Consider the following 60,948-nt stretch of genomic DNA (forward strand, 5'->3'; position numbering starts at 1 on the left):
TTCTCATTTTAGAAAATTCTATTTCAAGAAGTTTATAGAGTTCAAGTTGCTAACTCAATTTGTTGCCTTGTGTTGATTGGAGAAAGAGATGGCTAGCTAGACACAAAAATTTAACTTTTGACCAACTATACGAGGCGCACATACATAGATATGACTTGGCAAATTAGGTCACATAATTATGCCGTTCGGATAGTTCCAAGGATTTGTCCAAAAAAAAGTCCCGAGGATCAGATCGATACAAAGTTCTCCTCTTCCCACGGGAATTTATCGACCAACAGTTTTTATATATGTGGCTGCCATTAGAACAATGACGCGGCCTTTTGAAATCCTTTCCCTAGGTAGCTATAGCTGTACCTGGAATGCTAGTGGTACTTTTACACAGCGTTGGGTGTGGCTGATACTTTTCGGTTATGCTGTTGCTACCTGCCTTATGGCTTTATTTATAAAGTCGGGCGTATACCTTTCCTCTAAAAAAAAAGTGGTACTTTTACACATCGAAAGTAATTAATCCGCGAGAATGTGTCATAGTGCATTTTTTCACTCTTTGATCGTTAGTCCAGAACTTTAGATTAACCTAAAATAAAAGAAAAAGAAATAAAAGTACATAAAAGTTCTAAGAATTCTGTAAAATACATACATATATGATGATTTATCTCATAAGATACATGTCTATGCTTATTATGGGGTGACTTATATAATTTTAAAATTTTGCTTACCCAATATAACAACTTGCGCTCTGTAGAATAATCAAGTTTGTGTTGCTTTTCAATGTTGTTTACGCCCTTCTCTCTCATAATGATTAAATATGAGAGTATTTTACAGGTTAAAAATATAGAGAAAAATCTATTTTGCACACAGAATTGTTGTGCTTGTTCTAACTTGAACCCCAAACTATGAAATTGACTAAATTAAACCTTGAATTTTCTAAACTTATTAAATGAACCGTAGTTATGTTTCAAAATATGATTTTGTATTTCAAGACTTTCAAAAATATGAAAACAAAAATCATGGATGTAAAGAGTGTTATGAAATGATATCCGCAAAAAATCATGAGAAGATACAACTACCCGTATCGTGTGTAAAAATGACAAGAGAGATTCATTTAACTTCCGTAATTCTTGGATGGAACATAGATGATCAAGTTAGTTGATGTTTCTCACATTTTATTACTTTGTAGCATTCTCCACAGTCCACACATGTGAATCATTTCATATGTTGTGAGATCTTAGAATATGAAACCACTATTCAAACCTCAACCAAGTTATTTAGGGATGCTATGTACGGACCAAGAACCAGCAGGACAAATTTATTTATCTCTATATATTTTTGCACATGACACACATATTTATACTTTTATGGAATTGTATATGTTATACATCCCTAGCATTTATACAACTCTGGAATTTTCCATAGCGCTCGACATAGCATGCCACAAGTATTATGTTAAATATATTAAACATAATTAATAAATGAACATTTGTTGAAGTGCCTTCTGTTTCCTCCCAGGTCATCTAGACAACCCAAAATTTAAGTAAATAATTTGTAATTCACGAAAAACAAAATAATTCAGTTAATTACTCTACACATACACTTCATGTCCTAATAACTGTGTGTATGCTAGAAGTCTTTGGGATGGATTATAAATAGTAAAACTTTGGTTAACAACATATTACTACTGGCGGTATGTAGAATATTCAAGTTTGTGTTGCCTTTTCCAAGTTCTCTATATGTCTTCCTCTGTTGCACAATGGAAAAATATGAGAATATTTTACATGTTAAATTATAGTGCAAAGTCTATTTTAACCATTTGACCATTGTGCATGGTCTAACTTCAACCCTAATCCATGAAAATATCTAAATTGATCCTTAAACTATCTAAAATGTTTAAAATGGTCCTATATCTAATTTGAATAATGATTTTGTATGTTTGGCTTCAAAATGAAAAACTTCATGAATCGAGGGAATGCTACGAAATGATAACCTTCAAAAATCATTAAAAATAAACTATTTATGTCATGTGAGAAATGAGGAGAGACAACCATTTACTTGGCTTTTCGTCTATATATGATCTTGGTTACTATTGATACTTATCATGTTTGACCGTTAGAGCATTCAGTCTTGAATTGTTTCATATGTTTAGGGAATCTTAGAATATGGAACCACCGTCCAAACCTTAAACCAGTCAATTGGAGTTGGTTTCGCATCTTCGAGAAGTTTTAGAAAAAAGATGAAATGCTACTGATGGAGAACCTGCAAAAATCAACCAAAAAGAATGTCGATTTACCTTTTGTATTAAAAAGGTCAAGAGGAATTTATTTTATCTCTAGATGTTCTTGCATATGACATGAAATTGTGCAGGTGGATTGATTAAAAATGTCTTTACACCCTATGTAGTTAATTTAATTTATTATAAACATAGTCAAGCTGAGCTAGCTAGGCTGTTCCACCACGATGTGTGATCCATAACCGTCTGATATGGCTTGTAGACGCACCAGATCGTTAAGTCATCCGGCAAAGCGTCCCCCAACCTCGATTAATTGAAAAAGGGCCATTGCTCCATACTATTCTCAGAGCCTTCTCCTCAACCAGGGCCATGCCATGGGCCATGAGACCATGAGGAAATGGAGGCCTTTGGAACTTGGATCGAGAGTGTACCTTGATGTTCCTGCGAGTTGTGTTCGTCTCCATGCTTTTCAGCTTCTGCTGCTCTATCTGGAGCGCCATTTGTCGTGGGAGTAAGTCTGACAGTAGAATAGGGGGTACGTAGGAGGAGGCAAGATCCTAGCTACGATGAGGTTGTGCACGCAAGATTTACGAGTTCAGGCCCTTCGCGGAGGAAGTAACAGCCCTACGTCACAGTGCCCGGAGGCCTGGCCGATTGGATTATGCGTGAAGTTACAGGGGGTGCGAACCCTTGTGCCAGCGGAGGGGGGTGGCTTATATAGAGTGCGTCAGGACCCCAGCCAGCCCACGTTACAAGGGGTTCAATATACATTAAGTTGAGACGTTACTGGTAACGCCTATAATAAAGACATATAAATGATCATTAAGACTACGGAGTGAACGCCTGACTGTTGCCATCCTGAATGACTTTAGATCTTCTGTACTCCGAGTGGTTTCTGGTATGGTCGAATGGAATTGGGTTATCCGAGTGGAATTGTTGGTCGAGTGGGTTGTACTTTGAGGTGATTTCAGTCGGTAGACGTTGCTGTACTTTGAATGCCTTTGACTGTAGGGCAGTGTCCTTGGGAAGGGTGTCTAAGTTAGGCCCATTACCCTACCCTAGGTACATGTTATCGTCATTAGCCCCCGAATGGGTCGAGGTCCGAGTGGAGGAGGAGTTGAAGATGGTTCTGACCCGATTCCTATGCTTCGGAGGCATTTTACCTGGGTCGGCGAACCATGCTGGAACTTCAACTTTACTTTCAGTCGCCTTGATCCATTCAGGGTTTGTCGAGTGAACTTATACTGATATGCTTCGAGTGTTGGAGTGGTATGAAATCTTTGGCGTGATTGATTGCACTGCCGTTCCCGGATCTCACGGGATTCGAAATTTGCGGAAGCGCGCGGGCGGAGGGCACCGCAGTAAATGGAACGGATTGAGCAGAGACACCTCGATCTTTGCGCCACCTTTTTCGCCACGTACCAAGCGCGCGACTGTTGAGGGATTTGACAGGATCTCTTGGGCCCACGAGTCAGCCACTCGGAAGCAGGCCTATATAAGGCGTCGGGGCCGATGTATTCTGCACAGTGCGCCCCATTCCCCTTCTTCCTCCTCTGCTTCTCCACCGCGTTCGCCTCCACCCTCGACGCCGCTGCCCCGTCCGTGCGCAGTCTGCTGCGATGGGAAAGGACAAGACGGCCCCTGGAGCGTGCGAAGAAGGCGACGGCGGCGGCGAAAGGCAAGAAGACGAGTCGGGGGGGTCGTCGTCGAGGGCCGGCCTGCCGCCCGGCTGGATCCAAGGCGATTGGATCCGGTCCACGATCTCGAAGGAGGATCTGGTCGAAGGGGGCTTGATCACCCATGGATCTTGGAGGCTACCGGGCAACGAGACCGAGCCGCAGCCGCAGGAGGGTGAGTGTGTCCTCCTCGCGACTCATGTTGACCGTGGTTTCTCTTTGCCCCCTCATCCTTTTTCCGGGGTTTCTTGAACTTTTTCGGAGCCCAACTTCATCACTTTTCCCCCCAACACCATCATATATCTCGCTGCATTTGTTTCCATGTGTGAGAATTTCCTGGGTTGTCGACCGCATTAGGGTCTCTTCAAACACATCTTTACTTGCCGTTCCCAGTCTGTGAAAAAGGCTAATCCGAGTGATGAGAGGACGCACGTGATCCAGATGTGCGGAGGTCTAGGGATTCAGATGAGGGGTAGGAGTACTTTTCCAGCTATGACTCTTCCTGATTCAGTTAGAGGGTGGCAATTGACTTGGTTTACTGTAAGGACCAACTGACTCCTGGTCAGTCGACCGGTCTTCCTCCCTTCTCCATGGAGCGGGTCCAGCAGCCCTCTTCCTTGAAAGTGACTCCAGCAGAGAAAACAGAGGTGAACATGTTGGTTGAATGAGTAGTCCAATTAGTCCGTGATGGTGTGACCGGCATGGATTTGCTGGAGGTGTTTCTCAGTCGACGCATCCAGCCACTCCAGGCTCGCGATCATCCTATGTGGATGTACTCGGGTATTGATGACACCACTCGGATTCACCCGGAGGAAGTCACCGAGGAGATGGTGGAGCAGTGGTTGCAGGGCATCACAGGTAACAAAGACAACCCCAGGGGGTCCAGGAGAATTCAACCACTCGACTCTTCCAATGAACTAGACAAGGTTTGACCTTTATTGCCGAGTGCCTTTTGTTCTGATTTGTAACTGTCTTTGAACCTGACTGATACTTGTTCAATTCTTTGCCTCGTAGATCTATACTGAGATATACTCGATGCCCAACGGAGAGCGAGATCATGAAGGAGAAACGAGCGGCGGTGACAGCGCCGACTGGAAATCTGATGACGAAGATGAGGAATAAAATGAAGATTCAAGCAGCGGCGAGGAGGTCGACTCCCCACCTCGCTCTGAAAGACGCTCCAAGCAGACCCATGACCCAGCAAGTGTCCGTGGGAAAGTGGCTGAGCCGAGTACGCAGACTTCAAAGTGCACTCGGACGTCTTCCCCGGTTTCGACTGAAAAGGCCCCGAAGAAGCTCAAGGTTGCGCCCTCAAAGCCTCGGAAGGCCCTGCCTAAGATCAAGGTTAACGTTCCCATTGCCTCTGCGTAAGTGCTTTGTTTTCACCCTTTGCTCAGGGACTCTTATACTTGTTGCCGATTCATTCTCCTGCCTGACCGAGTGAGTTCTGAAACTTGCAGTGCTGGTACTTCTGGGACTTCCATGGACATTTACAAGGATGGAGATGACGAGGAAACTGAAGATGCAGCCACTTCTAAAGCAAGTATGGCTCTACAAATTTTGTCTTTATCTTGTCGATTGATCTGTCGGTCGACTGAACCTTTATGATCGAATTATTTGCAGCGCCGCAAAACGTCATTGAATTACCAGACGGCAACGAAGATGTGCCCCAGAAGACCACAGGGAGGAAAAGCAGGACTTCAAGCAGGAGGGTGCCTACCAGCAAGGTGCCCCAGTCGACACCGGCTCCAGAATCAGTGATCCATCGATCCGGAGATCCGATTCGGGCTTCCGTTTCTTTTGCCCCTCCTGTGTCGACTGCTCGTCCTTCAGCGTCGACTGCTCAAGTCCCTGCTTTCCGTGGGGCCACAAGCACCATCAATTGCATTATCCCCGGTACCACACATCACTCATTATTATATCCTTAATATGACTTGACCCAATTCAATACCAAATATCCAATTTTCCCAACCAATACTTTTGCCCTATGCTGGAAATTCCATGAAACCAGAAGTGCCAAAAGATCAGGGGAAGAAGCGGGGTAGAGGAATTGGTCAACTCATCAGGCTCAGCCACCTCTGGGTATTGAAGTTCCTGATGGTCATGTTTGTCGCCTTCGAAAGGCCGCGCTTGCTCCTTTGGAGCCAAATGGATCCGAATTTTGGTACAACAAGGCCATTTCCGTCCACCTTCTCACGGAGCCATACGTGGACCCAAAAGGTATTTCCGGAGCAAAAACATGATTCATTAAAGATTGGAAGGTAGCAGGTGCATTAGTGAGTCCAAACGGCTTTCGCGCTAGTTGCTCAATCTGTTGCTTCTTTCTTTGGAGTCGGGTTCTTAAGATAGGACTGGAAATCGGGTTTTCTCATACTTGCCAATTCCAAGGCTGATCAGCAAGGGAATTGGCAGGAACCAACCTTAGTTGCCCCTTTTTTGGTATCATTAGTCCCGCTGCGTCCTCTGACAGTCCGTCTCGTCTCATCTTTCTTTGGCTATACTTGGCTATGGCTTTGAAGCTCCTTTATCTACCATAGATAGAATGGAAGAGTTTTTTCTTACCCCCACAAAATAGTTGCCATCAAAGAATGGCCAGCACCTAAGACTATTCTTCGTCCATGCAACCTCATGCCTCGGATCCTCTGACAGCTTCCGCTGTTCCACCAGCTTCACTCTTCACTGTCCATCCTGCCCTAGAGGACCAGGTAAGCGCTGCTAAGGAAGCTATACGCCAGGCAGGCCTTATGATGGAGCAGATGAAGGTGGTGCGTGAGGCTAGCCAGGCTGCTTGTGATGCCAGTTCAGCCCTCCAGGCCAACGTCCAGGTTAGTTGATTTTCGACTGATCTTCGGCTTGACTCTTGCTAGGATATGGTACTTGAAAACTGCTGCTTTATTATTTGTAAGATGTCCGTGGATGAGTGTCTTGAAACCTTTAATGTGCATCTATCATGAGTCTGCACCTTGCATCTGTACAGCCACTAGGTGTTTAAATTTTTGCTGTATAATTCTTTCACTTGAGTCGACCATGTCGTGTCGAGTGTATCTTTGAATCAGTGGGGGCACGCAGAGTGCACCCACTGGGTGTAGTCCCCGAGACCGCCGTCGAATGTTTGATTCGGCGGGGGTCTTTATCAAAAATATCTCTTTTTACAGTTCTTCCACTCGGTCTAAACCGGTCATGCCGAATGGGATCCGGACCAGTGGGGGCACGCCAAGTGCACCCACTGGGTGTAGTCCCCGAGACTGTGGTCGACTGCGGGCAGTCGGCGGTGGTCTGAGAACAAGTATTGCCACACACTTCTTCTTTTTGAACCACGTCGAGTGAAAAGCAGAACCAGTGGGGGCACGCCAAGTGCACCCACTGGGTGTAGTCCCCGAGACTACTGTTGAATGTTTGATTCGGCAGTAGTCTTAGAACTCTTTTTGCTGTAATGACCTGGACTTGTATCTTTTTCGCTTGGAAGCAGTTGATCTTTGTCTCAATCGATTGACGTGTCTTATTCATGGATTGCAGAAATCTTGTGACTTCGGGGTCCAGTTCGCTGACTTGGAGCAGAAACAAATTCAGCTCAACCTTGATCTGGAACTGGCCAAGCAAAATCTTCAGAAGGCTAAAGATGAAGCAACACTACTAGGGAAAACCTTATACATAGAACTTTAGCAGTAGCGCGTGTAAAAAAAGCACTCTGGTGCTAAGTAGCAGTAGCGCGCTGATGCAAACGGCGCTACAGATACAGTTGTAGCAGTAGCGCTACTACTAAAATTTCCACGACTTACCCAATAGGCTACACATAGTAGTAGCGACTACATCTAACCGCGCTACCGCTACTTGCTTTGTAGCAGCGCATTTACACTGAAAGACGCTACTGCTAAAGGAAATAAAATTAAATGGAAAGCAAATAGAAAAGTAAATAAAAATGAAAGAAATAGAAAAAGGTGAAAGGAAAAAATAAAATGTAAAGAAAAATAAATGAAAAAGAGGAAAAAAGAGAAAGGAATAGCAGTACCGCGTATCGAGGGACGCGTTGTAGCTATCTTACCAGCACTTCCTGGAACGCGCTACTGCTACTTCTGACTTAACCGCGCAGGTCGTTCTTCCCCACGGCCACTTCTCCCGAATTCAACTCCTCCGCTGTCGCCGTCGCCCGTCGGTCGCCGCGCGCTCTCCCGTCGCTCTCCGCACACCCTCGACGCCGCCCCCGACCCCGGATTCGACGCCGCCCCCGACCCCGACCTCGACGCCGCCCTCCGCCGCGCGCCCTAGCCCCGACCCTGACCTCGACGCCGCCTGCCCCTCCCTCACCGCAAGCACCCGAGGTGAGCACGCCTGCTCCTCCCCCTCCCCTACCTCTGCCTAGGGTTCTTCAAATTTTAGTTGCATCAAATTAGTTAGGGTTCATCTATGGGTGGAAACGAATCGGATGCGGATGTTATCGGATACGGATGCGGCTCGGATGTTTTCTTAGATGATGAATAAACACTATTGTAATGCATAATAAAACGAGTAAAATTTGACCACTTATTTCACTTTTAAGTTGGATAATTGGAATATCCGCTACCACTTTCCACCCCTAGGTTCCTCAAATTAGATGGTAATTAGGGCAGTAGTTCCTAGGTACTAATTAGTTAGTAAGAACTAGGTACTAATTAGGTACTAGTTTATTTTTATTTATAATAAGTTTATTTTTAGTAAGAACTAGTTGAACATGTCACATTTGTTTTTATTTTTTTAGTTAAAGCAATTATTCCCGCATCGACGTCGACGATGCCTATCCCGCATCCTCGTCGTTGTCGACTCGGCGGAGGACACCTGCTTGACCAAATGGGCCATGTCCGGGACTGGGCTCCGCCGGGCTGGTACTGGGAGGCGCTACCTACCGGGGGCGCAGCTTGGTGAGGAGTCAGCCCGTCGTTGACCCGAACCTTCTTTAGTGGCGGTCGCGTGGGCCAGTGACGGTCTAGAGGCTCGAGGACCCCGTGGAGGTGGTACATCACTATGTCGGGGAGGAGGACACGCATGTCCGTCGCTACTTGTTTGCGTTGGAGCACAGGTTCTCCAATACCTGGCAGGTTCTCCAGGGATCTCACTGGAGCTATGATCCTGTGATGGTTCCTTCTCTTTGGGTGTCCACCGCACGCGCCGATACCCGTCGTGCGCTAGGGTTTTAGTTATATTAGTGATGTTATATGTATGATACTATTCGGGATGTATTAGTGATAATATTCGACGATGTACGGACGCATGAGATGATTTACTTTTGCTTATTGAATGCATGCTAATTTGAATACTTATTTATTTTACAATTTGGTTTTGCTTATTGAATGCTCATGTCAATATGAGTCCTATAAGATATATTGAAATGTATATCTTGTGTTGCTCAAATAGGATATGTGCTTGCCCAAGTGGTTGGTCATGTTTGCAGGTTATACCTCCGAGTGGCCTATGTTTTGCCGGAGTGTTGATTCATTTCCGTTCCGGCAAATTTCAGGCGCTCGATATGTCCTATTTTAGCAAAGGTCATGCCGGATTTTTCCGTGAATTTTGGCATGACTTGTGCCAGAATATGTAGGAAATATCGAGTGCCCCGGATTTGTGTGTTGAGTATCCTGGTAGTTGCCTTCGATCGATTTTCAATTAATGTTTCAACTATGAACATAGGAAATGTCTGACGACAAAAAGGATTTCGGTACTTGCGAATATTGCGAACACGAGCGCGGCCTGTGCGACAGAATCTTCCTAGATGATGCTAGGTCCTTCAGCATCAAGCTGGACGAGAACTTCGAAGTGGATACACTAAGTCACAACGACAAGTCTTTTTTCATAATTAAGCATGGCATCTGCTTCATTTGCTTCAACTTATAATTTAAATCTTTTACTATTCTACTAGCATATCCCCTGCCATGCAAGAGTTTTTGTCTTGGATAAGATAGGTTTCAGTCCTATGAAAACTACTATGGAGGTAAAGAGAGTTTACTTGAAGACCGAGCATGGTTATACTTTCCACGCAAAATTATACAATGCAGACACCTACACCTATTTTGAATGCAAAACTTGGAAAGCACTATGCAAGGCTTATGCATTTGAGCCTGATATGTTTATCACCTTTGATATTCGTCCCGAAGATGATATTGAAGGTAATAGAGACATCTGGGTCGATGTGCAGACGCCTCGAGTTATACCATTATGTGAGTTTCTCTACCATATTTATGTCTTCGATATTGTTTATTCAAAAATAGTTGACAACTAATTTCTATTGACAGCTTATTTCCATTCAAGCAAACATGTCCGGCGCTTGGTAGAGATGACCGTCCACTGTCCCGGGGCTAAACTAAACTGTGGGGAGATAGGTCATTATGTTACATGGCTTGAGGATCTTCATACTGTCAAGAAAAATTATTTTCCCAGACTTAAAAATCTTAGTACTCAAAACGTGCGACCAATAGTGTTCGTACTGAACTACGGTAACATCTATTTAGGAAAGATGGTAAGATTTTTACTATTTGTCCTCAGTGCATCTTTTGCATACATTATTTTTTAAGCTAAACTTAATTGCTAAGTATGTTACTATACGATGTTCTTCAACAGGGACTCCCGATGAATGTTGTGCCTCATTGGATCGAGACTAAAGGTTGCATAAGAATTGTTAGCTTGCGGCCAAGATATCCTACAATGCACTTTAGTGCATTCAGGATTTCTAATAGCGAGGAATGCTTAATAGTGAAAGACTGGAGCAAAATTGTGAACGATCACAAAGACGTACTAGGGGGCAGCAATCAGAAGCGCAGCCCACAATTACGAGACAGGTTCATCTGCATGCTCCAACTTGATGAAGCAGGACTGCTACACATGTTTTATGTTATTTTACCTAAGAGAGAGCAGCAGGAGTGATTAGCTAGCTAGAAATGAGTTATGATGATTAAATAGCTAGTGTTGGTGGTCATGACTATGATGATTATTATTAGCTAGTGTTGGTGGTGATTAAATAGCTACCGCAGCTAGTGTTGGTGGTGATTAGCTAGCTAGAATGAGTTTGAAGATGATGATGTGTGCTACACTATGACTATGATGATTAAATAGCTACTGTTGGTGGTAATGACTATGATGATGATTAAATAGCTTGTTTTGGCGGATTAGATTCAAGTGGAGGCAACATGTGGTGTACATCGAAAGTACTACTAGTCCAAACTAGATCAAGTTTGGATTAGTAGTATACTTTTGACATGCACCACATGTTGCCTCCACTTGAACCTAATCCACCTTCATTTGACACACTGTTATGGACATATTGATATAACATCCTCATAATTGGTATTGTACCAAAATTTGTATAACGGCGTATAAATACACTAAAAATTAAAAAATGAGAAAAAGAATACTAGTAGCAATAGAGAGTAAACACGCTACTACTAGCTATATTAGCAGTAGCGCGGGAGTGAACAAACGTTGTGGCTATATGTCTTAGCAGTAGCGCGTGTCGCACGCGCTACTACTAAGGAATAGATGTAGCGCCTTACTAGTAGCGCGGTGTCCCCCGCTACTAGTGGGCATTAAACCCGCGCTACTACTAGGGTTTTCCCTAGTAGTGCAACTGCTATGGGAGGTAACCACTTGTCGACTGTTTGCTTTGCCAGCTTTACTTTTTGCCTTTTGAACCGAGTGACTCCACTCGAACAGATGTGCGTAATGAAAACAGACAACTCCAAGCTCGACTGAAGAACGTTATTTCTTTAGAGAAAATGAAGCAACGCTGGAGCAGAAGGACCTCAACCTTGCTACTGCGCAGAGAACGGTGCGAGAGAAAACCGAACTTGCCGACAAGAAGCTGACTTCCGTCGGCAAGTTGGAAGAAGAAAACACCAAACTGAAGACTGCCATCAGTGAAGCCAACAAGGAAGTCGTGCAGCTGAAGAAAGACAAGGTGACTCTGACTGACAAAGTTGGAGATCTCACTCGGAAGAAGGACGAGCTGGAGGTTTATCTGGGAGGACTCGCCAAGAAGCTGTTCCTTATGCTTGAAGGTACCTTTCCTTGTCCAACTGATTTGCAGTTTGTCGACTCGTCATATAGTTGTTGCCTCACCACTTCACTGTGTGTGCAGAATTCTGCCAAAACTTCGAGGAAGAGACTGGGCGCATTGAGACAAACTTGGACCCCATCAACTCCCCTATTAAGGACGAAACTGCCATGAACGTGCTCCGACTGGAATCTCGTCTTGCCAGCGCCATGGTCTACCTTGCGCGACTGAAGGTGGCGGTGTCACGGATTGACACGGCGCTCTGGCCAAGGGTGACATTTCAGAACGATCTCGAGTCTCTGATGACTCGACTTAATGATATCCCTGGTCAAGTGCAGGAATGGAAGAAGTCATCTGCCCGATGTGGTGCCGATGTGGCTCTGTCTCTAGTTCGCGTCCATTGCAAGGAGGCCAAGGAATAGAAACTAGCAGCGCTCAAGGTGGCCAATACCAAGAAGCTTGACTTCCAGTCCTTCATGGAGACCTTCATCGAAGCAGCCACCCGTATTGCGGACGGGATCGATTTGGACGAGTTTGTCGAGCCTGCCAGCCCTCCTCCCGCGGAGTGAACAAACTTTAAACCTTGATTAAATTTGGCTCGGAATGCCGAGTGATTTTGTAACCGTTAAACTCTTTCGGGCCTAATGCCTGAGCACTTTTATCTGCGGCTCTGAACCTTGCAAGATTTATCTGAACTTGGTTCTTCTTTGAATACAGTTTCTTTGGCTTTACTGCTTCCGAATCTTTTAAATCCGAGTGGAACTCATCACTTCACTCGGAACAGATATTTGTACTTGTGATGCAGCTTTGAGGAGAGGTTTACAGACGACCTGCACCTCGTCGTCGTTGCGGATCGGGATGGAGCGTACGTTGTACTTATGGCGCAGCTCTGAGGAGAGGGTCGCAGACGACCTGCACCTCGCCGTCCCTGCGGATCGGTATGGAGCGTACGTTATACTGATGACGCAGCTCTGAGGAGAGGGTCGCAGACGACCTGCACCTCATCGTCCTTGCGGATCGGGATGGAGCGTACGTTGTACTTATGACGCAGCTCGGAGCGTGTGACCAAGTCCCCGAGCGAGAGGATTGCTCTTTACTCGGAATGTGTTTTAAACTTAGGCGAGTACGAGACTACAGCTAAGCCCCCGAGTGAGAGGATTGCTCTTCACTCGGTAGGATTTTTTAAACTTAGGCGAGTACGAGACTGCAGCTAAGCCCCCGAGTGAGAGGGTTGCTCTTCACTCGGTAGGATTTTTTAAACTTAGGCGAGTACGAGACTACAGCTAAGCCCCCGAGTGAGAGGGTTGCTATTCACTCGGTAGGACTTTTTAAACTAAGGCGAGTACGAGACTGCAGCTAAGCCCCCGAGTGAGAGGGTTGCTCTTCACTCGGTAGGATATTTTAAACTTAGGCAAGTATGAGACTGCAGCTAAGCCCCCGAGTGAGAGGATTGCTATTCACTCGGTAGGATTTTTGAAACTTAGGCGAGTGCGGGACTGCAACTAAGCCCACGAGTGAGAGGATTGCTCCTCACTCGGTGTTTGTTTTTGAAACTTAGGCGAATCAAGTTCGTGGCTAAGCCCCCGAGTTAGAGGATTGCTCGCCACTCGGAGTTTGTTTTTGAAACTTAGGCGAATCAGGTTCGCGGCTAAGCCCCCGAGTGAGAGGATTGCTCGTCACTCGGAGTTTGTTTTTGAAACTTAGGTGAATCAGGTTCGCGGCTATGCCCCCGAGTGAGAGGATTGCTCGTCACTCTGAGTTTGTTTTTGAAACTTAGGCGAATCGGGTTCGCAGCTAAGCCACCCACTGGGGTTTTTTTTAACACATGCATATGTAACAACAATCATTTAGGAGACTGTAAAACTGTGTCTTTGATAAACAAACTGAAAGGTACTTCTTATTACATCTCATCAGTCTGAATGTTTAAGTATAAAAATGGCGGAGCAGCTCCGCATTCCAAGCGCGTGGCTCGTCTTTCTTGTGTTCCACATTGTAAAGATGATACGCTCCGTTATGGAGCACCTTGGTGACGATGAAGGGGCCTTCCCAAGCAGGAGCAAGCTTGTGAGGCCGTTGCTGATCCACTCGGAGCACAAGGTCTCCTTCCTGAAATGCTCGACCTCTCACGTTTCTGGCATGGAATCGACAGAGGTCTTGCTGATAAATGGTCAACCGGATCAGGGCCATCTCTCTTTATTGTTCCAGAAGATCAACGGCGTCTTGTCGAGCTTGTTCTGCTTTGACTTCTGAGAAAAGTTCCACTCGGGGTGCGTTGTGAAGCAAATCACTTGGCAGCACGGCTTCAGCCCCATAGACCATGAAGAAGGGAGTCCGACCGGTCGACCGATTTGGTGTTGTTCTTAATCCCCAAAGCACCGATGGTAACTCGTCTACCCAAGCTCTAGCCGCATGCTTGAGGTCACGCATCAACCTGGGTTTCAACCCATGGAGGATCAATCCATTTGCTCTTTCTGCTTGTGCATTCGACTGCGGGTGAGCGACTGAAGCGTAGTCGACCCGAGTGCCTTGGGAGGCACAGAAAGCCTTGAACTCATCTGAATCAAAGTTTGAACCGTTGTCCGTGATGATGCTGTGCGGGACCCCATATTTGAACGTTAACTCTCTGATGAAGCTGACGGCGGTAGTCGAGTCGAGGTTTTTGATGGGTTTGGCTTCAATCCATTTAGTGAACTTGTCGACTGCTACAAGCAGATGGGTGCCTGCCGGTCCTCAGGGGTCCAACCATATCCAATCCCCAAACAGCAAATGGCCAGGTGAGTGAAATGGTCTTCAAGGCTGATGCTGGCTTGTGGGATGATACGTCTCCAACGTATCTATAATTTTTGATTGTTCCATGCTATATTATATTCTGTTTTGGACATTATTGGGCTTTAATATACACTTTTATATTATTTTTGGACTAACCTATTAACCGGAGGCCCAGCCCAGAATTGCTGTTTTTTTCCTATTTCAGAGTTTCGCAGAAAAAGTATATCAAACGAAGTCCAAACGGAATGAAACCTTCGGGAACGTGATTTTTGGAACGAACGTGATCCAGAGGACTTGGACCCTACGTCAAGAAAGCAACCAGGAAGGCACGAGGTAGGGGGGCATGCCTACCCCCCCCCCCCCCCCCCCCCCGGTGCGCCCTCCACCCTCGTGGGGCCCATGTTGCTCCACCGACGTACTTCTTCCTCCTATATATACCTACGTACCCCCAAACTACCAGATACGGAGCCAAAAACCTAATTCCACCGCCGCGACCTTCTGTACCTGTGAGATCCCATCTTGGGGCCTTTTCTGAGCTCCACCGGAGGGGGCATCGATCACGGAGGGCTTCTACATCAACACCATAGCCTCTCCGATGATGTGTGAGTAGTTTACCTCAGACCTTCGGGTCCATAGTTATTAGCTAGATGTCTTCTTCTCTCTTTTTGGATCTCAATACAATGTTCTCCCCCTCTCTCGTTGAGATCTATTCGATGTAATCTTCTTTTGCGGTGTGTTTGTTGAGACCGATGAATTATGGGTTTATGATCAAGTTTATCTATGAACAATATTTGAATCTTCTCTGAATTCTTTTATGTATGATTGGTTATCTTTGCAAGTCTCTTCGAATTATCAGTTTGGTTTGGCCTAGTAGATTGATCTTTCTTGCAATGGGAGAAGTGCTTAGCTTTGGGTTCAATCTTGTGGTGTCCTTTCCCAGTGACAGTACGGGCAGCAAGGCACGTATTGTATTGTTGCCATCGAGGAGAACAAGATGGGGTTTATATCATATTGCATGAGTTTATCCCTCTACATCATGTCATCTTACTTAAAGCGTTACTCTGTTCTTTTGAACTTAATACTCTAGATGCATGCTGGATAGCGGTCGATGTGTGGAGTAATAGTAGTAGATGCAGGCAGGAATCGGTCTACTTGTCTCGGACGTGATGCCTATATACATGATCATACCTAGATATTCTCATAACTATGCTCAATTCTGTCAATTGCTCAACAGTAATTTGTTTACCCACCGTAATACTTATGCTCTTGAGGGAAGCCACTAGTGAAACCTATGGCCCCCGGGTCTATTTTCCATCATATTAATCTTTCAACACTTAGTTATTTTTATCGACTTTTATTTTACTTTGCATCTTTATCATAAAAATACCAAAAATATTATCTTATCATATCTATCAGATCTCACTTTCGTAAGTGACCGTGAACGGATTGACAACCCCTTTATTGCGTTGGTTGCGAGGATTTCATTTGTTTGTGCAGGTGCGAGGGACTCGTGCGTGCCCTCCTACTGGATTAATACCTTGGTTCTCAAAAACTGAGGGAAATACTTACGCTGCTTTACTGCATCACCCTTTCCTCTTCAAGGGAAAACCAACGCAGTGCTCAAGAGGTAGCACGAAGGATTTCTGGCGCCGTTGCCGGGGAGTCTACGCAAAAGTCAACATACCAAGTACCCATTGATAACCCACAAGTATAGGGGATCGCAACAGTTTTCGAGGGTAGAGTATTCAACCCAAATTTATTGATTCGACACAAGGGGAGCCAAAGAATATTCTCAAGTATTAGCAGTTGAGTTGTCAATTCAACCACACCTGGATAACTTAATATCTGCAGCAAAGTATTTAGTAGCAAAGTAGTACGGAAGTAACGGTAACGGTAGCAAAAGTAATATTTTTGGGTTTTGTAGTAATTGTAATAGTAGCAACGGAAAAGTAAATAAGCGGAGAACAATATGTGAAAAGCTCGTAGGCATTGGATCGGTGATGGATAATTATGCCGGATGCGGTTCATCATGTAACAGTCATAACATAGGGTGACACAGAACTAGCTCCGATTCATCAATGTAATGTAGGCATGTATTCCGAATATAGTCATACGTGCTTATGGAAAAGAACTTGCATGACATCCCGTGGCAGCGGGGTCCTAATGGAAACTAAGGGATATTAAGGCCGCCTTTTAATGGAGTACCGGGCCAAAGCATTAACACATAGTGAATACATGAACTCCTCAAACTATGGTCATCACCGGGAGTGGTCCCGATTATTGTCACTTCGGGGTTGCCGGATCATAACACATAGTAGGTGACTATAGACTTGCAAGATAGGATCAAGAACTCACATATATTCATGAAAACATAATAGGTTCAGATCTGAAATCATGGCACTCGGGCCCTAGTGACAAGCATTAAGCATAGCAAAGTCATAGCAACATCAATCTCAGAACATAGTGGATACTAGGGATCAAAACCTAACAAAACTAACTCGATTACATGATAAATCTCATCCAACCCATCACCGTCCAGCAAGCCTACGATGGAATTACTCACGCACGGCGGTGAGCATCATGAAATTGGTGATGGAGGATGGTTGATGATGACGATGGCGACGGATTCCCCTCTCCGGAGCCCCGAACGGACTCCAGATCAGCCCTCCCGAGAGAGTTTAGGGCTTGGCGGCGGCTCCGTATCGTAAAACTCGATGAATCTTTCTCTCTGATTTTTTTTCTCCCCGAACACGAATATATGGAGTTGGAGTTGAGGTTGGTGGAGCAACAGGGGGCCCACGAGGCAGGAGGGCGCGCCCCCCACCCTCATGCATAGGTGGTGGGCCCCTGGCCTTGATTCTTTCGCCAATATTTTTAATATTTTCCAAAAATATGTTCCGTGGAGTTTCAGGTCATTCTGAGAACTTTTGTTTCTGCACATAAATAACACCATGGCAATTCTGCTGAAAACAGCGCCAGTCCGGGTTAGTTCCATTCAAATCATGCAAGTTAGAGTCCACAACAAGGGCAAAAGTGTTTGGAAAAGTAGATACGACACAGGTAGTAAAGTAGAGAGAGGGTACAGAAGGTTGTGCCTTCTAACTTCATCCCTCTCATGCTCATCAAAAGGAATCCACTAACAAGGTTGATCAAGTCTTGTTAACAAACTCATTCCGAATAACATGGAACCGGAGAAATTTCGAATAACACTATGTTACCTCAACGGGGATATGCACATCCCCAATGATAAGAATATCATATCTCTTCTTGACGGTACGAAGAGGAAATTCAAAACCTCCAAAAATAATCGATGGAATTTTTCCAATAGAACTGATACTGTGGACTTGAGGTTGTTTCCTCGGAAAGTGTACCGTATGCTCATTACCATTAACATGAAAAGTGACATTGCCTTTGTTGCAATCAATAACAGCCCCTGCAGTATTCAAAAAGGGTCTTCCAAGAATAATAGACATACTATCGTCCTCGGGAATATCAAGAATAGCAAAGTCCGTTAAAATAGTAACATTTGCGACTACAACAGGCACATCCTCACAAATACCGACATGTATAGCAGTTGATTTATCAGCCATTTGCAAAGATATCTCAGTAGGTGTCAACTTATTCAAATCAAGTCTACGATATAAAGAGAGAGGCATAAGACTAACACCGGCTCCAAGATCACATAAAGCAGTTTTAACATAGTTTCTTTTGATGGAGCATGGTATAGTTGGTACTCCTGGATCTCCAAGTTTCTTTGGTATTCCACCCTTAAAAGTATAATTAGCAAGCATGGTGGAAATTTCAGCTTCCGGTATCTTTCTCTTATTTGTGACAATATCTTTCATATACTTAGCATAAGGATTCATTTTGAGCATATCAGTCAAACGCATACGCAAGAAGATAGGTCTAATCATTTCAGCAAAGCGCTCAAAATCCTCATTATCCTTTTTCTTGGATGGTTTAGGAGGAGAAGGCATGGGTTTCTGAACCCATGGTTCTCTTTCTCTACCGTGTTTCCTAGCAACAAAGTCTCTCTTATCATAACGTTGATTCTTTGATTGTGAGTTATCAAGATCAATAGCAGGTTCAATTTCTACATCATTATCATTGCTAGGTTGAGCATCAACATGAACATCATCATTAATATTATCACTAGGTTCATGTTCATTACCAGATTGTGTTTCAGCATCAGAAATAGAAATATTATTGGGATTCTCAGGTGTGTCTACAACAGGTTCACTAGAAGCATGCAAAGTCCTATCATTTTTCTTTTTCTTCTTTTTAGAAGGACTAGGTGCATCAATATTATTTCTCTAAGAATCTTGCTCAATTCTCTTAGGATGGCCTTCAGGATACAAAGGTTCCTGAGTCATTTTACCAGTTCTAGTAGCCACTCTAACAGCATAGTCATTATTCTTACTATTTAATTCATTGAGCAAATCATTCTGAGCTTTAAGTGCTTGTTCTACTTGAGTGGTAACCATAGAAGCATGTTTACTAATGAGTTTAAGTTCACCTTTAACTCTAGACATATAATCGCCCAAGTGTTCAATCATATAAGCATTTTGTTTTAATTGTCTACCAAAATAAGCATTAAAATCTTCTTGCTTAACCATAAAGTTATCAAACTCATCCAAACATTGGCTAGCAAACTTAGTAGGAGGGATTTCAGCTTTAGCATATCTATAGAGAGAATTTACCTTTACTACCTGTGTCGGGTTATCAAGACCATGTGTTTCTTCAATAGGAGGTGAATTAAAACCATATATTTCTTCAATGGACGGTAAATTAAGACCATGTATTTCTTCAATAGGAGGTAAATTCTTAACATCTTCAGCTTTAATACCTTTTTCTTTCATAGATTTCTTTGCCTCTTGCATATCTTCAGGACTGAGAAATAGAACACCCCTTTTCTTCGGCGTTGGCTTAGGAGTTGGTTCAGGAAGTGTCCAATTATTTTCATTGGTCAACATATTATTCAACAGGATTTCAGCTTCATCCGGTGTTCTTTCCCTGAAAACAGAACCAGCACAACTATCCAGGTGGTCTCTGGAAGCATCAGTTAGTCCATTATAAAAGATATCAAGTATTTCATTTTTCTTGAGAGGATGATCAGGCAAAGCATTAAGTAATTGGAGAAGCCTCCCCCAAGCTTGTGGGAGACTCTCTTCTTCAATTTGCACAAAATTATATATTTTCCCTTAAAGCAGCTTGTTTCTTATGAGCGGGGAAATATTTAGGAGAGAAGTAATAAATCATATCCTGGGGACTACGCACACAACCAGGATCAAGAGAATTAAACCATATCTTAGCATCACCCATTAATGAGAACGGAAATATTTTAAGGATATAAAAGTAGCGAGTTCTCTCATCATTAGTGAACAGGGTGGCTATATCATTTAATTTAGTAAGATGTGCCACAACAGTTTCAGATTCATAGCCATAGAAAGGATCAGATTCAACCAAAGTAATTATATCGGGATCAATAGAGAATTCATAATCCTTATCAGTAACAAAGATAGGTGAAGTAGCATAAGCAGGATCATATTTTATTCTAGCATTCAGAGTTTTTTGTTTCGGCTTAGCTAATAATTTCTTAAGATCATTCCTATCATTGCAAGCAAGAAAGTCTCTAGCAGTTTCTTCATCCATAACATAGCCCTCAGGCACAACAGGCAATTCATATTTATTGGGAGAGCCTTCATCATCACTTTCATCAATATTATCAGTTTCAATAATTTCATTCTCTCTAGCCCTAGCAAGTTGTTCATCAAGAAATTCACCAAGTGGCACAGTAGTATCAAGCATAGAAGTAGTTTCATCATAAGTATCATGCATAGCAGAAGTGGCATCATCAGTAACATGCGACATATCAGAATTAATAGCAGAAGCAGGTTTAGGTGTCGCAAGCTTACTCAAAACAGAAGGTGAATCAAGTGCAAAGCTAGATGGCAGTTCCTTACCTCCCCTCTAGTTGAGGGATAAATTTTTTTTTTCTCGTCTTTCAAGTTCTTCATACTGACCAGCAGATATAAATCCCAAGTGACTCAAAGAATAGAGCTATGCTCCCCGGCAACGGCGCCAGAAAATAGTCTTGATAACCCACAAGTATAGGGGATCGCAACAGTTTTCGAGGATAGAGTATTCAACCCAAATTTATTGATTCGACACAAGGGGAGCCAAAGAATATTCTCAAGTATTAGCAGTTGAGTTGTCAATTCAACCACACCTGGATAACTTAATATCTGCAGCAAAGTATTTAGTAGCAAAGTAGTATAGAAGTAACGGTAACGGTAGCAAAAGTAATATTTTTGGGTTTTGTAGTAATTGTATAGTAGCAACGGAAAAGTAAATAAGCGGAGAACAATATGTGAAAAGCTAGTAGGCATTGGATCGGTGATGGATAATTATGCCGGATGCGGTTCATCATGTAACAGTTATAACATAGGGTGACACAGAACTAGCTCCAATTCATCAATTTAATGTAGGCATGTATTCCGAATATAGTCATACGTGCTTATGGAAAAGACCTTGCATGACATCTTTTGTCCTACCCTCCCATGGCAGCGGGGTCCTAATGGAAACTAAGGGATATTAAGGCCTCCTTTTAATAGAGTACCGGACCAAAGCATTAACACATAGTGAATAAATGAACTCCTCAAACTACGGTCATCACCAGGAGTGGTGCCGATTATTGTCACTTCGGGGTTGCCGGATCATAACACATAGTAGGTGACTATAGACTTGCAAGATAGGATCAAGAACTCATATATATTCATGAAAACATAATAGGTTCAGATCTGAAATCATGGCACTCGGGCCCTAGTGACAAGCATTAAGCATAGCAAAGTCATAGCAACATCAATCTCAGAACATAGTGGATACTAGGGATCAAACCCTAACAAAACTAACTCGATTACATGATAAATCTCATCCAACCCATCACCGTCCAGCAAGCCTACGATGGAATTACTCACGCACGGCGGTGAGCATCATGAAATTGGTGATGGAGGATGGTTGATGATGACGATGGCGACGGATTCCCCTCTCCGGAGCCCCGAACGGACTCCAGATCAGCCCTCCCGAGAGAGTTTAGGGCTTGGCGGCGGCTCCGTATCGTAAAACGCAATGAATCTTTCTCTCTGATTTTTTTCTCCCCGAACACGAATATATGTAGTTGGAGTTGAGGTTGGTGGAGCAACAGGGGGCCCACGAGGCAGGGGGTGCGCCTGCCCGCGCCCAGGGGGGCAGGCGCGCCCCCACCCTCATGGACAGGTGGTGGGCCCCCTGGCCTTGATTCTTTCGCCAATATTTTTAATATTTTCCAAAAATATGTTCGGTGGAGTTTCAGGTCATTCCGAGAACTTTTGTTTCTGCACATAAATAACACCATGGCAATTCTGCTGAAAACAGCGTCAGTCTGGGTTAGTTCCATTCAAATCATGCAAGTTAGAGTCCAAAACAAGGGCAAAAGTGTTTGGAAAAGTCGATACGACGGAGACGTATCACCCATCACAAACCCTTATCTCTCGCATTACATTATTTGCCATTTGCCTCTCGTTTTCCTCTCCCCCACTTCACCCTTGCCGTTTTATTCGCCCTCTCTTTTCCGTTTGCCTCCCTCTTTCTTTTTGCTCCTCGCACTTTCTGCCGTCATGTCTGAAATTGGGGAAACTATTGTCGATATGGACAATAGTAATAATATGGAAAATTCTGATGCTCTTGCTGAAGAACCCCCTATCTTGCATACAAAAAAATTCCGAATTGGTAGTGGTAATATTATTGGAAAAGGGGTTATTCAGGATTTGTTTACTTGTGCCGGTGCTTTGCCTTCTATGGGCAGTTCTATTCTTCATAGAACTAGTAGTCTTGCGGACGCTATTGCCATGCTTGTAGTTGAACTTGAAAGGCAATTTATGCACATGCACCCTTGCATACAAAGGATTCTCCTAGAATTTTCTAATATTGAGCATTCTTCTGTTAAGCGTGCCGCTACTATTTTTTTGGCTCATGAGTTCAGATTTGTAATAAAAGAGGCCCTTTGCGCATTATAGGGTGGACGTTGGCCGTCCTCCCATAGAAACTATCCTAGTTGATCAAGACGAAATAATGCATTTTCAATCTCTAGACTATGTTGCTTTTAATGAGAACCTTAGAAAAAAGGTTCCTACCAATGTTCTAGTTGACAGAATTTCTGAACTTAAGAATGATTTTGCTATTCGAAATAATGAGCTAGGATATTCTCTCGAGTATAGGCTCACAAAGTTCTGTCAAAAGAATGCTTATAATGATGAATTGGTTGTGCAATACGAAGGGCCGAAGGAGGAACCTATACCTCCTAAAGTTGATCTTGAGGACTTTTTTCCAATTAAATTTAGCCCTTTTGATTACTTTTGCTTGCCTCAAAGAAAACTCGCTGCTGAACGTAGAGAATATGAAATGAATTTTAATGATCTATCCTATTATTATGGCAATACCTAGATCTATCCTTGCTTTTATGCCTAGCTAGGGGCGTTAAAGGATAGCGCTTGTTGGGAGGCAACCCAATTTTATTTTTAGTTTTTTGCTTTTTGGTTCTGTTTAGGAATAAATATTTGATCTAGCCTCTGGTTAGATGTGTTTTTATGTTTTAGTTAGTGTTTGTGCCAAGTTTAACATATAGGATCTTCTTGGATGATAGTTATTTGATCTTGCTGAAAATTCCAAAAAATTTATGTTCACGAAAATAATTGTTAAAAATCACCAGAACGTGATAAAATATTGATTCCAATTGCTGCTGATCAATAAACAAATTGTATAGGTCGTTCTGTTTTGGCTGAATTTTTGGAGTTCCAGAAGTTTGCGTTAGTTACAGATTACTACAGACTGTTCTGTTTTTGACAGATTCTGTTCTTCGTGTGTTGTTTGCTTATTTTGATGAATCTATGGCTAATAAAATAGTTTATAAACCATAGAGAAGTTGGAATACAATAGGTTTAACACCAATATAAATAAAGAATGAGTTCATTACAGTACCTTGAAGTGGTGTTTTGTTTTGTTTCGCTAACGGAGCTCACGAGATTTTCTTTAAGTTTTGTGTTGTGAAGTTTTCACGTTTTGGGTGAAAGATTTGATGGATTATGGAACAAGGAGTGGCAAGAGCCTAAGCTTGGGGATGCCCATGGCACCCCAAGATAATCTAAGGCACCTAAAAGCCAAAGCTTGGGGATGCCCCGGAAGGCATCCCCTCTTTCGTCTACTTCCATCGGTAACTTTACTTGGAGCTATATTTTTATTCACCACATGATATGTGTTTTGCTTGGAGCGTCTTGTATTATTTGAGTCTTTGTTTTTTTAGTTTACCACAATCATCCTTTCTGTACACACCTTTTGAGAGAGACACACATGATTCGGAAATTGTTAGAATACTCTATGTGCTTCACTTATATCTTTTGAGCTATATAGTTTTGCTCTAGTGCTTCACTTATATCTTTTAGAGCACGGTGGTGGACTTGTTTTATAGAAACTATTGATCTCTCATGCTTCACTTATATTATTTTGAGAGTCTTAAAACAGCATGGCAATTTGCTTTAATTATAATATCATGAGAAATTTGATACTAGATAATTGTTTTGAGATATAAAGGTGGTAATATCATAGTTGTGCTAGTTGAGTAATTGTGGAATTGAAAAATACTTGTGTTGGAGTTTGTGATTCCCGTAGCATGCACGTATGGTGAACCATTATGTAACGAGGTCGGAGCATGAGGTATTTATTGATTGTCATCCTTTGTGTGGCGGTCGGGATCGCGCGATGGTTAACTCCTACCAACCCTTCCCCTAGGAGCATGCGTAGTAGTACTTTGCTTCGAAGACTAATAAATTTTTACAATAAGTATATGAGTTCTTTATGACTAATGTGAGTCCATGGATTATACGCACACTTACCTTTCCGCAATTTTCTAGCCTCTTCGGTACCGTCCATTGCCCTTTCTCACCTTGAGAGTTGGTGCAAACTTCGCCAGTGCATCCAAACCCTGTGATATGATACGCTCTATCACACATAAACCTCCTTATATCTTCCTCAAAACAGCCACCATACCTACCTATTATGGCATTTCCATAGCCATTCCGAGATATATTGCCATGCAACTTTCCATGTTTCGTTTATCATGACACACTCCATCATTGTCATATTGACTTGCATGATCATGTAGTTGACATTGTATTTGTGGCAAAGCCACCATTCATAATTCTTTCATACATGTCGCTCTTGATTCATTGCATATCCCGGTACACCGCCGGAGGCATTCACATAGAGTCATATTTTGTTCTAAGTATTGAGTTGTAATTCATGAGTTGTAAGTAAATAAAAGTGTGATGATCATCATTATTAGAGCATTGTCCCAAGTGAGGAAAGGATGATGGAGACTATGATTCCCCCACAAGTCAGGATGAGACTCCGGACTAAAAAAAGAGAAAATGCCCAAATAAACAAATGATGAGAGAAAAAGAGAGAAGGGACAATGTTACTATCCTTTACCACACTTGTGCTTCAAAGTAGCACCGTGATCTTCATGATAGAGAGTCTCTCATTTTGTCGCTTTCATATACTAGTGGGAAATTTCATTATAGAACTTGGCTTGTATATTCCAATGATGGGCTTCCTCAAAATGCCCGAGGTCTTCGTGAGCAAGCAAGTTGGATGCACACCCACTTAGTTTATTTTGTTTGAGCTTTCATACACTTGTAGCTCTAGTGCATCCGTTGCATGGCAATCCCTACTCCTTGCATTGACATCAATTGATGGGCATCTCCATAGCCCGTTGATTAGCCTCGTTGATGTGAGACTTTCTCCTTTTTTGTCTTCCCACATAACCCCTACCATTATACCTTATTCCACCATAGTGCTATATCCATGGCTTGCGCTCATGTATTGCGTAAGAGTTGAAAAGGCTGAAGCGCATTAAAAAGTATGAACCAATAGCTTGGCTAAAACCGGGGTTGTACATGATATAAATATTTTGTGTGGGGAAGATGGAGCATAGCCAGACTATATGATTTTGTAGGGATAACTTGCTTTGGCTATGTTATTTTGATAAGACATAATTGCTTGGTTAGCATGCTTGAAGTATTATTGTTTTTATGTCAACATTAAACTTTTATCTTGAATCGTATTAAATCTGAACATTCGTGCCACAATAAGAAGAATTACATTGAGATTATGCTAAGTAGCATTCCACATCAAAAATTCTGTTTTTGTCATTTACCTACTCGAGGACGAGCAGGAATTAAGCCTGGGGATGCTTGATACGTCTCCAACGTATCTATAATTTTTGATTGTTCCATGCTATATTATATTCTGTTTTGGACATTATTGGGCTTTATTATACACTTTTATATTATTTTTGGGACTAACCTACTAACCGGAGGCCCAGCCCAGAATTGCTGTTTTTTGCCTATTTCAGACTTTCACAGAAAAAGAATATCAAACGGAGTCCAAACGGAATGAAACCTTCGGGAACGTGATTTTTGGAACGAACGTGATCCAGAGGACTTGGACCCTATGTCAAGAAAGCAACCAGGAAGGCACGAGGTAGGGGGCACGCCTACCCCCCCCCCCCCGGCGCGCCCTCCACCCTTGTGGGGCCCACGTTGCTCCACCGACGTACTTCTTCCTCCTATATATACCTACGTACCCCCAAACTACCAGATACGGAGCCAAAAACCTAATTCCACCGCCGCAACCTTCTGTACCCGTGAGATCCCATCTTGGGGCCTTTTCCGGAGCTCCGCCGGAGGGGGCATCGATCACGGAGGGCTTCTACATCAACACCATAGCCTCTCCGATGATGTGTGAGTAGTTTACCTCAGACCTTCGGGTCCATAGTTATTAGCTAGATGTCTTCTTCTCTCTTTTTGGATCTCAATACAATGTTCTCCCCCTCTCTCGTGGAGATCTATTTGATGTAATCTTCTTTTGTGGTGTGCTTGTTGAGACCGATGAATTGTGGGTTTATGATCAAGTTTATCTATGAACAATATTTGAATCTGCTCTGAATTCTTTTATGTATGATTGGTTATCTTTGCAAGTCTCTTCGAATTATCAGTTTGGTTTGGCCTAGTAGATTGATCTTTCTTGCAATGGGAGAAGTGCTTAGCTTTGGGTTCAATATTGCGGTGTCCTTTCCTAGTGACAGTAGGGGCAGCAAGGCACATATTGTATTGTTGCCATCGAGGATAACAAGATGGGGTTTATATCATATTGCATGAGTTTATCCCTCTGCATCATGTCATCTTACTTAAAGCGTTACTCTGTTCTTTTGAACTTAATACTCTAGATGCATGCTATATAGCGGTCGATGTGTGGAGTAATAGTAGTAGATGCAGGCAGGAGTCGGTCTACTTGTCTCGGACGTGATGCCTATATACATGATCATACCTAGATATTCTCATAACTATGCTCAATTATGTCAATTGCTCAACAGTAATTTGTTTACCCACCGTAATACTTATGCTCTTGAGAGAAGCCACTAGTGAAACCTATGCCCCCCGGGTCTATTTTCCATCATATTAATCTTCCAACACTTAGTTATTTTTATTGCCTTTTATTTTACTTTGCATCTTTATCATAAAAATACCAAAAATATTATCTTATCATATCTATCAGATCTCACTTTCGTAAGTGACCGTGAAGGGATTGATAACCCCTTTATTGCTTTGGTTGCGAGGATTTTATTTGTTTGTGCAGGTGCGAGGGACTCGTGCGTGGCCTCCTACTGGATTGATAGCTTGGTTCTCAAAAACTGAGGGAAATACTTATGCTGCTTTATTGCATCACCCTTTCCTCTTCAAGGGAAAACCAACGCAGTGCTCAAGAGGTAGCATGGGACATGTTGGAGTAGAACTGACAGCCTTCACACTTGTCGACTATGTCTTTTGCCATTTCATTTGCTCGCAGCCAATAGGATCCCGCTCGGTATGCTTTGGCCACAATGGTCCGAGAGGACGCATGGTGACCACAGGTCCCCGAGTGGATATCATTGAGGATCATCGACCTTCTTCAGGCATGATGCATCGCTGAGCAACTCCAGTAACACTCTCTCTATAAAGCTGTCCACCTATCACGGTGAAGGCTTTGGATCGACGAACAATCTGACGGGCCTCATCTTCATCTTCTGGAAGTTCTTTCCTGAGCAGATATGCAATATATGGCACCGTCCAATCGGGGATGACGACCAAAACCTCCATGATCAGGTCAACCACGGCTGGGATCTCGACTTCAGTTGGATCGGTAGAACTTTTTGGTTGCGGGGGCTCTTCTGTGAAAGGATCCTCTTGAACTGACGATGTGTGGAGATGTTCCAAGAACACATTGCTGGGGATGGGCTCTCGCTTGGAACCTATCTTTGCCAAATCATCAGCTGCTTGATTCTTCAGTCGGGGTATGTGGTGGAGCTCTAACCCTTCAAACTTCTTTTCCAACTTTCTCGCTGCATTGCAATAGCCGGTCATAGCTGGGCTCCTGATGTCCCACTCCTTCATCACTTGATTGACCACTAAATCTGAGTTGCCGTAAACCATTAGGGGACGGACGCCGAGTGAAATGGCCATGCACAACATACAGAAGTGCTTCGTATTCAGCTTCATTGTTGGAGGAATCAAAGTGAATTTGGAGAACATAACTGAGTTTGTCGCCCCGTGGGGATACTAAGACCACCCCAGCACCAGAACCATTCAGCATCTTGGACCCATCAAAGAACATAGTCCAATGTTCCAAGTGAATCTGAGTCGGCTGTTGTTGCTCAACCCACTCGACGAGGAAATCTTCTATTGCCTGGGACTTGATTGCTTTCTTTGCCTCAAACTTGATATCCAACGGAAGAAGTTCAATCGCCCATTTTGCCACTCGACCAATTGCATCTCTGTTGTTCAGAATTTTTGATAATGGACCGTCACTGACGACTGTAATTGAATGATCTGAGAAGTAATGTGCAGCCTTCTTCGTGGTCAAGTATATTCCATAAACAAGCTTCTGATAATGTGGATATCTCTGCTTGGATGGAGTCAAGACTTCAGAAATATAGTACACTGGGCGCTGAACCTTGTAGGCTTTACCTTCTTCTTCCCGCTCGACCGTGAGTACTGTACTGACAACTTATCCAGTGGCTGCAATATAAAGCAGTAAAGGCTCTTTGCTGATTGGGGCAGCGAGCACCGGCTGGGTGGAAAGCAGGGCTTTGAGCTCTCCAAACGCTGCGTCAGCTTCGGGAGTCCACTCAAACTTGTCAGATTTCTTCATCAGTCGGTAAAGAGGCAATGCCTTTTCACCGAGATGAGAGATGAATCGACTCAAAGTGGCCAAATAACCAGTAAGTTTTTGAACGTCATGCACACGCACAGGGCGTTTCATTCGGAGGATTGCACCAACTTTCTCTAGGTTTGCATCGATCCCTCGTTCGGAAACGAGGAAACCGAGTAACTTTCCACCTAGGACTCCGAATGTACACTTTGACGGATTGAGCTTGATATCATATATCCTCAGGCTGGCAAAGGTTTCAGCAAGGTCAATCAGTAGGTCAAAACCTTTACGCGACTTAACCACGATGTCATCCATGTATGCTTCCACATTCCGACTGACGAGTGAGCAGGCACTTCTGAATCATGCGCATGAATGTGGCACCAGCATTTTTGAGGCCAAAGGACATGGTAACATAGCAAAAGCACCCGAATGGGGTGATGAAAGCAGTTTTTATTTCGTCGGGTCCATACAGTCGGATCTGATGGTACCCGGAATATGCATCCAGAAAGGACAATCGTTCACATCCCGCGGTTGAGTCGACAATCTGGTCGATGCGGGAGAGAGGGAAGTGACCTTTCGGGCAGGCCCGATTGATATGCTTGAAGTCGATACACATACGGAGTGAATCATCTTTCTTTGGAACCATGACAACGTTGGCGAGCCACTCGGAGTGGTAAATCTCTCGGATGAACTCGGCTGCCAGAAGCCGAGCCACCTCCTCGCCAATTGCCTTCCTTTTCTCCACGACGGACCGTCGGAGATGCTCTTTGACAGGTTTTGCTTTTGGGTCGACTCGCAAACGGTGCTCAGCCAGTCCCCTGGGTACACCTGGTATCTCAGAAGGTTTCCATGCGAAGATGTCCCAGTTCTCATGGAGGAACTAGACGAGCGCTTCTTCCTATTTGCTGTCGAGTGCTGTTGAAATATGAGTCGGAGCAGCATTGGGGTCGGTCGGGTGAATGTGAACTGGCTTTGTTTCACCGGACGACTGAAATGCAGACTCTGAAGCAGGCTTCTTAGAACGCAACAAATCACTCAGATCTGCATTTTTCTGATACTCTTGCATTTCCACCGCTGCCATCTGCTCATCAGCAATTTTCGAGCCCTTCTGGAGGCACTCTTCTGCTCTCTGCCGATTACCAGTGACTGTGATCACGCCATTGGGTCCATGCATCTTCAGCTTAAGGTACACGTAAATGGTCAAGCCATGAAACGGGCATATGCGGGCCTACCCAAAATAGCATGATAGGCACTGTGAAAATCCACAACTTCAAATGGCAACTTTTCCTTACCGTAATTCGTCGAATCACCGAAAACCATGTCAAGAGTGATCTGGCTGAGTGAATTGGCTTTCTGCCTAGGGATGACCCCATGGAACAGCATATTGCTTTCGCTGAGCTTGGACATCGGAATGCCCATCTCCCGTAGAATCTCAGCATACAAAATATTCAGGCCGCTGCCACCATCCATCAAAACCTTGGTCAGTCGGGCACCCCCAACGACTGGGTCGACCACCAACGCTTGCCGCCCTGGGGTAGCAACGTGCGCCGGATGGTCGGACTAGTCGAATATGATGGGAGTCTTCGACCACTTCAAATATGTTGGCGTTGCCGGAGCAACCATGTTCACTTCTCTGTTGATAACTTTCAGTCGACTTTTGCTCTCAACGTCAGCAAAAATCACCAAAGTGGCATTGACTTGAGGGTAACCATCGTCCTCTTCTTTATCCTCATCCTTATCAGACTCTTTCTCTTTCTCACTGGGTTGTTTCTCTCGGAACTGCTAGATAAGGAGTCGACATTGTCGAGTGGTATGCTTGGGATAAATCAGATTACCCTCTTCATCTTTCTTGGTGTGTATATGACATGGCAAATCCAACACATCATTTCCTACTTGATCTTTTACTTTCTTAGGGATCCAGGGTCCCTTTGGCTTCCCCTTGAACTTTCCTTGGGTCACAACTATAGCTTCACCTGGGCCTGCGGGTTCAGCCTTGCGTTTCTGCTTCCGACCTCCTTCGGTGTCCTGGGCGACTGGTTTGCTCTTGCCACTTCGGAGTCGATCTTCTTCCTCACCGTTAGCGTACCGAGTGGCTATTTCCATCATTCGGGCCAGAGTCATATCTCCTGTCCGGCCGAATTTCAAGTTAAGCTCTTTGTACCGAACGCCTTCCTTGAAGGCACAAACAGCTTGGTGCTGGGATACATTTTCCAGTGTGTGTGATGCAAAGTGGTCCACCTCTGGATATAATCCCTCAGAGTTTCATTCGGTTTCTGCACACAATGTTGCAACTCAGTCAGCCCTGCGGGTCGTTTGCAAGTGCCCTCAAATGTCCTGACAAACACTTGGGCCAACTCTTCCCAACTGAATATACTGCCAGGAGCCAATTGATTCAACCAAGCTCTGGTCGAGCCCTCCAACATCAAGGGGACATGCTTCATGGCTACGTCGTCATTGCCGCCACCAATCTGCACAGCCACTCGGTAATCTTCCAGCCAAGTGTCAGGCTTCGACTCACCGATGAACTTGCTCACTCCCGTCGCCAACCTGAAGTTGGGAGGAATCTCAGCAGCTCTGATGGCTCTGCTGAAACCTCAGGTCCGGAGACATGAACTCTGCTGCCAGTCGGACAGTCTCTGTCGCGTCCTTCTCTGTGTGCTTTGTTCCTGTCGACCAGACCTTGAACGAGGATTGACCTCGCATCAAACCCTGGCTCTCTTGGGTCGACTGGGACCCTCCGCTCATTGTTGTATGGGCGCCTGTCGTCATATTGCTGGGGCACATATGATCCGCCCCTCGGAGGGGGTGTAGGCACTCGACGGCGGTCATCACGGCCGAGTCGATGATCATACTGCTTGTGGTTCCGACCCAAATACTGCTCTTGGTGATGCCCACGTCCCTCACGCCGCGGAAGCGATCTTGGGCTGTGAGTCGACTGGACTGTGTCAGCCACCACAGATCTGCTATGGATCCTGTTGTGAGACTGAGAAACGGCAGTGTTTTGCTCTCCTGCTGCTCGGAGCAGCGCCCGGATCTGCATCAAACCTCTTCCAGCCTCTGATTGGGACGGCTGGATCAACTCTGCTATACGGGCTGCAGCTGTAAGATTCAGAATCGGAGAGCGATATACCTGGGGCTCAGACGGAAATAACGGTCGTCGTCGTCGATATATGTGCTGACGGGCGCGCTCGTCGAGTGAATGCTGAAGGTTCTCTAGTCGCGCGCGCTTAGCCAAAGTGGCCAGGCGCGCCGCCTCCAAGGCCGAAGCCTCAGAGGTTTCTCCAATGATGGGAGTGTGGAGCGCCTCCACGTTGCGACAGTGCAGCTCCTCCCTCCGCTGCGACGTGAGGGCTTCGGGGCGATATTCCTCGTGACTGAGCGACGGGTCGCCATCACCGCCGCCGCCGCCACGACGGAAACCAGGAGGGCTGCATGGCGTGTCGACCATCAGGACTTCAGCCGCGGGGTCGCTGTTGTCGCACTCGGACAGGGTCTCGACGGAGCCAGTCGACAGATCGAATAGGCCGTAGAGAGATTCGTCGGGCTCGATTGTCGCGACTTGAGGGGTGTCCGACTGACGGGCCACCGCATGTTTCACCCACCGCTGAAGCCGCGACCGACCGAATCGCTTGCGACAGCGGGTAGCGGGGAGCGAAGATGCTACGGGAGCCAACCGATACTGGGTCGACGGCTGCCGCAGAAGGACGCCGCGAACACATGTGCGAAAGTGCGTCGCCCCGCGGACGAGGAGCGTCTCGACGTCGAGGGGAGCCTCCTGGAGCCAGGCGGAGTCGTCGGCGATGAAAACGAGCGCGCCGAGACGGATCTCGCGGCCCTCAGCCAAACCGCCGCCAGAAACCATGATGATAGGAATCGGAAAAATCGCAACCTCACCGGAAAATCGCTAAGACACCTGCCCCACGGTGGGTGCCAACTATCATGGGAGTAAGTATGACAGTAGAATAGGGGGTACGTAGGAGGAGGCAAGATCCTAGCTACGATGAGGTTGTGCACGCAAGATTTACGAGTTCAGGCCCTTCGCGGAGAAAGTAACAGCCCTACGTCTCGGTGCCCGGAGGCCTAGTCGATTGGATTATGCGTGAAGTTACAGGGGGTGCGAACCCTTGTGCCAGCGGAGGGGGGTGGCTTATATAGAGTGCGCCAGGACCCCAGCCAGCCCACGTTACAAGGGGTTCAATGTACATTAAGGTGAGACGTTACCGATAACGCCTATAATAAAGACATATAAATGATCATTAAGACTACGGAGTGAACGCCTGACTGTTGCCATCCTGAATGACTTTAGATCTTCTGTACTCCGAGTGGTTTCTGGTATGGTCGAATGGAATTGGGTTATCCGAGTGGAATTGTTGGTCGAGTGGGTTGTACTCTGAGGTGATTTCAGTCAGTAGACGTTGCTGTACTTTGAATGCCTTTGACTGTAGGGCAGTGTCCTTGGGAAGGTTGTCTAGGTCAGGCCCATTACCCTACCCTAGGTACATGTCATCATCACCATTGAATCGGTTGTTGGGGCGGTGGTAGCATAATAGTGAAGATGAAACTTGGCTCTCTTCCTCGTGGTACTTTCTTTGGTAGTGTCAATGCGTCCAATGCGTCCATGTCCTGTTTGCCTCCTGTTTTTAGCCGGTTCATGATAAATGTTGGGTGCAATCTTGGAAACTCCTCAATGTTTTCTGGCGACTTTAGAGGTGAACCCTAGAAGCCTCAGACACCGCCGCAACCTTTCCCAATGGCGCTTAGATCTCCTCCTCAACCCTAGCAGCAGAGTACCACCGTTTTGACAGATGAGGTGGGCGGTCGGTGGTATCCTATCAATTGGCGGGTTGCCGGTAGCGGCGGCGGATGGCTTCAGGGAGGGGATGTGTCACTGGGTGATGGGAAGGTAGTGGTGAAGGTGTTGTGTCGCGGCGAGGAGGAGTTTGCGGTGGGTGACAGAGCAATTTGGTAGTGTTTGTGGTTTTGAAAGTTGTGTATGTCATACTCTTGGTACAACTAGATAAAGGGGGGTTTCAACACTTCTTATTATGTGAAACAAACAAATTCAGATATTTAGTACTCAACAGATGGAGTCTCAATTATTCATTTGACACCTTCAACAGATGGAGTTATAATTATTCATTTTCAGATACTCATTTGGCATTCTTTTCTGCTGTTAGAAAAAATATTACAAAGAAACAAGTGGTTTGGCGCTCTCATCTTAATATGTTGGCGTTTTCAGGTTATGGGACAAGTGCTTGTGATTATATACTCAGCTAGACCAGCAAAACCTTTTCACTTTAAATCTTATCTTATTATTATCTATTGATGTAATCAGTTTGTGGACACACATAACTCATATTTTGCCATCTCAAGTAGGAATATTACCGTTTCCGTCATTATCAAAACTCAAAGCTTTGGAAGCACATAAAACCTGAAAAATAAAGTTGTGATCAATCTAGTAGATGTCCATTCCGTCAATTCTGTCTGCTCCATTTTGTTGTTAGATAGCTACATTATGCCTTTTCGGAGTGAATATTTGTGCTCCTCACTTCTTGCTGTCAAAGATTGATTCTTCATTGGTTTCGTGTTTTGCAGTTTGTTATTGTAGAATTAGGAGGTTTCTTGCATGCACATAATCTTGTGCCTATCTAATTTTGAGGGTTTAAGGACGGGCGCTGCAATGTGCGCCTCTATGGTCTAGTTATATATATGAGGTGGAGACTGGCACATGTTTGGCATTAACTTCAGGGGGGGGGTCCCATGAATATTACGTGCACATATTTTTGTAGGTGTTAGTGCTCGAAGTTGGTCCACAAAAACCATAATGATATTGGTTTTTATAACAAAAAATGTCAAATTATTTCCAGAATATGTTCTTATCTATGAGTTGGTTGCTATCCTAGTGCAGCATCCGAAACATTAGGAAAACCTGAAGGCGGGCATCAACTCATTGCTAGCTTATTGTTTCTATGCAAATTTTCTTAGTAATTTTTTTTGCGAGAGTTAAAATGTGTAACAATTAGCTGGGTGTACCTAGCTCAGATGCAACGGCTGGGAGACATAACAAATTAGTATTATTTTTGAGATGGACATAAAAACATTCGAGAATGTGGATCAGTGGTTACGATGGGAACCTTACCGTGAGGAGCTTTGCCGCTGAATTGGCGTTGCTGAAAACGGTCGGCATGTACGTACACCTGTCGGCCGAGCAAATGACAGTTTGAATTCCAAGGCGCATGCTAGTAGTACGCACGCAATCAAGCAAGAGGTCTGAATTGTATATATTTAGCCTCTAGTCATTGAGACCGTTCCAAGAGTTTGACAAAGCTCAACCACTGGAACGTACGGATTTTTCTAAGCTAAATTAGCATGCAAACGACTGAATGAAGTGGCTTCGTCTGGACAACCTGCTTGTTTTTAGCCAGGTTTCTGCCCTATTAAATCGTTGGCGAGCAGTTGCTTACTTTGGCATGCATGCACGTACGTCAAACATATTCGGTGTTTCCACTGGACACACGCTATATACGGTAGCAAAGCGCATGGAAAATATAAAATGCGGCCGGGTCTATCTATCTACTATTCATGGCCATCGCCATCGATGAGACTAGCTAACTCCATGAGCTATGCCAGCCGAGGAAGGAACATGTGTGTACTTGTCTTGCCAGCTTTTGTGTGTCGCGTGCAAGTGGAGCTAGCAACTAAGTGTGGTAGAGGTTAAAGTCAATGCATGGTGTTTAATTTGAATATCAAGTATACCATAGTACGAGTACTGTTTGCGGTCATCTTCGTGCTAATCAAAGACGGTGCCGACTTTTTAACTGATAATTAAGCTGACCCTTGATTATCATCACATGTGTGTACGTACGCCGTCTCGTGTACGGCAAGTAGTTACCAGCAGCCGTGTTTTTCAACGGCATGCTGCCACGGTTGCCGCGTATATCAACCATCCAATCCAAAGGTCCCCAGGAATTATTGCCTCTGCTGGTTGTTATTTTTTCAAACCTGCCAAAAACGCCAAAGCCCGGCTGAACTCTGAACAGAATGGGCAAAGTCAACCAGACTTACACCCGGAGTTACTGTTGATTTTTATTTTTGTTTTATTATTTTGCACCCCATGCGTTGATCATGTCGACATCGACGACATGTCGAGTTTTTCTCCTGCCTAGGATTCGGTTCTGTGGTATGGAATGTGAAACGAACACCTGATCACTATAGGTTCTTGTTTTGAGTCGTTATTTTTCTGCGATATGTTATGGGAAGTTCACTGGAAAGATACCAGCCGCCCATATTAATTTGCTTATGTGAATGGACACCACGATGTCATCGTAACTATGAGCGTCTCTAGTTTGGTCGTCTAGGATGAAGTCAAATTAGCCATATGCCGTGAGTGATGATTTTGCTCTCTGGCCTCAATCTTTTATGTGGACGAGTGTCTCTTTTGTGGTTTTTCACCCTCTTCTCCTTATTTAATACTCTATTTGTTCCTAAATATAAGACCTTATATAGAGAAATGATGGGAGTACTAGAGTGAGGTCTTTGGACCATGGTTTATAAAACATAGCCCCCTCTCACTCACAAAACACTATCTACTTTACATGGTTAGCTCTGAGTGAAGCCAGACTTTGCCTCGAAAATTGGATCGAGGGATAGACATGTGGCAACATGATTACTCTCGATGGTAGCAGGGCGAGCCCAAAGAAGCTGTTGAAGACAAGCCAAAACATTCAGAGACCTCCGCAGAGGCCTCTTTGGCGCACCGAACTAAATCCTTGGCGAACCAGTCGATGCACCAAATCGCATACTAACCTAAACGGTTTTTTTGTTTACCGGAAAAGAATCGCATACTACGCGCTAGAGCAACTAGTCGGTCAGCGACAAAAACTCAAACACTGCGATGACACACGAGAAATGCGTGATCTAACCCATCTAGCCTGCTTCCGGGTAAAGGGGAGTCGGGTAACTTGAGCATATCCCCACGTAACTTCTTTCCTCCTCGATGCGATGTCAAAGAGGCGGTGCCAAGCCTAGCCCGCAATCACATATTTTTCCGCGAGTTCGTCGCCGGAATCCGCAGGAAATCCCCGCGGCCGGTGAATAGTCGGCGTCTGAGATACAATTTTCCTCGTGACTACAGTGTTCCTGGCTCATTCTCGACGACGACTTCCCTCCCACCCGAATCCACACCACAGCGGTCAAATCACGTCGCATTGTACCAGCCCGCGACCGCAACCCATTTGTTCTTTGCCCGAACGCATCTGCAGCCCAAGCTGATTACCAAAGGACGGCCCAGTGGAGAAAGAAGAGCTGGGCCGCGGCGACGAAGCCCTGCTGATGAACCGGGCCGAAACTCCCCAGGCCTCTTTGGCGCACCGAACTATTTTCCTCGTGATAACAGTGTTCCTCGCTCATTCTCGACGCCGACTTCCCTCCCACCCAAATCCACACCACAGCGGTCAAATCACGTCGCATCATACCAGCCCGCGACCGCAACCCATTCGTTCGTTGCCCGAACGCATCTGCAGCCCAAGCTGATTACCAAAGGACGGCCTAGTGGAGACAGAAGAGCTGGGCCGCAGCGACGAAGCCCTGCTGATGAACCGGGCCGAAACTCCCCAGGCCTCTTTGGCGCACCGAACTAAATCCTTGGCGAACCAGTCGATGCACTACGCACTAGAGCAACTAGCCGGTCGGCGCATAAAACTCAAACACTGCAACGACACACGCGAAACGTGTGCTCTAACCCATTTAACCCGCTTCCAGGTGAAAGCTCGGGAAGGGAGGGAGAAGAGAAGGCGGCAAGTTAATTGACAAGTAACTTGAGCGGATCCTTCACGTAACTTCTTTTCTCCTTGGTGCAATGTCAAAGAGGCGGTGCCAAGCCTAGCTCGCGGCCGCGTCTTTTTATGCGAGTTAGTCGATCGGCACATAAAAATCAAATATTGTGATGACACACGAGAAACGTGTGATCTAACCCATTTAGCCCTATTCCGAATGAAAGTTCAGGAAGGTGGGGAGAAGGGGCCGGACGCGGTGAGTTAATTGACAGGTAACTTAAGCGGATCCCCACGTAACTTCTTTCTTTACTCCTTGGCGCAACGTCAAAGAGGCGGTGCCAAGCCCAGCTCGCAGCCACATCTTTTTCCGCGGAGTTCGTCGCCGGAATCCGCAGGAAATCCCCGCGGCCGGTGAACAGTCGGCGTCCGGGAACCATTTTTCCTCGTGTCTACAGTGTTCCTCGCTCATTCTGGAGGCGGACTTCTCTCCCACCCGGCGAATCCACCACAGCGGTCAAACCATCGCACCACACAGCCCGCGACCGCGACCCGTTCGTTCGTTGTCCGAACGCATCTACGGCCCTATTCGCAAAAAAAGAAGAACGCATCTACGGCCCAGGCAGATTACCACGGGACGGCCCAGTAATGACGGCAGAAGAGCTGGGCCGCGGTGACAAAGCCCCCTGCCGACGAACCGGGCCGAAACCCCCTGGGCCCGGCCCGCCGCCCCGGGCTTCTTCGAGTTTCTCTCACTACGGCTACCTCTCTCCGGTCCCCTCCTCCTCTCCTCCTCGTGTCCCATTTCAAACGGCCGACTCGCCTCCGTCCCCATCCCGTCCCGATCCCGCGGCGGCGCGGCGGAACCCTAGGCCCCCGGCGGAGCCCCGATGTGCGGGTGCGCGGAGGCGCTGGTGAGGGCGGTGGTCGCCTTCTTCGACGCCGTCCTCGTCGACTGCTTCCTCTCCTGGTTCCGCCGCCGCCCCGGCCACGACAGCCCCGCCTCCGCCCACCGGGTAACCGAACCCTATCTCTCCCTCTCCTTCTCCCCCTTGATTCGTTCGTGCTCCGAGCCCAGGCGGTGATGATTTTATGTTTTGGTGCGTTCGCGTCTGTGCAGGATCCGCTCGTGCCCAAGGGCCGGGGAGGGGAGGCGCTCCCGGCCTCGGACGAGGAGAAAGGTTCGTATCCTCGATTGTCTCCGTCGGATTTGCGATTTTGGCCTCATGGATTCGTCATTGGTGTGCTGTGGTTGACCCCTGCGTCGTTCGTTTCGATGTGTGCGTGGTGTTGTTTCAGGTTTTGCAGAGAGCACAGGGTCGAATGAGCAGTTGCGAGATGGCGATGACACCGACGAGGAGCTTAGGCGAGAGGTATGCCTACCGGAGCACAGCTAAATGAATCTCTGTTACTTTTTCAGTCACACGCGTGAGGAATGGAATGGCTATGCGGTTATTGTTACTGTCTGTCAGGTTGTAGTTCTAGGTTCAGAACTCGAGGTTTCCAGATTGCGCCTGTGTTTTCACAATGTGCATGATGTATGTGGATGGTTTAGATGGAGAGATTACAGTTTACACAGTGCCTAGTGATAGCTAGGTGAACTTCTGCCCCTGTTTTGGGTCACAGATGTGGGGAATGGTTGTGCACTTCCTTACAGTTACAGTGACTGTCAGATTCTGGTTCCAGGCTGATGTTGTGATTGCATATGTGTTACTGCATTTCCCCGACGCGCACAATGTATGTGGATAGTTTAGATGGAGAGATTAAGTTTACACAGTGCCTAATAACTGAATGAATACATGTCCCTCTTTTGAGTCACACATGTGGGGAATGTTTGTGTAAGACCATTTTGACTGTCCCATTGTAGTTCGGCGGATCTAGCTTCGTTTTTTGACTGTAATATTTGTTACCTTTAGGTACCCATCTGCTACAAGGTAACACTTTAGATTGAATTTGATTGTACCTGTATTTATAGGGAGGGGTTTAGGTTTACCCATATCACACTGTACCTACTAGCTGTGAACCTGTGGCATACAATTTTCCATTACAAGTGCTTTAGTTAGTGTATTTTATCATATGCACACTGCAAATAGCTAGTTCTTTGTTACGACCAAACAAAAGGATGGTTCTGGAATTTCATGGACTGGGTGTTGTATATGGTCAATCATCTTTTTATATGTTCTGGTAAAAAAGATAGAACCTTCCTGTGTTCCTTTTTGACTGCATGAAAGCAAATGTGCGGCTGGGATAGCTAATATACCCACAGCTTCATTTGCATTTTCATAAAGTATATCGGTAAAAATTACATTTTAATTGTCTTGTAGCTATATAAGTAAATCCAATGTTTTCAAGAGTTCATGAGCTTTACTCATTGCACCTGCTGATAATAATTCTATTTTAAGCATTGGAACATATGGGCTTAGTCCAGAATTTTTCATCGTTCCTAGTCCTATCTTATTGGGAAAGCTCACTGGTGCTGGTATTATTGACCAAAATGTACAGTCTGTTATGATCTCTTATATTTTTATCTTCTGCATTTGTTTACTTTTTACGTTCTGGCAGTACCTGACTTTGTTTTCAGAGCTTGGGAGTATGTAAAATATTCCAAGAACTGAGGCGTTTTTATATTCTATCCTAATTTGAAATTTTCATGTGGCTCTTAAATCCACCCAGGCAGCTCACCTCCAGTTGTATGGCACAATATCGCAAACCCCGGCTGAACTTCGGAATGTGTCATACGAAAGTAATTCTGAATCCGCTAATGAGGTGGGGACAGTATCTATGGAATAATTTTTTTATTAGTTTCATATCTCTGATGCCTTCTTTTTGGATATGCAGTCTGATGACATGTCCATCAATGCACTTGCAATGGGAGGAACATCAGTATCCGGACTTAATTCATCTGAATGGTAATAACTGACCCACTTTTCCTATGTGTTTGGACTTTCTTTAACATGGTTTGATGATATTATATAATTGATGTCTATGCCAACCTTTCAGCTTCAAATGCGAGGAGGATTTGATGACTAAACTTGAAGTTTCACAAGATAAATCACTTGATTCTGTTCCTCGATCAGTTCTCCGTGATAAGTCCCCATTCTGGAGCATGCAAAATAGGTTCTCTGACTGCAATGGTTCACCCTTCCCGACACCTTTGGTTCTCAGAGATGATATGCAGACCCCTGGAACAATGTATGCTTCACACACAGGGTCTACTATGTCTAGGAAGCGTGTGCGCACCCGCAAACAATTTGTCTATCCTGTCTTGAGACCCATTGAGAACAAGCTTCAGCAAGTGGAACCGTCAGACGATTCTTCACCAATGCTGCCCTCCAGTTCTCCAAAACGTGCAAATTTGGGAGCAGATCATATCAAGAAACTGCAGCAGACCTCTTCAAATTCAGTCGCTAAGGTGGGATTCTCAAAATCTCTGCCATTCAGTTTTCCCAGTGAGAATGCTTCATACCAAGAAAAAGGATCACCCCCTTCGGAGGAGTCGAAGTGCCAAACCAGAAGCCTGGATCTATTGGATGGTGGAGCTCTATCAAAATCAAATTCAGATGAAAAGCGTGCTGCAATGAGTCTGACCCACTGGCTAAAACCTTCATCCAGAGACAATGAGAATCAAGGTGTTGTCACTTCATCTGCTTCCGACCAACCGCGCGATGAGAACACACTTTTCACGGAGAGCCCCGTCTTCACGGCAGCTTCTGGGATGGACGCAGATGTCGAGAACCCTACTCCAAGGTTTCCCAAGGCATGGGATGGCAATGGCATTCCAAACACGACCACCAAGTACAAGGAGGTATGTGCTGATGGTTTATGGTTTGTCTAGTAATGCATACCCAAACTTATGGTTAACATGAGCTAACCATTCTAAGATGTCGCTGGTGTTAGGATCAAAAGGTCAGCTGGCATGCGACACCGTTCGAGGAGAGGCTGTTGAGGGTTTTGTCGGATGAGCAGCCTATCGCTCCGAGGTTTGTTCCTTTCTATACATGAACGCAATTTTGGCCTTCTGTTTTTGCTTTTTCAGCTCTTTTGCCATGCATCAAACTACTTGCCACCAACCCATTGCGCATTTCACTGATCTGGTGCTAACATCATGGTTCTAACACAGGAAACTTATCAGAGGAGACTTGTTTCTTGTAGAGGAGGAGACCTGATGGTGGAGAAAGCTGAATATAATCAGTCCTCAACTTTTGAAACTGCGTGCCTGAATGCTATATCTTTTTTTGTCACTCCACCATATACCTGTCACCAAACTTTCGCCGCCTTCACCGTGATGCAATGTTACATACAAACGGTAGAGGTGTTATACTGCTGCTATGAATATCATCAACTTCTGGTAGATGCTTATAAGATGTAAGAAATGTTACTTAGCTGTCCTGTCTGTATGTAATACCCTTTCTGCTGCATACACAGTGCAGTGAGTGAGCTGACGTTACACCTTACAGCAAGCACACTGAGATGTCTCAGTGTCCCCTTTTTGCCTTGTCCTGAACAGTTGTTATACCAACTTCAGTTATGGAATTACCATGAGTTCATGTCTCAGTAGTTGTTACCAAATTCAGCTCTGGAATCATCATGAGCTCATGAATCATCATGTCCCTCGGTTTTAAAAATGCTGGGCTGTGTTCCGTGATTACAAATACAAAACTGGCATGTTGTCATACAAATGTCATGTTCATAGGAACATCAGTTCTGAGTAACTATGGCATCTGAACCGTTTACAACTATGCATTTTTCACATGTTTCAAGTTATTTTTCCTGTCTATGTATACAAAAATATTACACAAGCATTTAAAAATTGTTACACGCACTGGGTGTGTGTTGTCCTAAGCAACTCATTGCCAAGCACCTTTTCTGATGTGGGTGCTGGCTCTGTATCTGCACACGAAATCACTCTGTCGAAGTGTGCACTTCTTGCCCTACTTGGAGCCATCTCTCTGCGACGGTCTCTTCTCCACTCGAACCGTCTTCGTAGTTCAACAGGACACCAAACAAAATCTTGCCCTGGAAACATATGAACAGCATAAAAAGTTACACGGCGAAAAACGCAAGTGCCGGCTCGCTCAACAGGCAGGCAGGCAGCTCACCTTTTCTCGACGGTAGGAGGCCAATGTAGCCAGCGGTTCCTTCGACTTGATCACCTGCCCCGCGTTCTGGTGTAGGTTGATCATCTGGCAACGGTTGCATCCTCCCATGGACTGCACACGAACAGTCCGGCAAACGGAAGGAGTGGTTCAGCAACGTTTGGTGAACAGGCGTAATATGTCAAAATAGCTAGCCTTCAGGATTTTGTTAAAAGAATGAACATGGTCACTCTGAAGTTATAACAAGGAAGTTCAATTGTGTGCACAAAAAAGCCCTTCTGTCGATGGATACTGAAAGGAAAAGAACACTTACAGTAAAATAGGCATCTCCAATGTGAAGCCTCTTCCAGTTGTCCTCTCTGTATGGCGTCGACCCAGAGATAACAATGTTGGGGCGAAATCTCATTGCATCAACAAGAACGTGCTGCTTACCATTTCCATTGCCTGCAAAATGTTTACATCACGTTATCCCAAGAAAATGCTGTGCAAATAAGACTATACATTATCTGAGGCAGTCAAAATTGCAGGTTATTAAATGATTTCGATGAACAATTAGAGCCCTTTTTCGTCATTTTGCAATAAGAAGGGAACGGGGAAAGAAAATTGCATACTTGAACTAAGCCGACTGTTGAGGTCAGAGACGCTCTCTTCAGATATTAGCAGCAATTGTCCTTCGTTGACAAAACTAAGTTTGCTTCGAGTATCCCTGCATAGACGACCGTTCTGGCCAGTAGATGTGCAGAGACTTTTCTTGGAGCTTGAACATCTCATAAAGGTACAATGGCGTCCAATAGCTTCGCTGAACCATGTGTTTACATTCTCATCATAACTTTCTACCTCGTACCTGAAGCAAATTCCAGGATTATTCTAAGTCTGGAGATAAGTGAAAAACTCAAGACCGTCTCCAAATAAAAAGGCAACATCGAATAAACCCAACACCAAATGGTGAATGGAAAGGAAGTTGATCAAATAGTTGTAAAAACTGGTACGGTTCTTACCTTTGGCCATACACATCTACTTCTGCAGTTAGATGAGTCAGATTCTCCAGAAGAGAAATCTGCAATTTATCCTTTCGTTTAGGTGACTCTACGAAGAGCTTCCCAAGTTCCAGGTTGATCAATGTGCGGATAGAGGCCAACTCTGGTACCTGAAGAATATGGAACTCAACTGACGCTAAAAAGAAATCCTGACAGGCAGGTTCGCCAACTAACTTCGAACAAAATATCTAAAATGTAAAAAAGTTCTTCCATTCAAGTTTGCTCTGTTCATGTCTGGGATGCATAATCTGTCTTCCCCTTCTGTAACCATACTATTTGTTTTACTGGAGAGCTCAAGAAATCTCAATAACAAAATGAACAAAGTAGTGGGTATTTACAAATCGCGCCCTCAATTTGCTTCAAATTTTTGCTTTCAGCTTTTGGGACAGCATTGAGGTGTTATCCATAAGGTTGAACACACAGAAAGCAGGAATGATTCAGTTACCTTTTTTTGAGTCAAAATTTCACCACCTGATCCTTGAAGAAGCCACTCTCTGTCATATTTTAAGCCTAAGTAAAGAAGACAACACGGTTTATAAAATGTCAGTTTATGGCCACCAACATCGCTGTAACCAAAGATACAAATGAAAGAATAAGCCATGATATAGAATGCACACATACCACCAGCGGCCAGTGGCCAACTCTGCACACTAAATCCTTGGCAAGACTTCACAGGATAAATAATTATGGACTTTAAGCGAACATCTGGAACAACTTGCTGACTCTGATTGTCTGCAATTAAAATTTATATGAACTAAACTGGTAAAAGCATGCCAACAGATATACAATCCAATAATCCATCACTAATTTCAAATCATAAAGCAATTACCTACTAAGTTAAGAGTGTTCATACTCAACGTGTGCCCATTACTGGATGCTATTGGTTTAGACACGAAAGAAGACTGCAGAAACTTCAGAAATTCCTAGAAAACAAAAGATTGCTGATAAGTGATAACTCCTTAGAGAGGATCCAAGTAACGGAAATATTTATAAATGCCACAGCAAACTTATTAAAATCATACCTCCGCATCTTGATAAGTGGAAATGTACCCAAATGATATTCTGACAGCACCAGTTGGTTTTCCTTTTATTACGTCATTATCATCCCAACAAACATGCCCAGCCTGGCAAGTAAATACACATTTACGCTATTATGATATGAAACATCTATAATGATATAAGATTATTGATGTGTTAATTAGATAAGTCTGTAAGGTGTACCTCAAAGTTAGAAACTAGATCCGAGTGAGACAAGCCAAGATACTTAGCACAAGCGCCAGGGTTACAGAAGCAGCCCGTCTGCAAGACAGATGAGGGAAAATTAGCCAAGGAACCAACATGGGTAACAGGCCGGCATAGGTAGAATGGAAGCTGAGTTTATACACTTACACGCAGATGAATTCCTGATAAGGAAGCAAGCTTCTCCACCTCACGGTATCCAAACCAGGTGCCATCTTCTCTTTTCAAATTGAATGTGATTGTAGGGCTTGTCTTCAAATCTGCCACCTAAAGCATATGTGATAGCAAAAATGAAGCCTAGAATATCATGTTCATAATGTCTAGCTCTTATATTGGTGGCAAGTGTCAACCATTTTCTACTGATGGAAGAAACAGAAAAATAGCAACAGTACATCTTAAAGAAGGCATTAAAATAACTTGGTTTTTATACCTTAGATGCTTCTTGTCCATAGATTATGCAAACATTTTTCTTATTTCTGTGCTTCATGTACAGCATCTTCTTTCTCACATAAGTAGCAAGGGATGATGTGTGCCTACAAGAGAAAAACAGAGTGTTTACAGAGAACATCCAAGGCAGAATATTAGGACCAAACTATCTTTAATACATACCGTGCAATGGCGGAGGTAGTTAGCATCTGAATTATCTTAAAACCATGCTGAAGAGAAGCTATGCTTAAGAACGAGATTGTTCCATCCTCAAGAACTTGTTCGATGCTCTTTCTTTTCTGAACAAAGTCAATGTCAGCAATTGAAGCAGCTACCGTTCCTACAGATGTCACAAATTTAAAAACAAAATTAGTGACAAAACATAAGATAAATAGAACATCTAATTAAGTAGGGCAACACAAAACCTCCACTGAAGTATGTCTTGTTCAGCAAACTGGCAGCCTCTGTCAAAACAGAAAATATGAAAGATGTCATAAAGCTGACACTATAAATAATGATTTTTGTAATAATTTAATTAATGTTAGGATATTCAATGTAGTTTATAGCATGTGAAAATACAACATAGCTATTATGCCAAGTTAAAGTGATAAGTACTTGTTGCATACCGTTTTTTACAATTAGAGCACCAAGACCAGTTGGATAGCCAAATATCTGCAAGTTCACCAAAATATAGCAATTGGTCACATCTCTAGGACCAAGATTTCAAGCCAATAATAGGTGCATATAGATTTACCTTGTAGAACGAACAGACAACAAAATCAGCAGGATACACATCTAAATTTGGTGGTTCAGTTGCACATCCTTTTGCAGCATCTATCAGAACCATCCATTGACCCCTGCATGTTGTGTAATTAGTAAGTATGATCAAGGTACTTGAAGTTCCACTAAAAGAGGGTGATAACCCTTAGAGAAATTGATTGTCTTGTCCAAAGCATGGCTTTTATATTTATCAACCATCTTACTGCTGCTGCTGCGAAGGGAGCCCCACAAGATTTCCTTCCTTGATAAGCTTGACCAAGTTAAGGTTGAATTTCTGTCCGGAGAAATTGCACTCAGAAGGAAATGCAAACAGATTCCAATTGTTTTCTAAACCACAGGGAGAAAAAATAAATTAAAATTAAAAAAGATAATAACTACACCAGCACTGATGTTCAGTTAACCGAGTGGAACTTTAAATTTGGCTTTCATTCTATATGTAACTCAATTGTAGATTTTACCTTTTTTTTTCTTGTTCCACATAATCACTTTTAGAGTTTGAAGAAAGAACTTCGCAGTTAGATATTCGGGTTATTTATGTGCATTGCATGGTACAACAATTGGGCTTGAAATGACAATTAAATAAATAAAACACGTGTATTAGAAAACATTCCCAGAATGCGGACAAATAAGTTGCATCTAGCTTGTGGAAGTTTCATAGTTGTCTTAAAAAACAAATCTAAGGAAGATAAAGCAAGTCAATCAAATTCTATACAAAATATAAGCTCCAGCCCATTGATCAACTATTATAACTGAACATAAGATCTTGATAGTATGTGAAGAACGGAAATGCCATTCTGACAAAACTTTACCTGAAACCGCTGAAAGGCTTCCATTCTGACAATTCTGTGAAAGGACGTCTCCACCTCTTCTTTGGTTTGAGTGTCTCGAGATCTTAAACAAATCGGAACTAGGACTTCCATGTTTCTTTTCAAGACCCTTATCCTCTTCAATATCAACCGCCAATGCAGTTGCTCCTTTGCTCAGAGCATATCTATAAATACATTAAGGACACACAAATTCTACAAGATACCCTGCGTCAACATGAACTTCTCAACTTTATGGGAACATTTTTTTTCCTAAAATCAAATTAGAGAAACTATTGATAATACTGAATTGATAAGGAACCCGTCGTGCTATTGCAGCTTGTATGTCAGCAAAGGTTATATGCTTCAACAGCCAGACCAGTAAGGTTGTGATCTGATACTAAGAATTTTAACGGAAGGATACTCTCTTATCCCAAGTACACTATTATGATTTTCCATTGTGTACATGTAACAGCTTTCTCTGCTCCATGGAAAACATTCACCAACAAGTTTCAGAGCCGCTGTTGCCCCGGAAGTGAATATGCATTTGTAGTCTCTTGGAGATGCATTAAAGTATTTTAGGACCTGTGTAAGATAAAGTCTGCATCATAACCAAGAAAAAAGCTGACTCCAAACTTACTCAAATGCATCGAATAGAGCAAAATGTCGGCAAATCACAGTATCTTTCAAACTTTCAATCACAATGACAGGTGCATACTTTATCAATACTCTCCTAATTTGGCTATATGTAGTTTGAGCATTTCTGAACTTACCGTAAGTTGAGACAGACACTAATAGCTACATTAGGACATGAATGGAATATCTATGGCAAATAACCTCATCGGCAAGTGTCCAGCATTGGCTTTTCCTTACACAGAAACTGATGCTATGGTGTTCGGTCTTAAAAATGTTTATTGCCAATGATTATGTAGAAAGGACTGACTTGATACAAGCCAGAAAGGTACCTGATGGCGTGCAGCGGTAACTTGGTCGGTCACGGCCATGCTCGAGTCACTCTGGCTATCTAACAAACACGTCAAGGACCACATCCACAAGAACTCGCAACACATACATCGATAACAGGAAATAAAACAATGTCTCTTGATAATGCGAGCCAAGGATACGAGGGTTGCCATAGACATTGGAGGTGAGGTCCTTGACAACGTCGGCCATCTGCTGCTCCGAGTACAGCGCCGCGCCGGCATGGTCCAGGTACACCGTCCCTGCTCCCCACAACCAGGCAAAGCACAAAATTAAATGCTATGATATGAACTTCCCCCACGCACACACACCAGCACATTGATTTAACTGCCAAATCGCCATCACTCTCAGCTCAAGAATCATACTCCCTCCGTCTAGATGATACATCCATTTCTGCGACAAGTAATTCCGAACTGAGGGAGTACTTTCTAGTAATCCAAAGAAAAATTCCAGTTTTCCCCCTGAAACTCTCTTTGTATGAATAAATTGAGAGAGCCGTGAATGGGTTAGCACCTTGGAGGCGCTGGAAGTCGGCGACCCGCATCTGGTCGACGCCCCTGGGCGCGCCCGGGTAGCCGTAGTCGCCGCCGAACTGCTCCAAGAACTCCTCCCTGCTCTGCTCCATGCCTCCCTCCGTCCCGCCCTCGCTCCCCCGAATCCCCTCGGCCGGATTAGCTGGAGCGAGCCCGAGCGGATCCTGGTTGATTCGGTGGCGAGAGTGGAGCTAGTGGCGCGCACTGGGCCAATTAGATTATATTATTCTCCCCTCGTGCCCGGAGTGGAGAAAGGGAGCCGGACGGCGGTGGTTGGGGCGCTCGGCGGGGGATTAAAAATTGCTTGCGTGTGGCGTCGGCGGACGGCGAGAGGCGGAGGGCGGGCGGTGGCTCGGCTACGTACGTAATGGCTCACGCACGGATTGACCCCTCCTATGGCTCCTAGTGCTTCCCCATTGGCTGCCCTCCCGCGGTCAATGGCGGGACACGAAGCTTCTGCAGACGCATCAATGGCGTCACATTCTCTCTTTTTTCTCTCCAAGAACGCTAAGCAGTGATGATGTGGTAGGCGTCCAGGCCAGCTCACTTCAGCGCATTGTGAGTGCGATGGCCTGGCCCGCACGGTGGTGGGCTGGAACGTGCAGGCTGGGCCTGAACAAGCCACCATTTGTCTGTCTCGTGGAACATTGCTAAATGTTGTCTCTGGCCTAATTTATAGCCTTCGGAGCCGGTTATTCAGATCTGATGAGCTTATGTTAATGTATCACGTAGCTTTTGTTGGTTGGTCGTCTGTGAAGTTAGGACTTTTCATTCACACTGTGGCGATGACTCTGTGATTTGACGGCATGCGCTTCCAGAGGATCGTCCTGGCCCAAGTACGTCCATCGCTCATGGCTTTCGGAAATCACTATCGGTAATCAAGTTCGCGCGGGTGAGCGAGTGGCGGATGTCCACGGAGTAAGAATTTTGTCTTGCTAATATTGATGCCACGGAGAAGATATTTCTAAGAGATTTCATTGTAACTATGCAAATGTCCAGACTGTTTTTTGGTTGTGATCCGTGCCAGATTTTTGTACATGACATGGTTTGGTGCAAGGTAAGTAGAGCATCGTGATCAAGAATGGATAAATGTCTTCTCAAGTAGTGAAGTTCTCATATCCCACACTCGATGAGTAAAAGTAAGCTTTTCCTCCTTGTTGTATCATGATCAGAGGCATTAGTATGAGAAGGGCGTTTTGGTGCCCAGGCTTATCTGCACCTGGTTAGAAAAAATTCGTAAAAAATTCAAACAAAATTCAAAAAATTCTAAGTTTTTTTTGTGCGGTAGACAATTTGATGCGTGAGGCCCGCTCCAAATTTTAAGTCATTTGGACATCTGAGCAGCTCTCAGCAAAAAAGACAAATCGGGCTAAAACAGTACATGAACAGTAAACATTTTTACAGACCCTCAATTTGTCTTTTTTGCTGAGAGCTCGTTAGGTGTCCAAATAATTTGAAAATTGGAGCGTACCTCACGCATCAAATTTTCTACCGCACAAAAAATAGAATTTTTTAAATTTTTCTAGTATTTGTTTTGATTTCTTTTCGTCGGGGCGGGTGTAGATGAGCTCAGGTGCGGTACTCAATCTGTCGACATTGTGCTTTACTTGAATTTTTCAGTAAGGGGAATATATTAATATCGCGAAGATACCAATTACACCTAGCCTCTGCACCAACAAGATGTACAAAGACATCAAGGATGCACACAGCCAAGAAAAAATAAAAGAGAGAGAAAAAGAAAACAAAGACCCCGGCACAGTGATTGAAACTCACAACAGCAGCACTCTAACCACCACCGAAGACAACACCCGGGCCACAAAAGAGATTCTCCAAAAGCAACGCCTCCAAGAAGGAAACAATGCACAGACATTGTCATCGTTCGATCGAAGATCTTGGGTTTTCACCTGGAGAGAGTCCTAGTTCACAAAAATAATGCCTACAACAAGGCCATTGCCAGGTACAACCAATGAAGGCTAGACCTTGGGCTTTCACCCTGGAAATCAAGGCTCAGCACTCGAGGAGCCCCACCAAAAATGTAGTCCACCCGTTTTGCCACCCCATCTTGCCAAGGCTCTAGCTGCAAGTCACCAAACACCTGACACATAGGAAGAACCTGTGCCGCCAGTCTTCATCGCAACCAAAACACCTCTCCGCCATTTCAAACCTCTGATCACAGCCCCATGACTTTCTCCACCTCTATCAATACCATAGAAATCTATATTTAGACATGTCCCATGGCATCAACAAGAACGTGAAGCTTCGCGCCACACCCTCATGAAGGCTCACTGGCCGAAGATAAGGGCGCGCACGACCAAATCGAATTCGATCTAGATATCCAGTGGCGCCATGCGCCAATCAGCGAAAATCTCCAAAGGGAAGGCCGGAACTCGTCGGCGTCCAAACCGAGGAGGCCGACATGAAGGAGATCAACGACTTGGCGCTTGAAGATCAGCAAGTCCAAACCACCTTTAGATGCAAGACTAGCAAGCCCCCACGCCGCCGGTCAACTCCCTGCCGAACTAGCCGTCGAGAAGAAGGCAGTCCCACGCATCCGTGTTAGCCCAGATCGGTTGGGAGGGCCAGATCACATCGGAGCACCATGTTCGCCAGCGGCACGCCAGCACCTCCACGACGCCACTCTGCCGAAAGACCTCAGCCCGTGGCCATAACGGTCGCGCCGCCCTGCACCCCCAGCCAGCGCCCCACCTCCGCCCATGGAGCACTGCTGCGCGATGGCCGGAGGAGCCAAGAAAAGGGAGGGGGAGGTGCTAGGGCAGGGGTGCCTCCGGAGCCGCTCGGGTGAGGAGCGACTGGGGAGGGAGATTGTATCTCGGGGCGCGCTTTACTTGAATAAATCGCCAGTTCACTTAAGTTCAGTTTATTGGATTAGGCATAGCACTTGAAAGCATTTCAACTAAAATTTACAGTGAATTATGTATTCCGTGTAAACTGTGGGACTCATTTTTGTTTCAGATGTATGCTTTTGGGTGGATGAACTGTTGGGAAACGTTGCATGGAAAACAAAAAAAATTATATGCACACGCAATGATCTATCCATGGAGATGCATAGCAACGAGGGGGAGAGTGTGTCTACGTACCCTCGTAGACCGTAAGCGGAAGCGTTTCTCAACGCGGTTGATGTAGTCGAACTTCTTCGCGCTTCAACCGATCAAATACTGAACGCACGGCACCTCCGCGTTCTGCACACGTTCAGCTCGGTGACGTCCCTCGCCTACTTGATCCAGCAAGACGTCGAGGTAGTAGATGAGTTCCGTCAGCACGACGGTGTGGTGACAGTGATGGTGAAGTGATCTCCGCAGGGTTCGCCTAAGCACTACGAAAATATGACCAGGGGTGTAAACTGTGGAGGGGGCGCCGCACACGGCTAGGCAATTGTCTGTTCTATGCTAGGTGCCCCCCTCCCACATATATATAGGTGGGAGGAAGGGAGGAGCAGCCAAAAGAGGTGCCCAAGTAGGAGGAATCCTACTTGGGATCCCTCCCAAGCTTCGCCCCCCTTTCCTTATTTGGAGAGCGAGGAAAGGCAGGGGAGGGTGGCGTCCCCCCCTTTCCTTTCTCCCATGAGAGGGAAAGGCAGGAGGGGCTAGCCCTCCCCCTTTTCCTTCCGTAGGGCTGGCCAAACAAGGGAAGGGGCGCACCAGCCCCCTTGTGGGCTGGTCTGTCCCCTCCTTTGGCCCATAAGGCCCATATCTTGCCGGGGGGTGCCCGGAACCCCTTCCGGTGACCTGATTCCTTCCCGGTACGTCTCGAAACACTTCCGGTGTCCAAATACCATCGTCCTATATATCAATCTTTACCTCTTGACCATTTCGAGACTCCTCGTCATGTCCGTGATCTCATCTGGGACTCCGAACAACATTCGGTCACCAAATCACATAACTCATATAATACTATATCGTCATCGAACGTTAAGCGTGCGGACCCTACAGGTTCGAGAACTATGTAGACATGACCGAGACACCTCTCCGATCAGTAACCAATAGCGGAACCTGGATGCCCATATTGGCTCCTACATATTCTATGAAGATCTTTATCGGTCGAACCGTAATGACAACATACGTAATTCCCTTTGTCCATCGGTATGTTACTTGCCTGAGATTCGATCGTCGGTATCTTCATACCTAGTTCAATATCGTTACCGGAAAGTCTCTTTACTCGTTCCATAATACATCACCTCGTGACTAACTCCTTAGTCGTTTGCTTGCAAGCTTATGATGTGTATTACCGAGAGGGTCCAGAGACACCTCTCCGATACTCGGAGTGACAAATCCTAATCTCGATCCATGCCAACTCAACAAACACCTTCGGAGATACCTGTAGAGCATCTTTATAATCACCCAGTTACGTTGTGACGCTTGATAGCACACAAGGCATTCCTCCGGTATCTGGGAGTTGCATAATCTCATAGTCGAAGGAATATGTATTTGACATGAAGAAAGCAATAGCAATAAAACTGAACGATCATTATGCTAAGCTAACGGATGACAACTCATCATTCTCCTAATAATGTGATCCTGTTATCAAATGACAACTCATGTCAATGGTTAGGAAACCTTAACCATCTTTGATCAACGAGCTAGTCTAGTAGAGGCTCACTAGGGACACGGTATTTGTTTATGTATTCACACATGTATTAAGGTTTCCGATCAATACAATTCTAGCATGAATAATAAACCTTTATCATGAATAAGGAAATATAAAATAACAACTTTATTATTGCCTCTAGGGCATATTTCCTTCAGTCTCCCAGTTGCACTAGAGTCAATAATCTAGTTCACATCGCCATGTGATTGACACCCATAGTTCACATCGCCATGTGACCAACACCCAAAGAGTTTACTAGAGTCAATAATCTAGTTCACATCACCATGTGATTAACACCCAAAGAGTACTAAGGTGTGATCATGTTTTACTTGTGAGAGAAGTTTAGTCAACGGGTCTGTCACATTCAGATCCGTATGTATTTTGCAAATTTCTATGTCTACAATGCTCTGCGTGGAGCTACTCTAGCTAATTGCTCCCACTCTCAATATGTATACAGATTGAGACTTAGAGTCATCTGGATCGGTGTCAAAGCTGGCATCGACGTAACCCTTTACGATGAACTCTTTATTACCTCGATAACCGAGAAAAATTTCCTTAGTCCTCTTTAAGGTACTTAAGCATAATTTTGACCGCTATCCAGTGATCTACTCCTGGATCACCATTGTACCCCCTTGCCAAATTCATGGCAAGGCACACAACAGGTCTGGTACACAGCATAGCATACATGATAGAACCTATGGCTGAGGCATAGGGAATGACTTTCATTTTCTCTCTATCTTCTGCAGTGGTCGGGCTTTGAGTCTGACTCAACTTAAGACCTTGTAACACAGGCAAGAACCCTTTCTTTGACTGATCCATTTTGAACTTCTTCAAAACTTTGTCAAGGTATGTGCTTTGTGAAAGTCCTATTAAGCGTCTTGATCTATCTCTATAGATCTTGATGCCCAATATTTAAGCAGCTTCACCAAGGTCTTTCATTAAAAAACTCTTATTCAAGTATCCTTTTATGCTATCCAGAAATTCTATATCATTTCTAATCAACAATATGTCATCTACATATAATTTTAGAAATGCTACAAAGCTCCCACTCACTTTCTTGTAAATACAGGCTTCACCAAAAGTCTGTATAAAACCATATGCTTTGATCACCTCATCAAAGTGTATATTCCAACTCTGAGATCCTTGCACCAGTCCATAGATGGATCACTAGAGTTTGCACACTTTGTTAGCACCTTTAAGATCAACAAAACCTTCTGGTTGCATCATATACAACTCTTCTTTAAGAAATCCATTGAGGAATGCAGTTTTGACGTCCATTTGCCAGATTTCATAATCATAAAATGCAGCAATTGCTAACATGATTCGGACAGACTTAAGCATCGCTACGGGTGAGAAAGTCTCATCGTACTCAACCCCTTGAACTTGTCGAAAACCTTTCGCAACAAGTCGAGCTTTTGTAGATAGTAACATTACCATCAGCGTCTGTCTTCCTCTTGAAGATCCATTTATTCTCTATGGCTTGCCAATCATCGGGCATGTCCACCAAAGTCCACACTTTGTTCTCATACATGGATCCTATCTCGGATTTCATGGCCTCAAGCCATCTGTCGGAATCTAGGCTCATCATAGCTTCTTCATAGTTCGTAGGTTTGCCTTGGTCTAATAACATGACTTCTAGAACAGGATTACTGTACCACTCTGGTGTGGATCATGCTCTGGTTGACCTACGAGGTTCAGTAGCAACTTGATATGAAGTTTCATGATCATGATCATTTGCTTCCTCTCTAGTTGGTGTAGGCATCACGGGAACGGATTTTTCTGATGTGCAACTTTCCAATTTGAGAGAAGGTACGATTACCTCATCAAGTTCTACTTTCCTCCCACTCACTTCTTTCAAGAGAAACTCTTTCTCTAGAAAGGTTCCATTCTTGGCAACAAAGATCTTGACTTCGGATCTGTGGTAGAAGGTGTACCCAATTGTTTCTTTAGGGTATCCTATGAAGACGCACTTCTCCGATTTGGGTTCGAGCTTATCAGGCTGAAGTCTTTTGACATAAGTGTCGCAACCCCAAACTTTAAGAAACGACAACTTAGGTTTCTTGCCAAACCACAGTTCATACGGTGTTGTCTCAACGGATTTAGATGGTGCCCTATTTAACGGGAATGCGGCTGTCTCTAATGCATAACCCCAAAACAATAGTGGTAAATCAGTAAGAGATATCATAGATCACACCATATCTAATATAGTGCGATTACGACATTCGGACACACCTTTACGCTGTGGTGTTCCAGGTGGCGTGAGTTGTGAAACAATTCCACATTGTTTTAAATGAAGGCCAAACTCGTAACTCAAATATTCGCCTCCGCGATCAGATCATAGAAACTTTATTTTCTTGTTACGATGATTCTCCACTTCACTCTGAAATTCTTTGAACTTGTCAAATGTTTCGGACTTTTGTGTTTCATTAAGTAGATATACCCATACCTACTCAAATCATCTGTGAAGGTACATACATCGGTATGTATTATTTCCAATAAGTCATTAGCTTGCTCCATTGTTCCAGAGAACGGAGTTTTAGTCATCTTGCCCATGAGGCATGGTTCGCAAGTATCAAATGATTCATAATCAAGTGATTCCAAAAGTCCATCTGTATGGAGTTTCTTCATGCGCTTTACATCAATATGACCTAAACGGCAGTGCCACAAGTATGTTGCCCTATCATTATCAACTTTGCATCTTTTGGCTTCAATATTATGAATATGCGTATCACTACGATCGAGATCCAATGAACCATTTTCATTGGGTGTGTAACCATATAAGGTTTTATTCATGTAAACAGAACAACAATTATTCTCTCACTTAAATGAATAACCGTATTGCAATAAATATGATCTAATCATATTCATGCTCAACGCAAACACCAAATAACATTTATTTTAGGATCAACACTAATCCCGAAGGTAGAGGGAGTGTGCGATGGTGATCGTATCAACCTTGGAATTACTTCCAACACACGTCGTCACTTCGCTCTTAACTAGTCTCTGTTCATTCTGCAACTCCTGTTTCGAGTTAGTAATCTCAGCAACTGAACCAGTATCAAATACCCAGGGGTTGCTACGAACACTAGTAAAGTACACATCAATAACATGCATATTAAATATACCTTTGTTCACTTTGCCATCCTTCTTATCCCCCAAGTATTTGGGGCAGTTCCGCTTCCAGTGACTCCTTTGTAGTAGAGGCACTCAGTTTCAGGCTTGGGTCCAGCTTTGGGCTTCTTCATGGGAGCGGCAACTTGCTTGGCATTCTTCTTGAAGTTCCCTTTCTTTCCCTTGCCCTTTTTCTTGAAACTAGTGGTCTTGTTAATCATCAACACTTGATGCTCTTTCTTGATTTCTACCTTCACCGATTTCAGCATCGCGAAGAGCTCGGGAATCATTTTCGTCATCCCTTGCATATTATAGTTCATCAAAAAGTTCTAGCAGCTTGGTGATAGTGACTAGATAATTTTGTCAATCACTATCTTATCTGGAAGATTAACTCCCACTTGATTCAAGTGATTGTAGTACCCAGACATTCTGAGCACATGCTCACTGGTTGAGCTATTCTCCTCCATCTTGTAGGCAAAGTACTTGTCAGAGGTCTCATACCTCCTGCACGGGCATGAGTCTGAAATACTAATTTCAGCTCTTGGAACATCTCATATGCTCCATGGCATTCAAAATGTTTTGAAGTCCCGGTTTTAAGCCGTAAAGCATGGCGCACTAAACTATTAAGTAGTCATCATATCGAGCTTGCCAAATGTTCATAGCGTCTGTATATGCTCCTGCAATAGGTCTGTCACCTAGCGGTGCATCAAGGACATAATTCTTCTGTGCAGCAATGAGGATAATCCTCAGATCACGGACCCAGTCCACATTATTGCTACTATCATATTTCAACTTAGTTTTCTGTAGGAACATATCAAAAATATAGGGCAGCTATATCGCGAGCTATTGATCGACAACATAGATATGCAAAAACTATTAAGAGTAAGTTCATGGTAAATTAAGTTCAATTAATCAAGTTACTAAAGAACTCCCACTTAAATAGACATCCCTCAAGTCATCTAAGTGATACGTGATCCAAATCAACTAACCCATGTCTGATCATCACGTGAGATGGGGTAGTCATCAATGGTGAACATCTCTATGTTGATCATATCTACTATATGATTCACGTTTGACCTTTCGGTCTCCAGTGTTCCGAGGCCATGTTTGTACATGCTAGGCTCGTCAAGTTTAACCCAAGTATTCCACATGTGCAAAACTGTCTTGCACCCGTTGTATGTGAACGTAGAGTCTATCACACCCGATCATCACGTGGTGTCTCAACACGACGAACTATAGCAACGGTGCATACTCAGGGAGAACACTTTTACCTTGAAATTTAGTGAAGGGATCATCTTATAATGCTAGCGCCATACTAAGCAAAATAAGATGCATAAAAGCTAAACATCACATGCAATCAAAATATGTGACATGATATGGCCATCATCATCTCGTGCTTTTGATCTCCATCTCCAAAGCATCGTCATGATCTCCATCGTCACCGGCTTGACACTTTGATCTCCATCGTTGCGTCGTCCTCGTCTCGCCAACTATTGGTTCTACAACTATCGCTAGCGCATAGTGATAAAGTAAAGCAATCACATGGCGTATGCATTTCATACAATAAAGAGACAACCATAAGGCTCCTGTCGGTTGCCAGATATCTTACAAAACATGATCAGCTTATACAATAACGTATATCACATCATGTCTTGACCATATCACGTCAGAACATACCCTCCAAAAACAAGTTAGACGTCTTCTACTTTGTTGTTGCAAGTTTTACGTGGCTGCTTCGGGTTTCTAGCAAGAACCGTTCTTACGTACGGCAAAAATCACAATGGTGTTTCATCAAGTTTGCTGTTTTAACCTTCTTCAAGGACCAGCCACAGTCAAATTCGATTCAACTAAAGTAGGAGAAACAGACACCCGCCAGCCACCTTTATGCAAAACTAGTTGCATGGTAGCGGCGCCAGAAATTGGCAAACGGACGTGAGAGAGTTGTAAATATTGATAGATCGAACGCCAAATAAAATAAATTGCAGCAAGGTATTTTTGTATTTTTGGTTTAATAGATCTGAAAATAAAAGGCAAATAAAATAGATCGCAAAGGCAAATAATAAGAGAAAGAGACCCAGGGGCCGTAGGTTTCACTAGTGGCTTCTCTCGAGAAAAATAGCAAACGGTGGGTGAACAAATTACTGTTGGGCAATTGATAGAACTTTAAATAATCATGACGATATCCAGGCAATGATCATTATATAGGCATCACGTCCAAGATTAGTAGACCGACTCCTGCCTGCATCTACTACTATTACTCCACACATCGACCGCTATCCAGCATGCATCTAGTGTACTAAGTTCATGGAAAAACGAAGTAATGCAATAAGAACGATGACATGATGTAGACAAGATCTATTTATGTAGAAATAGACCCCATCGTTTTATCCTTAGTAGCAACGATACATACGTGTCGGTTCCCCTTCTGTCACTAGGATCAAGCACCGTAAGATCGAACCCACTACAAAGCACCTCTTCCCATTGCAAGATAAATAGATCAAGTTGGCCAAACAAAACCCAAATACCGGAGAAGAAATACGAGGCTATAAGCAATAATGCATATAAGAGATCAAGAAACTCAAATAACTTTCATGGATAAAAAGATAGATCTGATCATAAACTCAAAGTTCATCGGATCCCAACAAACACACCGCAAAAAGAGTTACATCATATGGATCTCCAAGAGACCATTGTATTGAGAATCAAACGAGAGAGAGTAAGCCATCTAGCTACTAATTACGGACCCGTAGGTCTACAAAGAACTACTCACGCATCATCGGAGAGGCACCAATGGACATCATGCACCCCTCCGTGATGGTGTCTAGATTGGATCTGGTGGTTCTGAATTCTGCGGCGGCTGGAATTGATTTTAGTCGACTCCCCTAGGGTTTCTGGAATATTGGGGTATTTATAGAGCAAAGAGTCGGTTCAGGGGGCACCCGAGGTGGGCACAACCCACCAGGGCGCGCCTGGGCCTCCTGGCGTGCCCTGGTGGGTTGTGCTCCCCTCAGAGCACCCCCAGGCGCTTCTCCGGCCCATTGGATGTCTTCTGGTCCAAAAAAATCCACAAAAGTTTCGCTGCGTTTGGACGCCGTTTGGTATTGATTTCCTGCAATGTAAAAAACATGCAGAAAACAGTAACTGGCACTTGGCACTATGTCAATAGGTTAGTACCAATGATATAAAATGATTGTAAAACATCCACGAATGATAATATAAAAGCATGGAACAATAAAAAATTATAGATACGTTGGAGACGTATCAGCATCCCCAAGCTTAATTCCTGCTCGTCCTCGAGTAGGTAAATGATAAAAATAGAATTTTTGATGTGGAATGCTGCCTAACATATTCCTCACATATTCTTTTCTTTGTAGCATGGATATTTGGACTTTTATATGGTTCAAAGCAATAGTCTAGTTTTGGCATGAGACTTAAATACTCAAGCATATCCACAAGAAACCATGTCTTTCAAAATATCAACGCTAAAATAAGTTATCCCTAGCCCATCATGCTCAATCATTGATCCATTCATGAAACATGCTCGCATATTAGCTACACCCAATTCTCAAGTATGATCATAATGCCTACTAGTTGGTGCTTTATAAGAGAAGATGGAGACTCAAATTCAAAATAAAAATTGGATAAAGTAAAAGAAAGGCCCTTTGCGGAGGGGAGTAGGGATTTGTAGAGGTGCCAGAGCTCAAAGCGAAAATTGAGAGATAAAAACATTTTGAGAGGCATACTTTTCCCACCAACGAAAACGACTTAGAGCTCCCAACACTTTCCATGCTAGATATATCATAGGCGGTTCCCAAACAGAAAATAAAGTTTATTCCTTTTTCCACCATACTTTCACTTTCCATGGCTAGCCGAATCCACGGTTGCTCTCCATACCAACACTTTCGAAGGAATTTATTATTTGACAACATAAAGTAAATTCATTTTTCATTTCGGGACTGGGCATCCCTAATACCTTTGCCTTACTCTCGTGCAATGACAAGTCAATAAACACTCATCGTGAGAATAACACATCTAGCATGGAAAATATTAGCCACCCCTCACCGCCTCGCGAGTGGTACGAGCACACAAAAGAGAAATTTATTTTGAAAATTAGAGATGGCACATAAAAATTTGCTTAAAACGGCAAAAGAATACCCCATATAGGTAGGTATAGTGGACTTATGTGGCAAAACTAGTTTAAAGGATTTTGGATGCACAAGTAGTGTTCATACTTAGTGCAAAATGAAGGCTAGCAAAAGATTGAGAAGCGACCAGCCAAGAAACGAATAATCTCATAAGCGAGCATTAAGCATAATTAACACCGAATAATGCACCACAAGTAGGATGTAATTTCATTGCATGACTATTGACTTTCGTGCTTGCATAGGGAATCACAAACCTTAACACCAATATTTTTACTAAACCACAATTACTCATCAACATGACTCACATATCACATCATCATGTCTCAAAACTATTACAAGGAATCAAGTTTATTTTGTCCAATGATCTTCATGAAAGTTTTTATTATATCCTCCTTGGATATATATCACTTTGGAACTAATTTTCATGTGTTGCTTTTGATAAGCTCAAACAAATA

General features: G+C 44.2%; 2 protein-coding genes across 2 annotated transcripts; one reads left to right on the forward strand and one right to left on the reverse strand.

Annotated features, from left to right (window-relative positions):
• Positions 1-38,522: 38,522 nt before the first annotated feature.
• On the forward strand, positions 38,523-42,284 carry LOC123164563 (protein JASON). Its single transcript, XM_044582095.1, has 8 exons — positions 38,523-38,753; positions 38,858-38,918; positions 39,037-39,110; positions 40,411-40,503; positions 40,576-40,646; positions 40,738-41,542; positions 41,635-41,717; positions 41,858-42,284. Exons 1-8 carry the CDS (start codon positions 38,628-38,630, stop codon positions 41,901-41,903), a joined length of 1,359 nt encoding a protein of 452 aa, XP_044438030.1. The 5' UTR covers positions 38,523-38,627; the 3' UTR covers positions 41,904-42,284.
• LOC123164562 (molybdenum cofactor sulfurase) lies at positions 42,281-49,149 on the reverse strand. The gene is made up of 22 exons (XM_044582093.1): positions 48,613-49,149; positions 48,243-48,341; positions 48,084-48,142; positions 47,543-47,703; positions 47,125-47,306; positions 46,519-46,642; positions 46,290-46,392; positions 46,162-46,207; positions 45,961-45,999; positions 45,719-45,875; positions 45,540-45,642; positions 45,260-45,376; positions 45,092-45,169; positions 44,893-44,994; positions 44,700-44,793; positions 44,492-44,602; positions 44,316-44,380; positions 43,832-43,980; positions 43,445-43,677; positions 43,147-43,277; positions 42,837-42,947; positions 42,281-42,753 (listed from the first exon to the last, which is right to left on the reverse strand). The coding sequence occupies exons 1-22, from the start codon at positions 48,722-48,724 to the stop codon at positions 42,640-42,642; spliced, it is 2,490 nt and encodes an 829-aa protein (XP_044438028.1). The 5' UTR covers positions 48,725-49,149; the 3' UTR covers positions 42,281-42,639.
• Between the last annotated feature and the right edge of the window lie 11,799 nt (positions 49,150-60,948).

The sequence above is a fragment of the Triticum aestivum genome, chromosome 7D, assembly GCF_018294505.1.
Source record: "Triticum aestivum cultivar Chinese Spring chromosome 7D, IWGSC CS RefSeq v2.1, whole genome shotgun sequence".
Classification (NCBI taxonomy): Eukaryota; Viridiplantae; Streptophyta; class Magnoliopsida; order Poales; family Poaceae; genus Triticum; species Triticum aestivum.

What these genes read in the sequence shown, in the direction of transcription:
- LOC123164563 (XM_044582095.1), top strand. Translation starts at nt 38,628, where the DNA reads ATGTGCGGGTGCGCGGAGGCGCTGGTGAGGGCGGTGGTCGCCTTCTTC. An exon ending in GCCCCGCCTCCGCCCACCGG is followed by an intron (nt 38,754 to 38,857) that starts GTAACCGAACCC and finishes GCGTCTGTGCAG; the next exon opens with GATCCGCTCGTGCCCAAGGG. An exon ending in GGACTTAATTCATCTGAATG is followed by an intron (nt 40,647 to 40,737) that starts GTAATAACTGAC and finishes CCAACCTTTCAG; the next exon opens with CTTCAAATGCGAGGAGGATT.
- LOC123164562 (XM_044582093.1), bottom strand. Translation starts at nt 48,724, where the DNA reads ATGGAGCAGAGCAGGGAGGAGTTCTTGGAGCAGTTCGGCGGCGACTAC. An exon ending in GTAGATGTGTATGGCCAAAG is followed by an intron (nt 43,678 to 43,831) that starts GTAAGAACCGTA and finishes AATTTGCTTCAG; the next exon opens with GTACGAGGTAGAAAGTTATG. An exon ending in TTGGAGATGCCTATTTTACT is followed by an intron (nt 42,948 to 43,146) that starts GTAAGTGTTCTT and finishes GTTCGTGTGCAG; the next exon opens with TCCATGGGAGGATGCAACCG.